The sequence below is a fragment of the Malania oleifera genome, chromosome 11 (assembly GCF_029873635.1).
Source record: "Malania oleifera isolate guangnan ecotype guangnan chromosome 11, ASM2987363v1, whole genome shotgun sequence".
NCBI lineage: Eukaryota > Viridiplantae > Streptophyta > Magnoliopsida > Santalales > Ximeniaceae > Malania > Malania oleifera.
Genome location: NC_080427.1, coordinates 25727590 through 25799678, shown reverse-complemented (window position 1 = coordinate 25799678; position 72089 = coordinate 25727590). Strand labels below are relative to the sequence as shown.

At 37.3% G+C, this 72089-nt stretch overlaps 1 protein-coding gene and 1 long non-coding RNA gene across 3 annotated transcripts; both read right to left on the bottom strand.

Annotated features, from left to right (window-relative positions):
• Positions 1-943: 943 nt before the first annotated feature.
• Positions 944-9749, bottom strand: LOC131168630 (uncharacterized). Its single transcript, XR_009140362.1, has 3 exons — positions 9635-9749; positions 9304-9365; positions 944-1067 (listed from the first exon to the last, which is right to left on the bottom strand). It is a non-coding gene; the product is annotated as an uncharacterized LOC131168630 (long non-coding RNA).
• Positions 9750-18681: 8932 nt separating this feature from the next.
• On the bottom strand, positions 18682-59758 carry LOC131168629 (uncharacterized). Of its 2 annotated transcripts, none has more exons than XM_058128220.1 (4): positions 59009-59146; positions 58660-58724; positions 35735-35802; positions 18682-19091 (listed from the first exon to the last, which is right to left on the bottom strand). In XM_058128220.1, exons 1-4 carry the CDS (start codon positions 59045-59047, stop codon positions 19009-19011), a joined length of 255 nt encoding a protein of 84 aa, XP_057984203.1. In that variant the 5' UTR covers positions 59048-59146; the 3' UTR covers positions 18682-19008. The 2 variants fall into 2 exon arrangements, with proteins under 2 accessions (XP_057984203.1, XP_057984201.1); XM_058128218.1 differs by lacking the exon at positions 18682-19091 and adding an exon at positions 34351-34673 and having other exon boundaries at positions 59009-59758.
• Between the last annotated feature and the right edge of the window lie 12331 nt (positions 59759-72089).

Genomic DNA, 72089 nt, shown 5'->3' with positions numbered 1-72089 from the left:
GTCAACGAAGTCGGCTGCCTCCTTCTATTACTATTTCCATTTCTCTCCCTCTTTATTATTTAAATACTATTATTCTTCGGGTCACTATAATAAACACCCATTGCATAACCTAATCATGCATTCCATGCTCATTTTCATTACCACGCATGCATAGTCATCTCTAATGAGTAGATAATCCTATTCCAATTTTCTGCAAAACCAGTGTGCCAAGGTGGTGAAATCAAGATCTAGTATTCCAAAAGCAGGCGGAACAGAACGGTCTCTGAACATCCTTTTAAATTCCTGACGAAGGGTTAGACTCATTGGGAAGGATCTAGAAGGTCAGATGAGATCTCCTGCACCAAATCATGAAGTTGTCCATCAAGATGTTCGAAAGATTAAGGATCGGATGGAGGTGGTAGCCCCCTCGTGGAGCAAAACTACACAACCTCCAGTACAGGTAGTCAAAAACAAGCTTTTGTTCCAACCACGATCAATGGAGTCGTTAGCTGGTCTAGGCCTAAGCCTACACGCATTTATCCTATCGACTCAGGACCTGAGACCCCAACCAGAGAGAGATGTCCAAGTTCTGCCCTTTATCAATCCTGATATTCAAGAAGAGAGAATAGCTGAAGAAATGGGCAAAGAGCAGATACCTAGTGAAGAAATGAATCATAAGAATGAAGTCTAGGAAGAACAGCTGCAAGCTATGCAAAAAGCAAACATATCTGGTTCGTCATATGTTTTCAATCCTTGTTTGATGCCGAATTTAATCTTACCTTCTGTGATGCCTTGAAACCCACCAAGTGGGGCCTGAGTGCCACGTGTTCCAATCACCTATATTTGATATCATAATTAATATGCACGTAGCGGAACATAAATAAATAACCTCAAATAAATACCAGAGTTCTATATAACAACCCAAAAACGAACATTACAACATCCAAATATCCATCTCCACAACCAGTATTTAAAACTTAATCTCGTACAAATATATCTATACATATATCAGTATCTCACAATACCCCAAAGAGAAACCAACAAAAACAGTCCCAGCCTAGGCCTTCAAACCTGATCTCCAGAAGAACCTGAAAAATTGTTAATCCACTAGGGTGAGACACTTATCAGTAAGGGTGGAATAAATTATAACAGTGTGTAACAAATGAGTTTTAATATTTACATATCAAAATAAACTGCTTCTCACATAATATCAATAACAATTGAGAAAATGTACCATTAATAACATTCCCGACATCTAATGTTATACACACATCCAATATGCAGATGTACACAATTTTTATGCAGGCGAAAGTCCCCAAGGATAGGGAAGATTACCAGCCTATATAAGTAGCTTCCCTCTGCTCTGGTACTAAAAACTACCTACTAGAGCACTCACCTTACTCAGTAAGCCCTCAGGTGAAGTATTACCTCGCCGCTAGTCCACACATATTTATTATTTTAAAGGTGAAGGTTTCCGAAGATTGGGATGTCTACCCGCTTATACAAGTAGCATCCTTTTGCACTGATACCAAGAAACTACCTAGTAGAGCACTCACCTTTCTCAGCAAGCCCCCAGTGGTATGTTTATCTCGCCGCATGCACACACATGCGTTCATAATATGCTATACCATTACTTTTATACTATAATTAAATTCATATACACGCAACACATCCACACAGGAATCATGCATTTCATACGTAATCTTCCAATGTCCTCACTACGTGGCCCACATAGAGCATTTGCGTACATGTCAGTACGTGGCCCACACAGGCACCTATGTACTTTTTATCTACACGTGGCCTACATAGGCACCACTACCCACATATGGTACATAACATGGCCCACACAGGCGCCATTATCCACACAGGATATAACATGACCCACACAGGTACCACTACCCACATAGGGTACATAACATGGCCCACACAGGCGCCATTATCCACACAGGATATAACGTGACCCACACAGGCATCACTATTCACCAGTATCCAATCCCCGTGACCTACCCATCATACATCAGTAGAACAAGCTCCTCGACCTGCCAATGTCCTACCCCATATAAATGACAATATGACAAGCTCCTCGACCTGCCAACGTCATATCATGATTTATATCTAGGCAATATAACAACCTTCTCATGCCAACATTATATTGAGATGCATACGAATAATCACACTAGTTAGTTCACATAGACGCATCAATGCTTTTCCACATAGGAATCCAACAGATCAATACATTTCCTACACAGTATCCCAACAGATCAATACATTTCCACACAGGAGTCAAACATAACAACTCATTCATCATGCCATAATCATTTCAAAAACTCCCATATGCAAACCCAAATGCCACAAAAATTTATATTCAATTTATTAGAAAGAAATTATTCTCATGCCACACGGTTTTAATATCATAAGCAATTATCCCCAAATATAACCTTAAACCAAAATCATTATTTTCCCAGTAATCAGGCTATTTTGAAAAATCATATAGATAAATAATAAATTTTGTATGCTCGTAAATAACTGGTTCACTTTAATAAAATACTAATATAAATTTATTCCCCTTTACCTGATTCCACGAATCACGCCTATAGGGCTTCCAAACTTATACCCGCGACGCTCATCCGAACCCTAATCAATCAAATCAACCCTAATAAAATATTATTTTAACCTTTCCTAATTTATAATAATTAAATACCAAATAATTTTCCTAGATTCTCGTGGTAGTGTCCGATCGCCAATTTGACTTAAAATTTAGGAAAATTTGAGACAAAAATAAGAATTTGGCTTACCCTAAGAACTATGCCCACGTTGCTCCTATGTGAAATCCACTTCAGTAGATATGTTGGTGGTAGATAATGGAGTTCAGTGGTATTTTCGGATTTTCAATTGGGCGAGAATCCACCGTGAAATCGTAGAAAGAAGAAGAGTGAAGAGCGTGAGAGAATATATATATATTCTCTTTTCTTTCCTTCCAGCGCGTGAGAAGAAGGGTTTTTTTTTTTCTTCTTTCCTTCTTTCCTCTTCTGCTCCAGGAAACTTAACCATTAAGTTTTCCTTTTTTTTTCTTTCCTTTATCCTACTTTACTTTATCATATACTTATATATATATATATATATATATATATATACATATATATATATATATATATATATACACACATATATATATATATATCCAAAATCCTCACATTTCTTATTTTAATTAATTTTATTAATAATAATTAATTAATTAATAATAATAATTTTTTAATTAATAATTATTTATTTATTTATTTATTTTTTGGGTCATTACACCTTCAAAGCTCAAAGTCCTGAATTTTGAGAAGTTTAGTGGGTCTGAATGTCCACTAGCTCACTTGAGAGTGTATTTACAAAAAATGGCTGCACATTGTAGCGATGATAATCTGCTTATCCAATATTTCCAAGATAACTTGACTGGGGAAGCCCTAAGATGGTATAATTGAGTAAAGATCCGCACATGGGAGGATTTAACTCGCACCTTTATCACTCAGTACAACAATGATATAGCTTCAGACAAGCGGACTTTATGAAATATGGAGAAGAAGGTAAGCAAGTACTCTTATGATCAAGAAGAAATGACAACACATAGTTATCCTCGGTTGGAAAAAGGAAAAACTGTTTGTTCATTTGATGAATTTTTCAAAGATCCAGGTGTTGACCACCAAGTTAGAGGTATTTATCAGAATTTTGCTGACTTGAGAATCACTGAAAAGTAGGTTAAGGAAGTGGTCAAAATAAAAAGAGTGCAATATACAAGGCCAGGACAAAGTTCTTCGAAAGGGGTTGAAAAAAGGAAAGAAAGGTGGACAAGTAACGTAGCACCCAGGGGTGCACAAAAACACATAGATTCCTTCAGTCCTTAACTAACTTTGGGGCAATGTAACTTACAGATGTCAGGAATGCCTCCAAAGGAAAATAAAAGAAAGGAAATTCAGCCTATCGTGATGACCTATGCATAATTATTCCCACAGTTGGTCGAAAGGCCTTCAGTTGCATCTACACCGGGAATGTTGATACAACCCCTTTACCCAAGGTGGTACAACTCAAATGTTCGATGTAAATATCACGTTAGGACAATAGGTCATTCAATTGAAAAATGCTGAACCTTTAAGTATAAAGTGCAATCATTGAGAGATGTTGGATGGTTAGCCTTCGAGGATAAGCAGCCAGGGATCCAAAGTGATCCTCTGCCCAATCATGGGGAAAGAAATAGTTAATATGTTATAAGAAGATCTAGGAGCAGAGGTCAGGCAAAAGAATATGTTAGTTATGGATCCTAGAATTATCGTAAGAAGTCTGAATGGATAGATTTACTCTTTGATCATAGGAGCAAAACACACAAGGGGCAAGTTTTGATTATCTAGTTTATTTCATGTAATGATGTTATTTTAATTCTCTTTCTTCTGGTAGTTTGTCGACACTGTTGTCTCGGACAATTTCCCTTTCATCAATGAAGTGAATTATGCATTTTCTCACATCACTTGTGTCATGAGTTCAGTTGCCAAAATTTGTTTGCTGATGTTTCGTGCAAGGATAAGGAAAATGATAATACAAATATTCATAAGCTAGAAAGTGATGTTAATTTTGAAAACCAAACGCGAGAGGTGGAAGTAGAAGAAGATGAAATAATTTCCCTCACCCTATGAACTCAGATGTTGCGAAGAAATAAAGAATCGTGAAGTAACTCAGTAAAATATTCGTGATGTGCCAAGAATTTCAAATCAATTCGCTATTCATGTTTTGATTGAATGATAGATGACCATCTTTGGCCGACTGGTATCCCTAAAAGAACTAAATATTGATTTACCATTTATTAACCCATTTGAGCTTAATTATTAAACCCATTTTTCTTAAAAGTCAGTTAACCACAAATTTAGCCTGAGTTGGGTCTCCTAGCGTTTGGCAAGTCATATGAGACAACAATAGGCTATCGAAATAAGGGCAGACCATTTTTCTGCTACCCAAAAAAGGGTCAAAAAAGAAATCCATTATAAGCATTTTTGAGCTTAGAAAATACAATTCTTGATTAACCGGTCGAAGGATCACACCCCACACTGGGGAAATTTTTTAAAAAATTAGCCCCAAATGGAGTCCACATCGAAATGGAGTTAAGATTCCTTCATGAAAGGAAAAGAAAAAGGAGCAGTAAAAGCAGAAGATATAGAAAAAAAATAAAAATAAAAAAAATAAAGAAAGAAATAAGGGACATACTTCATATGTGACATTTGGCCAATTTACCCTTGATAATATCAATAATTTTGAGCCTTATTTAACCTTTTTCTTCTTTAAACTATAACCCCCAGCCTACATTTACGGTCTAAATGAAAGTCCTGACCAGATTGGTATACATTATTGTCTCTAATGATTTGTAAGACTCAATGTTGAGTTTGTACTACGTAATAACCTGATCCTGAAAAGGTTCGTAGGCAGCTTATTCAAATAACAAGTTCGATCAATATTTTGCAAAATGCCTCAGCTCAAACTGGAGCAGAAAATATTATTATGAGGTGGGATTTTTGAGCCTTAATTTCTTTTTTATTCTGAAAACCTATATCCCTAAGCTTATGTTTCGTCCCGAGTCTTAAAAACCATCTTGAGATCAAAACATGGACTGAACTTGACTAAACTAAGGGCAACAATTAAACATGAGAAATGTCTAGTGGTTTCACAACAGAATGAGACAAAAAGAGGAGAAGTGGCCCTTGATAAAGCAGGGGCAGTAGAAGAGAAGATCATTCATTCAGTCTGGTAAATTAACAACAATGACATATGACTTTTGAATACTGGTATGAATTTTTTTTGTAATAGCATTGGACATGGTAAAACATTTATTTTGTGCAGGTCACCTTTTGATTTAACAAGTTGATGTCATAATTGTATAATCATTCCTCCTTGCTAAAAAAAAAAAAAAAAAAAAAACCTTTTCTAACTCTCGAGAATAGGGAAATCAAAAGGGTTCACCAGTATGCTTCTTGTTGAAAAAAGTACAAGCACGATCCACAAATATAACTAAGGCAGATCCCATGCTCAGGTGCCTTCATGAAGATTGGAAATGTGGACAAGGTCAACAATAGATAAATGGGGAAGAATCCATGTCAAGTTCCTGTGGAGTTGAATTAGATGCCTTCATATTAGAAGTAAAAATTAAGAGCATTTACCGACACATTTTAACTGGGGCAGATGTCATGTCAAGCCAAGTCAGATGCCTTCAAATCCAATTGGAATATGAAAACAGGGCCAAGATCAGTTAAATCCGTTCAACTGGAGCAGGATTTATGATTGAATTTCATTCGAGCCAAGTTAACCACCCCCATTAAGGAAATCGGGCCAAGATCAGTTGTAGATCCATTCATCTTGGGCAGGTTTTGGATTGAGTTTCAAAGGAACCAATTCAGGGACAACATGGCCAAAACCAAAGTTGGGGTTGTTGATTACAAATAAGTGATAATAAAAGGAGCTCACATGTCATAGCATGCAACATGCATACATATCCCCATGTTTAGGCCTCACATCAAACAACATGCATGTACCCTTGCATTCCACAGCATCACCGATAGCCACATTCATGCATCATATAAAATCATTCAGTCATACTTGTCTTGTCGTACATCTCTTCTCAACATTGTCCAAGCAACATTTGTCTCATTAATCTTTGACTCATTATTGTGTGCTTCGACATTTAGGTTCCTACACCCGAGGCACATCATCCTCATACTTCAGTGCTCGGGTTCCTACACCTGATGCACGTCATTCTTATATTTCAGTGCTCAAGTTCCTACACCCGACACAAGTCATTCTCATATTTTGGTGCTCGGGTTCCTACACTCGATGCACGTCATTCTCATACTTTGGTGCTCAAGTTCCTACACCCGATGCACATCATTCTCATACTTTGATGCTTGGGTTCGAACACCCAGTGTGAGTCACCCTTCGTGAACTATAGCTCGGGTTTCTACACCCGGTGCAAGTCACCCTCCGTGAACTATAGCTTATGTTCCTACACCCGATGCCAGTCCCCCTCTATGAACTATAGCTCGGGTTTCTACACCTAGTGCAAGTCACCCTCCGTGAATGCTCGGGTTCCTACACCTAGTGCATGTCACCCTCCAAGAATGCTCGGGTTCCTACACCCGGTGCAAGTCACCCTCCGTAAACTATAGCTCGGGTTCCTACACCTTGTACGAGTCACCCTCCGTGAACTATAGCTCAGACTCCTACACCCAGTGCAAGTCGCCCTCCGTGAACTATTGCTTGGGTTCCTACACTCGGTGCGAGTCACCCTCCGTGAACTATAGCTCGGGTTCCTACACCCGGTACAAGTCACCCTCCGTGAACTATAACTCAGGTTCCTACACCTAGTGCAAGTCCCCCTCCGTGAACTATAGCTCAAGTTCCTACACCCGGTGCAAGTCACCCTCTGTGAACTATAGCTCAGGTTTTTACACTTGGTGCAAGTCACCCTCCGTGAATGTTCAGGTTCCTACACCCAGTGCAAGTCGCCCTCCGTGAACTGTAGCTCGGGTTCCTACACCCGATGCAAGTCACCCTTTGTGAACTATAGCTCGAGTTCCTACTGTAACGGCCCGACCCCCTGAGTGGGCCCGGAGTGCTACTAATCCATTCATTTACCTAATAATTGACATTCTAATATCATTTATGCAGCAGAAAACATAACTAAAATCTTTCAAAAAATATAATACCAGAGTTTTCTACATCCATCGACATTCTAACATAAATCATATATCCACTTGTATTCACATATATTCATATCTCTAAAATATAACCTACACTTCCAGTATTCACAAACACTAGTATGTTTCATAATCATCCATTTCTCAGAAGATTTAAAACATAAAACATAAAATATTTACATCCCAAAATATTATCAAAATTATAAACTTTTTCTTAAAAGTGTTATAACAACTCGAGCTCTCTAAGCTCGATCTCGTGGAGGTCCTGAAAAAGATTAGTTCATATTCGGGTGAGACACGTCTCAGTAAGGGAAGAAACAATATATTAAAACAGTGTGTGACCAACATGAGGTTTGTGTATAACATATTATTCATCATATGCAAATCATTAATATAATTTTTGAAATCATTTTCTGATCCTATTAGAACATATGCAAGATATTTTACTATGAGATTACCAAAGGATAGGGTGATTACCCGCCCATACAAGTAGCACCCCTCTGCTCTGATACATTAAGCAACCCAAAGGTCACAGCTAAAGCATACTAAGGCACTCACCTTACTTAGTAAGCCCTCAAGTGATAAATTAATCTTGTACTCACATAGTTCATACAAAAGTTTACCGATGAAGGCTCCTAAGAATAGGAAAATCTACCCACCCAGACAAGTAGTTTCCCTCTGCCCTAACATGTTATGCAGCTTCCTGCTACACCTGGTACAACCAGGGAACTCGCCTTTCTTAGCAAGCCCTTGGGCAAAGAGTTTGCCTTGCCCAAACATAATATGTTCTACTAGCATAAATACTGCTAATACCATAATACATGATTTTGTTTGCCATTATTCTGCAATTCTCAACTATTCATGTTTCCATCTTTTACTTTTCATTTTATTTCACTTTATATGACTCTTTCTCATTTTACATTGTTCACATTTCATATTTCATATCCATTTCATTCATTTCCATTTTCATTTCATTTCATTTCATACCCAGCATCTTTCAGCTATTTTACTTAACATTTTTCAATTGTCATAAATTTACCCAACATCTTTCAGCTGTTTTACCCAACATCTTTCAGCAGTTTTACCCAACATCTTTCAATTGTTTTACCCAGCATCTTTCAGCTGTCATACATTTACTCAGCATCTTTCGGCTGTTTTATCCAACATATTTTATCTGTTTATATGGTTGCATTAACACACACAAGCAGCATATTTCATATAACATTTTCATACTCAGTTCATTTCTTGAATATCTTGCATCTCATACATATGACATATTTTCACACAACATTCCTATTTACTCATGCCACACTATTTAGCAGTAAAATTCATATGTATTTCCTATAAAATAAGCCAACCCACATTTAACATTCATATATTAGAAAAAATACCTTTAATATCTTACATAATTATTCTGAAAAATATTTTACTTTCATCAGTTCAATTTCACATATATGTATCTAATAACACATCCCAAGGCTCAGAAAGTATAATTTAAAGGATTGACATTTTAAACCTAAGTCGAAACATATACACGTACATATAACACAATTCATCTTTCATTAAATTCATAAAAAATCTTATTTAATATATATTTTTCCCTTACTTGATTTCTTGCACTACGCCAATAGAGATCCCGAAAAGATGCCTGCGGCACTCACTCGGACCCTGAAATTAAAAATTCTAGTTCCATTAAATTAACCCTAAATAAAATATTATTTTAATATTTCATAGGCCCATGAATTCCAAATCATTAATTATACCCTCAAATATAGCCAATTTACTTAATTTTCCAAATCCCACTCTCGCTTTGAAGTGGGACCTAGAAAACCCCAACTGAAAATTTACTCAAGACTAGGACACCGTGGTGGTGCCTGATCATCGATTTAACAATAGATTTAAAGCGAAATTGAGAAATTAGGAAAAAAATGTCTTACCCCAAGAATAGTGCCTAAATCGCTTCCACGGCAAATCTGCTCTAGTAGAAATGGCGGTAGTGGAACCAGGAATCCAACGTCACCTTCCGTTTCCCGATCCATCGCAAATCCGTCGAGAAAATATGAGAGAGAGAGAGAGAGAGAGAGAGAGAGAGAGAGAGAGAGAGAGAGAGAGAGGAGAGAGAGATGGAGACAGAGGTGTTGGCTGGGCGCAGAAATTTTCACAAAGGGGTGGCCACCTTCTCTACTCTGAAGAAATTTAATGGATCCTTTACATATATAATAATAATAATAATAATAATAATAATAATAATAATATATTATATTATATAATTTAATTAATAATAACTTTATTTAATTTAATTTTAAATTTAGATTTTATTTATTTATTTATTTATTTATTTTTTTTTTAATTATTATTATTATTATTATTATTATTATTATTATTATTATTTTGGATCACTACATCTACACCTAGTGCAAGTTACCCTCCGTGAACTATGGCTCGAGTTCCTACACCAGGTACAAGTCACCCTCTGTGAACTATAGCTCGAGTTCCTAGACCCGGTGGAAGTCACCCTCCGTGAACTATAGCTCGGGTTCCTACACTTAGTACAAGTCGCCCTCCGTGAACTATAGCTGAGGTTCCTACAACCGGTGCAAGTCGCCCTCCGTGAACTATATCTCGGGTTCCTACACCCGGTGCAAGTCATCCTTCGTGAATTATAGCTCGGGTTCCTACACTCGGTGCAAGTCACCCTCCTTGAATTATAGCTCAAGTTCCTACACCCGGTGCAAGTCACCCTCCGTGAACGCTCGGGTTCCTACACCCAGCGCATGTCACCCTTTGTGAACGCTTGGGTTCCTACACCCAGTGCACGTCACCCTCTGTGAACACTTGGCTTCCTATACCTGGTGCGAGTCATCCTCAATGAACTATAGCTCGAGTTCCTACACCCGGTGCCAATCGCCCTCTGTGACCTATAGCTCGTGTTCCTACACCCGGTGCAAGTCACCCCCCAGGAACTATATCTCGAGTTCCTACACCCAGTGCAATTCACCCTCCATGAACTATAGCTCGGGTTCCTACACCCGGTGCGAGTTGGCCTTGGTGAACTATAGCTCGAATTCCTACACCTAATGCAAGTCACCCTCCGTGAATGCTCAGGTTCCTACACCCAGTGCAAGTCGCCCTCCGTGAACTATAGTTCAGGTTCCTACACCTAGTACAAGTCACCCTCTGTGAACTATAGCTTAGGTTCCTACACCCGGTGCAAGTCACCTTCCATGAACTATAGCTCGGGTACCTACACTTGGTGCAAGTCACCTTCCGTGAATGCTCGGGTTCCTACACCCAGTGCAAGTCGCCCTTCGTGAACTATAGTTCGGGTTCCTACACCCGGTGCAAGTCACCCTCCGTGAACTATAACTTGAGTTCCTACACCCGGTGCAAGTCACCCTCTGCGAACTATAACTTGGGTTCTTACACCCGGTGCAAGTCACCCTTCGTGAACGCTCGGGTTCCTACACCCAACGCATGTCACCCTTCGTGAACGCTCGGGTTCCTACACCTAGCGCACGTCACCTTCCGTGAACACTCGACTTCCTACGCCCGGTGCAAGACGCTCTATGCAAGTCACCCTCCGTGAATTATAGCTCAGGTTCCTATACCCGGTGCGAGTCACCCTCCATGAACTATAGCTCGGGTTCCTACACCCAGTGCAAGTCGTCCTCCGTGAACTATAGCTTGGGTTCCTACACGCAGTGCAAGTCACCCTCCGTGAACAATAGCTCGTGTTCTTACACTTGGTGCAAGTCACCCTCCGTGAGCTATAACTCGGGTTCTTACACCCGGTGCAAGTCACCCTCCGTGAATTATAGCTCGGGTTCCTACACCTAGTGCAAGTCACCCTCTGTGAATGCTCGGGTTCCTACACCCAGTGCAAGTCGCCCTTTGTGAACTATAGTTCAGGTTCCTACACCAGGTGTAAGTCACCCTCCGTGAACTATAGCTCGGGTTCCTACACCTGGTGCAAGTCACCCTTCATGAACTATAACTCGGGTTCCTACACCCGGTGCAAGTCACCCCCTGTGAGCTATAGCTTAAGTTCCTACACTCGGTGCAAGTCACCCTCCGTGAACGCTCGGGTTCCTACACCCAATGCATGTCACCCTCCGTGAACACTCGGGTTCCTACACCCAGTGTATGTCACCCTTCGCGAATGCTTGAGTTCCTACACCCGATGCAAGTCACCCTCGTTGAACGCTTGGGTTCCTACACCTGGTGCAAGTCAACCTCCGTGAATGCTCGGGTTCCTACACCCGATGCAAGTCACCCTTCGTGAGCGTTCGGTTTCCTACACCTCGTGCAAGTTATCTTCATGAGCTCTCAAACCTAATGCAAGTCATTTTCACGGACCATTTTAGTCTTCTTGTTACATTTGGCCCAGTCCAAAATCTGCGTCGTTTATTTTTGCAAGCCTTTTGCTACAAAAACATAGGAGAATTCCTACCGTTACATTGAAACAACGAAGCCTACAAAGAGGGGCAGCTGTAGACACCCTCTTTTTTTCTGCGCCAAATACAACAAAATTATTATTATTATTATTATTATTATCATCATCATCATCATCATCACTATTTCAAATATTATTTTATTATTAGGGTATTATTATTATTATTATTATTATTTATTATTATTATTATTATATTATTATTATTATTGCTATTATTATTATTTTCATTATTATTATTGTTATTGTAATTATCATATCATCATCATCATCATCATCATCATCATCATCATCATTATTATTATTATTATTATTATTATTATTATTATTATTATTATTATTTTTCTATTATACTATTATTATTTTATCATTATGGTTATAATTATTACTATTATTATCTAGTATTATCTTTGTTCCTATTATTATTATTATTATTATTATTATTATTTAGTATAATAAAGTTTTCTTAAAAAAAAAAAGAGAAAGAAGAAGAAGAGAAGATAAGAAATAAGGGGCAGAAGCCCTAGGGTTCCCTGCTCCCCCTCCCCTCACCTTTTTTTTTTTTTTTATATAAAATCCCCTAAGCTCGCACCAAAAAAACCTAATCGCTCCTAGCCTCTCTTCTATTTCTCCCTTTCGCTACAAAAGCAATGGCGGCCCCTCACTCCCCTCTCTACTTTCTCGCACAGATCACCCACATCCGTCACCCACTCTCTTTCTTCCTCCTCCTGCTCCCAGCCTTCTGGCTCCGACCATCTTCCAGAATCCCACCCACTCGAGCCTCTCTATATCACTGCCCCACGACCAGCACTACCATCACTTGACCAACCCTTGCCTCACTCTTCCCGGCTTCTCTGAATCTCTAGCAAACCTCCATCACAAACCCAATACCAGCACAAGCTCTGGTAACCCACACACGTGGACCGTAAAATAGAAACGTGGATAGCTGGTGCGTAATTAAAAAAAAAAAAAATCCTAATCGCTCCCAGCCTCTCTTCTATTTCTCCCTTTCGCTGCAACAGCAGCAGCGACCCCTCACTCCCCTCTCTTCTTTCTCGCACAGATCACCTACAACCATCACCCACTCTCTCTTTCTTCCTCCTCCTGCTCCCAGCCTTCTGGCTCCGACCATCTTCCAGAATCCCACCCGCTCGAGCCTCTTTATATCATTGCCCCACGACCAGCACTACCATCACTCGAGCAACCCTCGCCTCACTCTTCCTGGCTTCTCTGAGTCTCCAGAAAACCTCCATCACAAACCCAATACCAGCACAAGCTCTGGTAGCCCACACGCGTGGACCGTAAAATGGACACATGGATACCCGGTGCTTAATCCAAAAAAAAACCTAATCGCTCCCAGCCTCTCTTCTATTTCTCCCTTTTGCTGCAACAGTAGCGGCGGCCCCTCACTCCCCTTTCTGCTTTCTCGCACAGATCACCCACAACCGTCACCCACTCTCTCTTTCTTCCTCCTCCTGCTCCCAGCCTTCTGGCTCCGACCATCTTCCAGAATCCCACCCACTCGAGCCTCTCTATATCACTGCCCCATGACCAGCACTACCATCACTTGAGCAACCCTCGCCTCACTCTTCCCGGCTTCTCTGAATCTCCAGTAAACCTCCATCACAAACCCAATACCAGCACAAGCTCTAGTAGCTCACACGCTTCCAACAACCCCACGATCCCTTTTCTTCCTCACCCGTAACCCACGCAGCAACCCAGGTCTGGCGGCGAAGTTCCCAGCTGCTCCTTAACCGGCTCCTGCTCCCGAAGAGATCCCGCAGTGTCCTCACGCTTAATCTGACCAGTGGCAGCAGCAGGTTTCCTCAGTTAGCCTTTTCTTCGGCAAAGCTCGTCCTTGGCCAGCGCCCAGCTCTCCCAGTCGAAGACACCATCTCCATTGTTATCCCAGTACGATGTCGTACCAGACCTGTCGCAGCTTTGTCGGCGCTCACCGTCACTGCCCACCATTGTCGCTCCCTGTCACCAACGCCATTGGTTTAAGCCTATGCAACTCCGACAACAACCCACTCCTTCCGGCCGCCTCTCCTCTCGGCCAACCTTCACAGCATAGCAACCCAGCCATTGACGACCATCCATTGCCACCTAGAACACCAGCAGCTTTCCTCTATAAGCTCCCCTGCACACACACAAACACACGCACACACACACAGTGAACCAACAAACACACACACACACTGCCAGCATACACATGCTTTATTATTATTTTTAGTGTATCAAAATTCAGTTTTTTTTTTTTTTGTTTGCATGTGTTGTATTCATATATATACATATATATATATATATATATATATTACATATATTTTTGTATAATTTGTTTACTTATTTATTTTACATGTGTATTAGTAAATTTATAAAAGGAGTAACCTAAAGACTTTTTAAATTTACTTAGGGATAATTTCGTAATTAACCATTCGTAAGAACGGATGTGTAGAGGGTGCTTGTATTTTCCCCTCGCGTAACCGAACTCCCTACCCCAGTTTTGTAACGTAGACTCATTCTACCCTTAAACAGGTAGTAATTAAGTGTTCTAACCATACTAAAAGGTCAGTGGCGATTTCATTTCTGTTTTGTCCTGAAAAATCTAAAATAATTTTTATTTCGCCACCTCGGGGCACCCGCGCTCCGAGACGTTGCGACAATTACAATGGATGATTGTGCTAATGATTTTTTATATATTTTTTTTAAGGTATCCATGAATGTTTCCCTTAGTGATGAAAAAATTAGTTTTTTTTTTCAAATATTTCATTTAATCGTGAATAAAATGTTTAAAATTTTTGTTTTCCAAATATACATACAAGATTGTTTTAAATAAGAAGTTGATATTTTTTTTATTATAAAAAAATTTATTTATTTTTATTGCCCATACATCGGTGGGAAAGAGTTATAGATTTTTTCTAAACTCAACATTTGATCATCTTGCATTGATTCAAAAAAAAAAAATTAAAATTAAAATTTTGATTGGTAATTTTGTGTAAATTTTAAATTATTTTCAATAAGTATTAATCTTGCTAATTAACCTTATTCAAACAAACAAACAAGAGAGAGAGAGATAAAATCTTGATTGATTGTTATGTTTAAATTTTGATTGGAACTTGGATAAGTACTAACCTTGCTAGCATAAAATATTGAATAAAAGTATACTCCTATAATTAAATAAAAAAAATCTAATTATAATATTAAATTCTCAGTTACATATTTGGGTGCGCCTTTGGTGTCTAGAAAATTGTCTTCTAGGACATTGGAGCCTCTTGTGGAGAAGATTAGAAAGAAAATTGTAGGATAGAAATCTAAGTTTCTCTCGTAAGGTGGAAGATTGATTTTATTAAAACATGTGTTGTCTAGCATGCCTATTCATTTGATATTTGTTACTTAGGTTTTGCTGGTCACATATTCTCGCATTAACTCTCTTCTTTCTAATTTTTTATGGGGAGAGGTAAATGATAAAAGCAAGATTCATTGGTGCTTTTGAGGGAAAATTTGTAAACCTACCTCGGAAGGGGTTTGAGCCTGAAAGATCTTAAGGAAGTTCAGAAATCTCTTCTCATGAAACTTGCCTTCAGATTGATCACCTCTAACAATTTGTGGGCAAGTTTTTTCAGGGCTAAATATTGTAGAAATGATCATTTATTAATAAGGAAGGGGAGACCAAATGACTTTCGGTTCTAGAAATCAATTATGGCCACCATTCAAGAAGTTATGGATAATGTTAAAATTTTGGTGAGAGGTGGGAACTCTTCTTTTTAGTTCGATAGGCGGCTGTCATCAAGCTTATTATCTGTAAGTACTGAGGATATTTTGAATAAGAAATTGTGTATTAAGGATTGCTGGCTAAATAATAATTGGAACTCTAATTTAGTATTAGAATAGGTTGGTGCCGATAAAACAAGGGAAATTTTGCACCAGGTGCTAGCGGGTAAAAGTGGGAAGGATACTTTTGTTTGGAAGCCTGCCCCTAATGGTAATATCTCTACAAAAATGGTTTGGGTGGTAGTGAGGAGCAGAAGTGATAATTTTGTGTGGAATGACTAGTTTTGGCATTCTTTATTGCCTAGAAGAATCTCAATGTGTTTATGGAGAGCCTGATTTAGATGCTTGGCTGTACATGATAGAATTCAGGCTAAAGGAATATCGATGACTTCAGCTTGTGATTGCTTTGTTCAGAGAAGCCAGGTAAACATTGATCATATTCTTTTTTTAGGTGAGGTGGCTTCAGAGGTTTGGCGTCAGTAGTGTGGCTTTGGGGATTCCTTTCCAACGATCTCTTCCCTAGAAAAACAAAATGGCAAATTGGTTCCACTATGCTAAAAAATCGTCTATTAAAAGTATTTTAATTGGACTGATTCCGTGTTTGATTACGCGGTGCCTCTTGAATCGAAGATGTAAAGTAATAATGGAAGGAGTTTATCAAAGCGTAGATTAGATGTGGAGAAATGTTCGATTATGGGTTAGTTTTATTACTGAGAGCAACAATTTTTTCCAAAAATTGAAGAAGTCGGACATTAAGATTTTGAATGAGTTTCAAATTAAGCATCGGGGAGTTTGCGACAGACCTAGAAAAATTATTTCGTGGGTTAAACCTCCAGTAGGGTGGATAAAACTTAATTGTGATGGGAGTTATAGGGGCAATCCAGGTACTTCAGGAGGTGGAGGAATTATTCGGGATTGCCACGACATGGTAAAAGCGGTTTTTTCATGTTATTCTGGCAATGATACAAATAATAGTGCAAAATTAAAAGCAATGAGGGAAGGAATTCATTTGTGCAAACGTTTGCATTATTTTAATGTGATTATTGAAAGTGACTCAAAAATTGTAGTTGATTGGCTTCGGAAAGGTAGATGTACTTTGTGATATCTTTGGAGATTTTGAGAGGAGCTTGTGGTGGATTTAGAAGGAGTGAACGTCATGGCGATGCATCAATATAGGGAAGGCAATAGTGCGGTTGATTTTCTTGCTAAAGAAGAGAAATGAGAAACAATATAATTTATGAAGAACAACACCTTCTACCACGTTATCTAAAAGCTATTATTCAGATGGATACGTGAGGTCTCATTTCCATTCGTCATTAGTTCAACTCTAGAGTTTCGTTTGGTGTATTTTATTTTGATTTTGTGTTTATATTTTTATCTTCTTTGTTAGTTATATTTAGTTTTGTTGTCCTAATTTGATTGGTTGTTGGTGTTGGATTTTTTTGGGAGGGTTTTTCTATACTCTCCCTTTTGTTTTATCTTGTAACCACGACATTCATCCACCAAAAGTGAAGGTATATTAATAAATAAATGAATGTGCAGCCCTTTTTTTAAAAAAAAAAATTATTATATTTTTTATTATAGGTGTTATTTATTATTGTTGTCCATGGACATCACGTGCGAGGGAATGTTAAAGCTTGATATATATTATTGGTCACAACCTAACAGTTTGTAAGGGTGGTAAGGGGATGAATCCAGTAACAAACACAAGCACACTAAACACACAGAACACAAGGAGATTACGTGGTTCGGCCAAACTCAGCCTACATCCACAGGAGAGAGGGAATCACACTATATTATCAAGAAAAATATAGTGGAGGAGGAGAACACACTCACTCACTCAACTCTATCTTAAACCCCTCTGCCACACTCACACAACACTCTCTATTCTTTTCTGCTGTATATTTTATTTGCACACTCACTCACAGCTTTACAATGCATTTCATATATAAATATATAAGAGAGAGGAGCATTGTGATGGAGCAGCATTGAAAACGAAATGCATGCTCAAGGCTGCGCATGCTCCACGAGTTGTGCCTTCCCAAGAAACAATAAATGCACCCACATGGGTGGGTCAACAAATCATCCCCTCCAAATATGTGGGGGCAACCAAATGTCTGCTACTCTATTGCTGCAACACTGTGACCTCGCCCTAGACCCAAGGCATCCGCACCCTCTTAAGAGAGCACCTACACCCCCTTGCAGAGGTGCACATGCAGGGATGAACTTCTAGATTATTTCAGTAGATCTAGGAGACCCACTAAATCTGAGCATAACTCCAATTTCTCTGTAGTCACTGTCTTTGTCAACATATCTGCTAGGTTTTGATAGCCAAGGATTTTCTCAACTGCTAATATCTCATCGAGAAGAGATCTGATGAAGTGATAGCGGAGTCCAATGTACTTGGACTTTGAGTGGAATGCTGAATTCTTCGCCAAGTGTATAGCAACTGTCACTATACAAAACACTCTTCATCAACTTGAAACCCAACTCTATTAACAAATCCTGTAACCAGATCATTTCTTTGCTCGCTTCTGTAATGGCCACATAATCTGCCTCTGTAGTGGATAAAGCAAAAAACTTCTGTATCTATCATACCGAACTAATGGCAGTAGCACCTACAGTGAAAACATATCTAGTAGTACTTCTTCAGTGATCTATCTCGCCAGCAAAGTCTGTATCTACGTTTTCCTGAAAAGTCAAATCACTTTTGCCAAAGTATAAACATTTGTTAATTGTACCTTGGAGATACTGTAAAATCCATTTTACCGTTTCCCAATGAATTTTTCCTAGATTTGACATGAATCTACAGACGGTTCCCACTGCATGACTAAGATTTGGTCTCGTGTAAACCATGGCGTACATTAAGCTTCCTACAGCTGAAGCATATGACATTTTTTTCATTTCCTTTTTCTATTCCTCTGACTTTGGAGTCTAAGTCTTTGACAACTTGTAATGACCGGCTAATGGTGTGCTAACTGCCTTAGCATCACTCATGTTGAACCTTATGAGAGTTCGCATGATGTTCTCTGCCTGAGACAACTGCAAGGTTCCTTTCTTCTTGTCACTAGTGATTTTCATCCCAAGCATCTACTTTGTTGGACCTAAGTCTTTCATTTCAAATTCATTGGACAACTGCCTTTTCAATTTTCTGATCTCGTCCACGTTTGATCCTGCAATTAGCATATCATCAACATAAATCAAAAGAATTATGTAACTTGATTTATATCTCTTGAAATAGTAACAATGATCAGCGTTGCATTTGTGGCAGTCATTCTTTTGCATGAATGACTTACTCGAAAAATGAGCAGTTTGGAAGCTATCCCAAGTATAGGAGTTACGTCGTATAATATTCAGCCCAAAGGCTAGATTGTCTTCTCAGGGAATGCATTTAACTCCAAATTTTGCATTCTTCCAATCAAAAATAAAAAGGTATTGAACTCAGTCTAGATTCGGGATTTTCAAGATTGTGGAGACTTATTTTGACAAATTAATTGAACACGTAAATTAAAACCATAAACCTAACTTGCACTGAACTAAAGAGCAAAAACAAAAACTCTACGTTAACAATTGAACAAGAATTGAAACACACGTAATTCAAACATTCAATAATGAAATTACACAAGCACATGTACGATAAAAATACTAACTTTAATGAAACCGGCCCTAACTAAATCGAACTTCAATAAACAGATTTAAATCTAGAAAAAACAACTAATTTAATTTCTAAAACAAAAATAATTTTTTTATTTTTTTATTTTATTTTATTTTATTTTATTTATTTATTGTTTTTAGAATCAAACTGGACTTACAGATTAAATGACGCGAATTAAATCCACCACTAAAATTACTTGAGAAAATAAATAAACAATCAAACTGCAATAATAATGAAACAATTTAAATAGTAATCCAAATTCAAGTTTTCAATCAACTTCAATACTAAAATAATAATAATAATAATAAAGCTTAACAGTAAAAGAGAAAAAAAAAAAAAAACAAAGAACAGAGTAATAAAGAGAAACCATAACTCAATCTGAAATTAAAATCACACTTCAACTAAAATAATAAAGAGAAACCATGAATATTACTTAAAAGTAAAATAACAGAGAGAGAGAGAGAGAGAGAGAGAAAGAGAGAGAGAGAAGAAGGAGGCCATGGTAGGACTGCCATGGAGTGGCTTCGGGGAAGCCATGCAGGGACTAGCAGGTGGCTGCCGGAGTTGCAGTAGGGGAGGAACTCGGCGGAGCTGCAGACAACAGCTATGGAGGTTGGTGGTTCGGGTGTTGCTCGCGGGCTGGATCTGCTCAGCTGAAGCCTTGGGTTTGTGGGAACTGCTGTAATGGCCAAGGCTATAGTCTTTGCTAGTGATTCACGAAGTGGGGCTGCAATGGCCTGATGGCTCTCGATTGGTCAGTCCAGTTGGACTTGTGGCCGAGAAGCAAGAGAGCTGTGGAGCCTGGTGGGAGTTGCAGAGGAAGGAGGATGCGACAGAGGAGACTCACAAAAAACTGGTGGAGAAAAGATAACACGGGAGGAAGGAGACAATAACAGGAGAAAAGGAAAAGGGAAGGAGAAGTAGGGGAGAAGAAGAAAAGAGGGAGCAAGGGAAGAAGGGAAAGGAGAAGAGAGAGTAGAGGATACGGCTGGGGCAGCGCCCAACTGGGAAAAAAAGAAGAGGAAAAAATATTTAAAGATACAGGGAGATGGCTTGCCCTAGACCCATTTAGAGGACCCCACTCGGCCATGCAGGTCACATAAAAGAAAAGTAATATATATATATATATATATATATATATATATATATATATATATATATATTTTTTTCCTTCATTTTTGTTCTCCACGTTCACAACCAAATTTGACCTTTCTAGACCCCGTTTTGCTCAAAACTCAAAACATGGAAGTTGTAGATAATCTTTTCCTTTTTCTTCAAAAATTTGAATCATCTCGATCAGAGTTTGGACGGAAACGTTATACATGATTTACAAAATGGTGCCGGTTTTGACTCCCGGGAGTTTTCTTGCGATAAAAATTACCAAAAATTCATAAATTGTTCAATAAAACACATAAATCATAAATAAGGCACTTTTTAAAAATATTGGACATAATTAGACATTTAATTAAAAATAGAAGCCATAATGTCCGGATTAAGATGCCTAATTACAGTTTTAGCGCGTAATCACATCCCCAACTAACGTTTGTCTCTAGCAAATAATGTGAATGAATTTCAGGATAGTGAGCACAACTATGAATTCTAGTAAACATGAAATTAATGCACATGCGACACAACCATACCGTTTCACATATAAGAATATAACTGAATTTCACACTAACTCGTTCATATTCAAAACACACAATTTCGAAGCACGTCACTCATGCAAGTTTCATCTTTTATGTGTCATTTAAGAACATTATACTCACATGAAATTAACCGGCGACACAATTCAGAGTTAATACAGTCATATAAGTTCGGGTATAAACAAGTAAACTCTCAAGGAGTGTGTGATGTGTGTGACTTAATACATCTAGGATACTAGTGGACACCTACAAAACGGTCGATTCGACTCAGCCTAACGAGTATACCTTCAAGAACACTCGAAAAAAATGGGTTCGCTCATCATATGTGAGGAGGAGTGTCACGATCAAACATTCTACATATTAAAAGGAACAAACACTAAGTATATGGAGTGGACTAGTCTGGAAAGGTTCTAGCCTATCTATGAAGTGTCAGGTCATTCATCCTAACATCTTCTCACCTACTCGTCATATCCAACCGAGACCACCCTAGATCAACTTATTCAAAAACTTGTCGTGAATACATCTGAGACATTAAACGGTTGAAGAATCTTCATATGTGGAAAATATGTGTTGTGTCCTTGACTTTTTGTGATATTTTTGTGGAGCAGGAATTAGCAATACGTTTCATGCGCATGTTTATTTCTTATTCTTTCTTCTGCTCATTCTTCATTTTCTATCTTAATCAGTTAGGACAACCTTTACACTTCTTTTGTTATCTTCATACCATCAATGGGAATTGAGCTCGAATAGTGGTCCATAACTAAGTCTATCTCTAGGGATGGTTCAGCCTTCACATCTTGAGTAGGTTACAAAACTTAGGTTTTTATCTCCCCACTAGGTGTCACCTCTAGGCTAACAAATCAAAGACAGAGATTAGTGTACAAGTAATCATCTAGAAAAAAAGAGAATTGAGTTCCATGAACTCTAATTTGATGTTAATGCTCAAAAGGATGATAAATAGTTCAAGGATATCTCACAAAGTGTTATAGTCGCCACGAGTGTTCTCTCAATGCTCACAAAAAAATCCTAAGTGTAATAAATCACATGAATGTGTTTATTCAGCCTCGTGAGGTGTCGAATAAATACAAGAAATTATATAGCCAGATTAACACGAGTGTACTACCAATCAATTCTTCATGGAGTGTGTATTCTTAAGTTATAAAGAGAAACTACACAGGATTGACTCAAGTGTGTATTCTTAAGTTATACACAAGCATGTGAAGGGTATACGTCAGTGTTAAGCATGACATAATGCAATGTAATTCCTCAGTGCTCTTTCTTTCTTTCTCTCTCTTTCTTTTTGAATTTTTAAAAAATTTTTTTTTGATAATATAAAACCCAGTATGTACATGTGCACAGTGTCACATGCGAATCCTCACCCCCCAACTAAAGTGGAACATCGTCCTCAATGTGAAAGCATGGGGGAAACAGAAAAACTGTGCACGGGAAAGGTAAGGTGTACCTGAGTAGCAAAATAATGGAAAACACGAACTGAACTATAGGAAAAGGTACCTAAAAATTAATTAAAAATAAAATAAGGTAAAGTAAAATGAAAAAAAGGGAAAGAAAAACATCACAATTGTCTGGCGGAGGTTCAGGACAAATTTCTTCTGATGGGTGCAAGTCTATAAATTGCCTTAGCGGATCTCCAAATTTGAGTCACCACCATAGATCAGTCTTCGTACCTGCACGAAAATCAGCCTCAAATGAATTAATATTTGTCAAAATACCAAACAATATATGTGCAGAACGACCGTCTTGTGTTGATAGGAAAGGGTATTTATTCAACATCGTGTTTAGGAAATTTGCTTCTTTACGAACTAGTGTTTGAGAGAAAGTTATTGGAATAGTTACCTTTAGTTCCTCAGAAGCATTAACATTACAAGTTTTACCTGGTTCCTTGAAAATGAGACTCTCACCAGTCTTCTCACCCTCTTTATTAGGTGTACATATCATCTCACCACTGTAAAGGTCTGCCTCTACATTGGGCTCCTTTACATCTGATTCAGTCGAGAGTGATGGTTCCACGGTTTCTGAGCTCTGAGTATGAGGTACCATAGGTTGGTACTCCTTATTGGTATCAACTTCCTCATTAACTAACTGCTCCGCTTCTGGACCCGTTTTGTCTGATTTTTCTTTAAATTCATCTACTTCAACCATAACTTCAGGTGCTAGGATAACTGGTTGTTTGGCGATGACATCTCAAGATGGAGAACTTCTTTCTCGCTTCTCGGAGTAATGGTGGTCTCTGCTATCTCAAAGAGAACATCGTGCATTTATTGTTGTCGCTACTGGTACTCTTAAGGACTAGGCTGAGGTTTCGCAAGCAATTCTTCTTTTTCTAAGATGTCCAACTACGTGCTTATAGCATTAATGGTATCCCGCAATTCATTATGATGATTGAATTGAGTTTGCATGAACTACTGGAGCATGTTCGCCATCTGAGCCATACTATCGTCAAGAAATTCTGACAGCGTATAGCTCTAAGGGATCTGTTGTAGCTGGTATTGAGGGAGAGGATTATATGAATAGTATGTTAGCTCATATGCCTCTCTACTACTAATTGTGCTGATAGGGTGTACAGTCATAGGTGCTTGATCATATCGTGTATTCCACTGTGGTACATATTCAGCTAGGTGATCAAAGAACGATAGTACCTGATCTAAATCCTTGTTGAAAAGTTCTCCATTGCACATGGTCTGGAAAAAATACTTGCAAGCAGGGGTAAGAGCAGTATACAAACAATCAACTAACCTCCATGAGTCAAACCCGTGATGTGGGCAAGTACTTAGAAGATCCTTAAATCGCTCCTAGTAAACCCGAAATGTCTTGTCACTGTGACGCCCCGACCCGCCAAGTGGGGCCCGAGTGCCAGGTGTTTCAATCACCTGTATCTGATACCATAATTAACATACACGCAGCGGCACATGAATAAATAACCTCAAATAAATACCAGAGTTCTATATAACAACCAAAAATTAACACTATAACATCCAAATATCTGTATCCACAACCAGCATTTAAAACGTAATTCTGTACAAATATATCTATACATATATTAGTATCTCACAATACCCCAAAAAGAAACTATCACAAACAGTCCCAGCCTAGGCATTCAAACCCAGTCTCCAGAAGAACCTGAAAAATTGTTAATCCACTAGGGTGAGACACTTCTCAGTAAGGGTGGAATAAATTATAACAGTGTGTGACAAATGAGTTTTAATATTTATAACTCAAAATAAACTGCTTCTTATATAACATCAATAATAACTGAGAAAATGTACCATTAATAACATTCCCGACATCCAATATCACACACACATTCAATATGCACAAGTATATAATTTTTATGCAAGCGAAAGTCCCCAAGGATAGGGAAGATTACCCGCCCATACAAGTAGCTTCCCTCTACTATGGTACTAAAAACTACTTACCAGAGCACTCACCTTACTCAGTAAGCCCTTAGGTGAAGTATTATCTTGCCGCTAGTCCACAGATAATTATTATTTTAAAGGCGAAGGTTTCCGAGGATCGGGATGTCTACCCGCCCATACAAGTAGCATCCCTTTGCACTGATACCAAAAAACTACCTAACAGAGCACTCGCCTTTCTCAGCAAGCTCCCGGTGGTATGTTTACCTCGCCGCATGCACACACATGCATTCACAATATGCTATACCATTATTTTTATGCTATAATTAAATTCACATGCACACAACACATCCACACAGGAATCATGCATCTTATACTTCATCTTCCAATGTCCTCAGTACGTGGCCCACACAGAGCAACTGCGTACATGTCAGTACGTGGCCCACACAGGCACCTACGTACTTCTTATCTACACATGGCCCACACAGGTACCACTAACCGCACAGGGTACATAACATGGCCCACACAGGCGCCATTATCCACACAGGATATAACGTGGCCCACACAGGCACCACTACCCACACAGGGTATATAACATGGCCCACACAGGCGCCATTATTCACCAGTATCCAATCCCCATGACCTACCCGTCATACATCAGTAGAACAAGCTCCTCGACCTGCCAATGTCCTATCCCATATAAATAACGATATGACGAGCTCCTTGACCTGCCAATGTCACATCATCATTTATATATAGGCAATATAACAACCTCCTCATGCCAACGTTATATTGAGATGCATACGAATAACCACACAGTTAGTTCACACAAACGCATTAAATCATTCCCACACAGGAATCAAACATAACAACTCATTCATCTTACCATAATCATTTCAAACACCCCCACATGCAAACCCAAATACCACAGTAATTCATATCCAATTTATTAGGAAAATTACTCCCATGTCACACGAATTTAATATCATAAACAATTATCCCAAATATAACCGTAAACCAAATAATCATTTTTTTTTCCAGTAATCAAACTATTCTGAAAATCATATAAATAAATAATAAATTTCGTATGCTCGTAAATAATTGGTTCACTTTAATAAAATACTGATATAATTTTATTCCCCCTTACCTGATTCCCTGAATTACGCTTGCAGGGCTCCCAAACTTATACCCGCGACGCTCACCCGAACCCTGATTCAATCAAATCAACCCCAATAAAATATTATTTTAACATTTCCTAATTTATAATAATTAAATGATAATTAATTTCTAAATAACACATTTATCCTAATTTTGGACTATTTCTACAATAACCCCACAAGAATTTCACTCCGCTAGACTTGTAGAGAATCATCCCTAAATTCTCGTGGTGGTGTCCGATCGCCCATTTGGCTTAAAATTTAGGAAAAATTGAGATAAGAATGAGAATTTAGCTTACCCCACGAGATATTCCCACGTTACTCTTACGACAAATCCACTTCGGTAGATATGTCGGTGGCGAAGAATGGAGTTCGGTGATATCTTTGGATTTCCAATTGAGCGAAAATCGACCGTAAAATCATAGAAGAAAGAGGAGTGGAGGGTGAGAGAATATATTTAATTTTTTTTCTTTCTCTTTCTTTCTTTCCTTTCTTATCTGTTCTGTGCGCGTGAATTTTTTTTTTTTCCCCTCTTTCCTTTTGTTTTGTTCCAGCGAAAACTTACACACTAAGTTTTCGTTTTTTTTTCCTTTTCTTTTTTCTTTTTTTTTTTCTTCTTTCCTTTATCCTTTCTTTCTCCTTTTTCCATTATTTAATATATATATATATATATATAAATATATATATATATATATATATATAAAAGTATGTATGTAAGTATATATATATAAAAGTATATATAAGTAAGTATATATAAGTATATATATATATATATATATATCCAAAATCCTTAAATTTATTAATTTAATTAATTTTCTTAATAATAATTAATTAATAATAATAATAATAAATTTTTTTTAATTAATAATTTTTTTATTTTATTTTTTTATTTTTTTATTTTTTGGGTCGTTACAGTCACCCTACTGTACAAAATGAATAATTTGTTCCTGCAAAAATTGAGTTTTCTGTAAGGAACAAAATGTATTCAAAAATTCGTGCTCCATATCAATCATATTAGTGATAGCGTGAGGTCTCAAGGAATGAAACCACATCTATGCCCTATCCTACAAAGAAGTAATAAAGAATTGCAGTCTAGTAGATTCATCAGTTCTAGCATGAGAGAAAAATATGTTGCAGGTTAACTCAAACTCTGCTAAGTGCTGATAGGGGCACTCAGACTCCGTCCCGTAGAACTCGGGTAGCAATGACGTCTTCCTATGCTGCATCATGAAATTAAGCTCTTCATTAGGCAAAACAGTGGAAGAGGATGCAGTGGCATATTCAAGCTGCAAAAAATCTATTATGGTGCGCGGTGCAGGTGTATCCATTTGTATTTATTTTTTTTCCCAACTCAAACTTTTTTTCTTTTTTTTTTTCTTGTTTTTTATTTTTATTTTTTATAAAACTAATTAAAATGATGGGAAAACACTAATTTGAGACTAAGACCGACATTCCCTGGTAACGAGGTCAAAAACTTGACTTACTCAAAAAATGAGCAGCTCAGAAGTTATCCCAAATATATGAGTTACGTCGTGTAATATTCAACTCAAGGGCTAGATTGTCTCCTTAGGGAATGCGTTTAATTCCAAATTTCGCGTTCTTCCAATCGAAAATAAAAAGGTACTGAACTTAGTTTAGATTCAGGATTTTTAAGATTGTGGAGACTTATTTTGACAAATTAATTGAACACGTAAATTAAAACCATAAACCTAACTTGCACTGAATTAAAGAGCGAAAAACGGAAACTCTATGTTAACAATCGAACAAGAATTGAAACACACGTAATTCAAACACTCAATAATGAAATTACACAAGCACAGATACGATAAAAATACTAACTTTAATGAAACCGGCCCTAACTAAATTGAACTTCAATAAACAAATTTAAATCTAGAAAAAAACAACTAATATAATTTCTAAAAAAAAAATTATTTTATTTTATTTTTTTATTTTTTTATTTATTCTTTTTAGAATCAAATCGGACTTACTAATTAAAAGACGCGAATTAAATCCACCACTAAAATTACTTAGAAAATAAATAAATAATCAAAATGCAATAATAATGAAACAATTTAAATAGTAATCCAAATTCAAGTTTTAAATCAACTTCAATACTAAAATAATAATAATAATAATAATAATAATAATAATCAGCTTAATAGTAAAAGAGAAAAAAAAAATAAAGAATACAGTAATAAAGAGAAACCATAACTCAATCTGAAATTAAAATCACACTTCAACTAAAATAATAAAAAGAAACCATGAATATTACTTAAAGTAAAATAACAGAGAGAGAGAGAGAGAGAGAGAGAGAGAGAGAGAGAAGAAGAAGGAGGCCATGGCAGGACTGCCATGGAGTGGCTTCCAAGAGGCCGTGCAGGGACCAGCAAGTGGCTGTCGGAGTTGCAGCAGGGGAGGAACTCGGCAGAGCTACAGACAACAGCTAGCAGGTTGGTGATTCGAGTGTTGCTCACGGGCTAGATCTGCTCGGTTGAAGCATCGGGTTTGTGGGAACTGCTCTAACGGCCGAGGCTGTAGTCTCTGCTAGTGATTCATGAAGTGGAGCTGCAATGGCCTGATGGCTCTCAATTGGTCAGTGCAGTTGGGCTTGTGGTCGAGAAGCAAGAGAGCTGTGGAGCCCGGTGGGAGTTGCAGAGGGAGGAGGATGGGACAGAGGACACTCACAAGAAACTGGTGGAGAAAAGATAACACCGGAGGAAGGAGACAATAATAAGAGAAAAGGAAAAAGGAAGCAGAAGGGGAGAAGAAGAAGAGAGGGAGCAAGGGAAGAAGGGAAAGGAGAAGAGAGAGCAGAGGATACGGCTGGGGGTAGCGCCCAACAGGAAAAAAAAGAAAAGGAAAAAATATTTAAAGATAAAGGGAGATGGCTTGCCCTAGACCCATTTAGAGGACCCGACTCGGCCATGCATGGTCAGGTCACATCAAAGAAAATTAATTTTATTTTTTTTTCTTTTTTTTTTCCTTCATTTTTGTTCTCCGTGTTCACAGCCAAGTTTGAAAGTCAAAACACGGTAGTTTTAGATAATCCTTTCCTCTTTCTCCAAAAATTTAAATTGTTTTGATCGAAACTCGGACATAAAAGTTATGCTTGATTTACGAACTAGTGCCGGTTTTGACTCCCGAGAGTTGTCCTACGATAAAAATTACCAAAAATTCATAAATTGTTTAATAAAACACATAAATCATAAATAAGATACTTTATTAAAATATTGGATGTAATTAGACATTTAATTAAAAATAGAAGCCATAATGCCCGAATTAAGATGCCTAATTATGCAGTTTTAGCGCGTAATCAATAAAGCCGTTGAATTTCTTAGACCACTACCTTGGAGCCTGTTTCAAACCACACAGACTCTTATTCAACCTGCAAACAAGTTTTTTTTTGCCTTTCTCTGCAAAACCTTCAGGTTCGTGCATTTGTATCTCCTCCTCTAGATCACCATGGAGGAAAGCAGTTTTTACATCTAACTGCTCAAGGTGTAAATTCTCTACTATAACAATGCTCAAAACTGTCTGAAAATTTGTGTGTTTCACAACTGGTGAGAAGATTTATGAGTAGTCAATACCTTCTATTTGTTGGAAACCTTTGACCACGAGTCTTACTTTATATCTTCTTGAACCATCATGCTCTTCTTTTATGTGGTACACCCATTTGTTTTGAAGAACTTCTTTTCCCTTGGGCAACCTGGCTAGCTCCTAAGTCCTATTTTCGGTGAGTGATTTCATCTCATCCTTCATGCCAAGTTCCCACTTGCTAGCCTCATCCACCTGACATGCTTCATCAAAGCACTCTGGTTCACCTACATCAGTTAGTAACAAGTAATCCAAATATCTCCTATTTGGTACATGCGGTCGAGAATACCTCCTCAGAGTCAGAGTAGGAGTTTGTGGTGCTTCAGAGCACTCATCTGTGATAGATTCCTCTGTCTGAGGATTACCAATAGTCTATTGCGCCACGTTGCCGTTAGCAAAATCATCTAACTCCACAATATCAGGGTTATATAGTGCAGGATTACTTGTTGATGTCGTGTTTGTTGACTTCATGAGTCAAATCCGGTTTTGATAATGACAAATCACTTGATATTTAATCTGTGCATTGAGTTTGTGAACAAGAACCATATTAAGCATGCACGTAAGGATAACAAGTCATGGAAGCCTTAAAGTAAAGCACGCATATCTTGGCAAGATCCATGGAACTTAGAGACTACAAGAATCAAGATGCAAGCGGCAAAGTTTAAGAACATCTTGAGAATGGGTACTTAGAGCTCATCTATCTACATTTTCGTATGATTTAATTTGAGGGTCAACATAACTTAGAATGACTTTAGGATTCATGCATTTCATGCATATCATTAGGGGACTTTCATGAACCTTGAAATATTTTTAAAATCATGGAAAATATGTTTTATGAAAGAACCAAGAAAGAAAGCAAAAAATAGATTTTTGAACTGGAAAGTAAATATGCAAAAATTGGGGACTTCGGTTGACTAAACTTTAAGTTCGGTTGAATGAAGAATTTCCTCAGACGTCTAAAGAATAAGCTCAGTCGTTTGAAAATTTTTGGGTGAAAAACAAAAATTGGTAGAAGCACCTCAAATGACTAAACCTTGACCTCGGTCATCTGAACTCAACACTCCGATCGTCTAATCCTTGACCTCGATCGTTTGATCCTGTGTTCACGATATTTTTTCGAAGGATAAAAAGGACTTCGGTCATCTGGGCTTTTGACCCCAGTTGTCTGAACTTGCTGGAAAGATAAAAAATTTAATTTTTATTATGTAAATTCGCGAGCTATCTTTTGGTCCAATGGTTAAGATCAATTCTAAGGGTAAGACACTATAAATATTGATTATCTAAACCCTAGTACATAAGCTAAAACACAAGAAGATCAACGTAAAGTGAAGAACAAATCTTGTTGAAAAGAAAACTAAGATACTTGAGCTGATTGCTGTATGTTTGCATACGCTCTAGTTTCTACACATCATCTTTGGGCAAAATCACCTCAGAAAATCTAAAGGGATCTCTATTATACATCTTGTGCTTCAACTTGGTTTGAGGTTTGGTTATTACATTTAGTTGTGTTAGAGAATCTCATATCACCATCTATTTTGATATTTTTAGAGAAACTTGATATTAAGTTTTCGCATTCATATAACGATCGTTTTTAACAAACTCAATAGTTGAGAAAGTTTTGTATTTGACCATTGATTAAAGTTTCTTTATTCAAGTGTATTCTTAGTTTAAGACTGATATTTTTGAATACATCTAAACCATTTGAATATACATATATCCTTAGAAGTGCATAACTATCTATATACATCTTGAAGGATATTTTCTGAAAATCAAATATTAAGTTTGTTGATCTTTGGCATTATCATCTTAGAAATACACACACACATATATATATATATACATTAAGTCAATATTATCAAGATCACATTGAGTTTGAAATATTTAGAGAAATATTATTTGTTTGACAAAGTGTGTTTGGTATCTTTGCAATCTACAAAGCTATCTTTATATTCAAAGATCTAACCTAAGATCTCCAAAACATTGTTTTATACAAACATTTTTGGGAGATTTGATAAAAAAAAGATTTTTGTATTAAAGCATATCATACATAAACGATTATATCGTTTGATACATTCTGAGTTTCAGATTTTATCATATGTTAATGTATTAGGAATTTGAATTGTACTCACGAGCTTTTGTTTGGAAGCATTTTTAAGTGTTTACAGATTCTATTATATTCACGGTTCGGTGTGTGAACCGTGGTTTGAGGAGAGAGTTGTATCTCTTGTAAGCACTGGAGTAGGAGGGAGTTGTACCTCTTGTGAGTAGCGGATTGTAAGGTAAGTTCCGTCCCAATTTAAGGGGCAGAGATTTTAGTAAAATCCTTGAGTAGTTGCTCAAGGCGAGGACGTAGGCCAAATTGGCTGAACCTCGTAAAAATCACGTTTGTCTTCTCTCTTCCCTTTACTCTTTACTTTCAACACTACATTTAAATTGTTCATATTGCATGTGTAGGTTGAATAACATTGCACACACTTAATTGGGTAATAAGAACTCATTGCTAAATATTCAAGTAAGGATTAAGTGGTAAATAGATTTAAAGAATTTTAAAATACCCAATTCACCCTCGTCTTGGGATTACACCTAATTCAATAGTGTCTTTGTACATAACATTTTCATTGAAAACAACATCTCGACTTCCAATTTTTTTCTTGTTTTGATCATCCCAGATGCGATAACCAAACTCATCTTCATGATATCCAAGAAATGTGCATTTTTGAGATTTTGGATCAGGCTTGCTCCTAGGTTGATCACTTATATCTACATAAGCAACGCAACTGAAAACTTTTAAATATGAAAGTTTTGCCTCCTTTTTGCTCCATACCTCCTCCGGTAACTGGAACTACAATGGTACTGATGGACTTTAGTTAATAAGATAAGCAGTTGTGTTGATAGCTTCTGCCCAAAACTGCTTTGGTAAACCTGCTTGTAATCGCATACTTCTGGCTCTCTCAGTCAAGGTTTTGTTCATTCAATTTGCTACGCCGTTGTCTTGGGGTGTACCTGGCACAGTTCTTTCAAGTGTAACCTCATGCTCGTAGCAAAACCTTTTGAATTCTCTATCTTTATATTCACCACCATTGTCTGATCTCAGCTTTTTGATTTTTAAGCCTATTTCATTTTCCACCATGGCCTTCCATTTCCTGAAAACATCATACACTTCAGATTTATGTCTTAAGAAATAAACTCATACCTTCCTAGAATGGTCGTCAAAAAAGGTGACGAAATAGGATTTCTCGCCAATGGATGAAATAGGGCTCGGTCCCCAAACATTGGTGTGCACTAGCTCTAATTTTTCTTTCTTTGGAGTTTTGCTGAATGTCTGAAAGCTGACTCCTTTCTGTTTTTCAAGGATGCAGCTTTCACATTGGTCAATATTAGCTAACTGGAGACCTGGTATCTTTCCCTTTGAGTTCATGATTTTCAAATCTTTCTCACTCATGTGATCAAGTCTCTGGTGCCATAGGTTTGAATCTTCATTCCTTGCAACAACTGAAATTGACATGCAAGCATCTGAGATCATATAAAGAGTACGAGTTTTCTTACCAAGCAAGCATGTCATTGCGCCTTTGGAAATTTTTCACTTTTGCCACAGAAGGTTGTAGTGTAACCTTCACTTGCAAGTTGTCCAACAGATATTAAATTTTTCTTGAGATCAGGGATGTATCTTACATCAGTCAAACTCCAGGTGGTACCTGTCAAATTTATTTTTGCTTCTCCTTTTCCTACAATTTCACAAGGTTTGTCATCACCAAGATAAATATTGCCAAGATTACAGAGTACATACCTGTTAAGCATTTCTTTGTTGCCTATTGCATGAAAGGAGGCTCTAGAGTCTAATACCCAAGATTCTCCCTTCCTTTCCAAAGAGCATAACAGTGCATCTCCTTCTCCTGAAGAAGTGGCGACATTTGCTTTGGTCTTATTTTTTGACTCCTTCTGGGATCGACATTGATTTTTGTAGTGGCCAATCTTGCCACAATTCCAACACTCAATCTGCTTTTTGTTTTGAGTGTTCTTAGAATGTCCTGGAACTCTTTGTTTGGACCGTCTTCTTCTTGATCTTCCACGATTTTGATTTCTGCCCCTAGTTCGTTTCTCACCTTGTGTGACCAAGGCATGCCCTTGGAGGTTAACAATTGGCTTTCTAAGGGTGTCAGTATCCTATAGTGAAGTCATCACTTCTTTCAAATTTAAGGTTTCCTTACCAACAAGCAATGCTGTGATGATACTATCATAAAAAGGTGGTAGAGATGCTAGGAGAAGAAGTGCTTTATCTTCTTCTTCAATTTTTACACCAAGACTTATTAGTTGGGTCTTGATCTTGTTGTAATCATTTATGTGGTCAATAATATTTACCCCTTTTTCCATTTTTAGCTGATAGAATTTCTTCTTCAAAAATAGCTTGTTTGTTAGATATTTTGACATGTATCTCTGTTCTAATTTATTCCATAGCTCAACAGGTGAGGATTCATCTAAAATAGAATATTTAACTTCATTTGACAAGCATAAACGAATAGTACTAACAATTTTCATTTCAATCTCTGCCCAACCATCATCATTGATATTTTTTGGCTTCTTCCCGATTAGAGGCTTGATCAGGTCATGCTGAATCAAGATATCCTTGACCGTACTCTGCCATAAACTGAAATTGTTCCGACAGTCAAATTTCTCTATGCCGAACTTGGATAAATTGTCATCCATTATAAAACAGTAACTTAGAGGCTGATTTTGGCAAAATTGACTGCACCAATGTATCCGGAACGGTCAAAATAGTTAGGAATAGGTATGACCTGATATGTGTGGGCCCCACAAATGATGTGGCAGGCGGGTCCCACTAGTGACGTGGCAGCTAGGCCCCCTGGTGACGTGGCAAAATTGTTGCAAATTCTAGGTGTGTCAGCAATCACACTTCTGCCCACACTTCTCCAATGCAAAAAAAGAATGATAAAAGACACTTCTGCACACATCTCAGTAAGATATGAACCCCCCCCCCCCTCTTTTTTGTTAAAAAAAAATTTGTTAATAACAATAATAATAATAAAACTTCCTTGACTTGTAGGGAAGATTTCAATAGTCTTCTTCTTGTTCCATCTCTTTACAGAGACACTTTACTCTGCTTCCTAAAAAAAAATTTGATCTCCACACAGACAACCAGATACTGCAACTTGAAGGGCCGGAAGATCAGAGGAGATTAATGGCGGTGCGAAAAAAATAAAAATAAAAATTCCCTTCACGCCTCTGCAACATGATTTGTGGTCGCACCTCCGACTCGACATCGCCAAACCCCGAATCCGAAGGTAAGCACAGATCACGCTCCTCACCCTTTCAAACACTGATACCAATTGTAAGGGTGGTAAGGGGATGAATCCAGTAACAAACACACACACAGAACACAAGGAAATTACGTCGTTCGGCCAAACTCGGCCTACATCCATGGGAGAGAGGGAGTCACACTATATTATCAAGAAAAATATAGTGGAGGAGGAGAACACACTCACTTCCTCAACTCTAGTTCAAACCCCTCTGCCACACGCACACAACACTCTCTATTCTTTTCTGCTGTATATTTTCTTTGCACACTCACTCACAGCTTTACAAAGCATTTCACATGTAAATATTTAAGAGAGAGGAACATTGTGATGGAGCAGCATTGAAAACGGAATACATGCTCGAAGCCGCGCATGCTCCATGAAGTGTGCCTTCCCAAGAAACAATAAATGCACCCACATGGGTGGGTCAACATAATTTAAACTTTTACGTAAAGTGGTAATCTAATAAATTTAACTAATATTTAAACTACCACAAATACTATAACCTATACATTTACATTACTTTTTATGTATTAATTGATAATTAGTTGTTAGGGTGAAGATGGATTTGATGTGCATATAAAAGCTGAAGGTTGTTGCAAGCTAGCTTGCTAATTAAGCTGCCGGCCCAGACTTGATCAACTGCACTTTCATAGACTTAACTCTATGATCATCATCAGATCAGATGCATGCGCTTTCAGTATATATAATATCTCAGGGAGAGAGAGAGAGAGAGAGAGAGAGAGAGAGAGAGAGAGATGGGCAATATATGATAGTGAATTTGTTTTAAAAATGGAGTTCATGGGGCACTGTAGAAAAGTTGTTTGTGAAGGAGGAAACAAAGATAAGCTCGACTGTGTTTTATCTTTACAGGTCTCCATTATATATTATATTTCAATAATTTATTTATGCTTTGGTAAGCTGGGTTGTATGTTTATATTTCAATAATTTCTTTATGCTTTGGTAAGCTGGGTTGTATGCAAAATATATTAGAAAGGGAAACAGTCTGAAAAAATCTTCGAAGGTGGGACCAATTAGAAAAAGCGAAAAGAAGGTTACTTGAAGGGCATCCTGCTTAACTCACCGGCAGAAGGTTGGGCGGAGGCCATCATCAGCCAAGTCATTTTTGGATCCTTATACTTGAAGGATTTCCTGCGTAAATGGAGAGAGTTCTACTGAAATAAATGTTCTTAAAATTAAAGTAAATAACAAAGTAAAATTTAGTACCTGGATAATTAAAAAATGCACAATTATAGGAACAATAATATTTCTAATGAGTAGATGCAATTAAAATATTTTAAATTCCAAATTACATGCATATAATAAGTTGGAATATTCATTAAAAGTAACTATGGAAAACATATTTTGAATGCTCACAGTTCATTCATGTGTGATGTTCATCACTAAATGTACATGCATATGATTCTGGCATACCACATTTACATGCATGTTTTTTTCATTCGTATCAATAAGTTGAGTATTCCAAACATTCATCTTTAATTTACATCATTTGATTTTCTTCTTATTTTTCTCCGATTTTTGTTTATGTTTGATTATTTCTCCAACCTTTTATCTTGTACCTATCATCTAAATTAATCAATTAAACCATCTAGTTATAATTATTTATCAAAAACAATTGAAGGATAGAAGATTAAATATTTGAAATTCTTGATTATAATGAAACAGTGTTGCGGCAGAAAGAAGAAGAACAACCTAATTAACTCTTGACTACATGGAGTTTGAACCATATTCGTCACTAATAACTGGCTATTAGTGATGAATTTTCAAAACCGTCGCTAATAGTGTTAAATAAATTATTTTTATATTTTTTAAATACAAAACTATTAGTAACGGTTTAAAAAATCATCACTAATAACAGACTATATGCGACGAATTTTCTAAATCATTACTAATAGTATTAAATAAATTATTTTAATTTATTAATACAATACTACTAGTGACGGCTACTTAATCATTACTAGTAAGTGACTTTTAGTGACGAATTGAATTCATCACTAATACCCCAAAAAAACGTCGCTAATATTTTTTCGAGATAATTTCTGCGTGAAAAATGGTTTCCTGTGATGGTTTAAGCGGGAAAACCGGTTTTTAATGATGAAAGTTTTAGTGACGGTTTTAAAACCGCCACTAATATCCACTTTTAGTGACGAAATATAAACTGTCACTAAAAATCAGTTTTTTTTGCAGTGTCCTCTCATTTTTCTCTAGTTTTTATTTATGTTTGATTATTTCTCTAACCTTTGATCTTGTACTTATCATCTAAATTAATAAATTAAACCATCTAGTTATAATTACTTATCTAAAACAATCTAGTTATAATTACTTATCTAAAACAATTGAAGGATAGAAGATTAAATATTTGAAATTCTTGATTATAATGGTAAAGAAACAGTGTTAGGGCAGAAAGAAGAAGAACACACTAATTAACTCTCGACTACATGTAGTTTGAACAGTACGTAGAAGACAGCTGTGTTGGCAAGCAGTCAACTCATTTTCACATCCTTACTTGAAGGGTTTCCTGCGTACATGGAGAGAGTTCTACTGAAATAAATCCTGCATACATTGAGGGAGTTCTACTGAAATAAATCCTGCGTACATGGCCGGAGAGAGTTCCACTGAAACTCTGTTTGCCGCCTTTAAATATCAGTGCAGTACAATTGCGTACTACCGCTTGATTCATTTCCTCCCGGTTAATGGAAGTCCTTAACAAAAACGAATGCCTAGATTCATTTCCTCCCGGCTACCGCTTCATCCCTGATGATTATGAAGTGATTAAGCATTATCTCCTCAACAAAATCATTGGACACCCTTTGCCTCCCAACAATATCATCGAAGTCACTCTTTATCAGCACAATCCCGCCTACCTCGCTGGTATGTATTGAATGTTCTTCCTTTCTTGAACAATATGTTTTTTTGTTGTGTGCCTTTTGGGTTTGCATGAACATATCTATATATATATTTATATATATGTATGTACACAGAGATGAATAAGTGTGATGGACAGAAGGAATGTTATTTTTTCACAAGAAGAAAAATGAGGTATCAAAATGGAGACCGGCCAAGTCGATCGACGGGAGATGGGTACTGGAAGTCCAGTGGACCAGACAAACCAATTAGGGATGGTGATGCATTGGTGGGTTTTAGGAAAGCTCTAGTCTTCTACGAGGGAAAACCCCCCAAAGGAACCAAAACCGATTGGATAATGCAAGAGTATAGGGTTAATAATGCCATACGCGGTGTTGAGAGGCCTCAGGATGACATGAAGGTATTTGTCTTTTTTCTTTTTTCTTTTTTCACTAAGTAAAGCTGAAGTTATATATATTTCAATAATTTCTTTATGCTTTGGTATGTAGCTGGACAGCTGGGTCATATGCAAGATATATAAGAAAGGGAAAAAGTTCGAAGGTTGTGCCAAGAAGCAAAAAGAAGATAATGTAGCACAGGTACCCTTGAATGAGAATTGTTCATATAATGAAAAGTGTATGAGTGCCATTCGGATGCGTCCATGAATATCCAGAGCCTCTATACCCCACAATGGATGACTCCAACTACTCCTTGGACAATAAAAACATCCTCATGGTCATGGCCTCCATCTTATTCTATTAAAATCTGTATTCTAACATAATTTTATTCATTTCTATGATGATGCAGCTGATCTTAAGTAGGTTGAGAGAGAGAGAGAGAGAGAGAGAATTTCAATTTTGATAAAGGCTCGAAATTGAATTTCTTTTCTTATAAATTTGCAGATTGAATTTAATAGCGTGCGTGATTACCTGGATTCATTTCCTCCCGGATATCGCTTTACCCCGCTTGATGAAGAACTTATTGAGCACTACCTCCTTAAGAAAGTTGTGGGTGGCCCTCTACCTCCAAATAATATACATGAAGTCAGTCTTTATCAACACAGCCCGGCCGACCTTGCTGGTACCATGATACACACACATATTCAACATCAAAATTTAATAGAATATTTGAAAATTTTATTCTTCTTCATAGTCAAATGTTTTGCAATTTAATGGAATTTTTAAAAAAAAATCTTTTGGATAGGCTTTTTAATTGGTTTCACATGAACATATCTACTACATGCAGAGAGATATAGGAATGATAGACAAAAGGAATACTTTTTCTTCACGCCGCGGGACAGGAAGTATCGAAATGGGAAACGACCAAGTCGAGGGGCAGGGAATGGGTATTGGAAGCCCAATGGAGCAGACATACCAATTTGGCATAATGATGCTGAGATTGGGTCTAAGAAAGTTCTAGTCTACTTCGCAGGAAGACCCCCCAACGGCACCAAAACCAATTGGATAATGCACGAGTTTACGGCCAATAATTCTGAGCCTAGAGTCAGAAGTAACCCCGAAGACATGAGGGTATATGTTTAATTATTTGTTGTTAATAATATAGTTCATCTCCTTTTGATCGACCCTTGAAGTTTTTTCTTCTTAAATTAAATTTTTGCATTATCTTTTTGGGTGCAGTTGGATGATTGCGTTTTATGCAAGATTTATGAAAGAGGGGGAAAAGCCAATGGTAGGGTAGAGGAGGAAGACAATGAGGCAGAACATGTACAGATGGATGTGGAAGCTGCCACGGATACTTTTGCATATGATACAGATACAATGAAGGATATTAATAAAAATTTTGGATATGCAAATGATGAATCAATGGAATTGGATCTTGATGCAATATTGGATTGGGATTTTAGTGGCACCATTGCTGAACTCTTAGCTGATGATGATCATGATCCACAACCCAATGAAGCAATCGCTGCAGCTCCCATTACTACTTCGGCTGCTCATGCTGATAATATTGTCAATCATCAAACTTTTGTACCATCCGATCATCATCAACAATAACTATTTGCAGTTGCAGAGGAAGTGTCCATTAGTAAGAACAGTGGTGGTGGTATTGTCATGTAACTGAAAGCTTTGGGCATTATGAAGGAAGAGTACTTGAACCAATGAGGATGTTGAGTAGCGGGAGCTGCAGTACTGTGAGATCAATGCAAAAGCAGAAAACTACAGCAAGAAATATATAACATTGAAAGGGTTGAGAAACAGCTTGATCAATCTCATTTTGGAGATTCGTTGATTGCTAATAAAGTAGCGGATGCTTTGACTCGATAAGGTGTCATGGGGAGAAATAATTTATTTACAAAGAGTAGTCAACTTCCTAAAGTTATCAAAGGTTTGTATAGATTAGATAAGATGGATATGACTTATACGAGGTATATTTAGTTGGTTTCCTTTTAGTATTGGTATGGGTTTGTGTTTTGTTTTGTATGGTTTGATGTATGAGTTGTTTTATTGGTTCTTTTGTAAGTCCAAAGTGTTCTTTTGTTTTCACAGTATTTCTCCGCCATAAGTGAGAGTTATTAATAAACTTGAGACAGGACAGTTATGCGAGTGACTTCCGATTCTTTCCAAAAAAAAAAAAATCTTCATTTAAATTTTTATTTGATAATGTACAATTTGGGTGTATCATCGAATCTGCTTCATATGCTTGACAACATTTTAAAATATATTGTATAATTTTTTAAAAAATATGTTAATGACTAGAGTAAAATCACGTCACCCAACACATGTGAGTATAAATTTCGAGACTTAAATTTGTATGTGTAATTTTTGTTTGAAAAAAACAATAAGATGATTTACATCCAAACAACTCGAATAAAATGGAGGTGGACTTCTGAACACAATAGTTTGTCTATGAAACCCTAGCTGTCGTCGCGACGAGGGACGACGACGACAGCGTTGGAGCTCTACCTCTGTTGAGTGAGGACTTCGACGAGGTGCGCCTTGCTGTTCTGTCACCCCAGACGGAGTTTAGGTGTCCTTCTCCGACTTCTCTTGCACACGAGGTGCTTTGCTGGTTGGGAAAGACTCTCTTTCTGCCCCGCGAGGTTTTTTGTGAAACCCTTGTCTCCGTCGCGATGAGAGACGACGACGACAGCATTGGAGCTCTGTCTGTGGACTTCGGCGAGGTGCCCTGTTGTTCCATCGCCCCAAACGGTGTGGGGAGTCACCGTCGGTGTTGTTGGCGGCCAATGGTGGAGTTGGGACTGGCTCTCATGCAGTTCCAAGGGAAAGGAGGAGTTGTTTCTGTCTTCGCCAGTGCCGCCATCTCTGCCGCTTCGAAGAACACATCCACCTCAAAGTCTTGGTGCCGCCATCTGCCGCAGACGAGGTCAAAACTCAAGCATTGTAGTGGCAGCAATTCTCGTCAAAGAGCAGCAACGGCTTCATCTCGGGCGTTGGCAGCGATTTGGGCTGCGAGAATCTAAGATGGTGACAACGATGAAGTGGTGACGGCGAACCTGCATCGGCGACATATGGTGACGGAAGATGTAGGTCTACCGTAGGTTTGGTTTTTTATTGATTATTTTTATTTTATTTTTTAGTGTTCAATAAGGAAAACAGGTAGCTGATAGACATGACCGCGCTGTCTACGGTAGTTGTTACCGAAGGGTTGAGAGGAGGTGTCGACGCTAGTTTACGGGTTGCGGGGAATGGTTCGAGGGATGATAAGGTCGAAAAGGAGGAAGGTTTTGCTAGGGGGAAATCGTTTGCGGAAGCCTTGAAGAGGCTAATTCCATCTTCAAAATTCAAAATCCCATTGAGGAAATCGGAACTAATTAATGGGGAATTAGGTTTTGTTTTCTTGAATGTGGAAATGGAAAAGGCTGCTGAGGATCTGAAGTTTGCGTTGGTGCTTAAATTTCTTTCTGCAAGGCCGTCTATCGATGTCCTTCGAAGGCATATTATCCAATACTGGGGACTCTCTGAAGTCCCAATGATAAGTTTTATGGACAATTATCATGTTCTATTGCATTTGGTAAACGAAAAGGATTACATTCATGTATGGGCACGAGAAGGAAGATGGGTGGCAGGGTGCCAATTTCGACTTTTTAACTGGTCCGTGATTTTTGATGTAAACAAGGAGCCATCGATCGCACCTCATTGGATTTTCTTACCAAGTCTGCCTTTACATTTATATAGAATGGACTGTTTGCAGAGTTTGGCCACAAGATTTGGTAGATTCCTGGGAACGGATAATACCACATTATATAGAACACGAGCCACTAGTGTAAGATTATGTGTTGAAGTGGAATTGCAGAAGGATCCTGTGGAGGGTTTTCCATTAGTGGTAGGACAAAAGAAGAATTGGCAAGGGGTAATATATGAGAAGAGGGGTTTCTATTGTAATAAATGTTGTAGCTAAGGTCACACTAAAGTAGTATGCCGATTTGAAGTTAAGCCTAAGGATAAAAGGAAGGTACGTATGAGGAAGGAGGGAGATGAGATGGTTTGAAAAGAAGTGGGTAGAAAAGATAATATGATAGTTTAAGAGGAAGGTCATGTTTTGAAGATTCAGAATCAAAGGGTGGAGGAGAAGAATGATGGAAATGTAAGTGGTTCGTCGAATGTGATTGAGAAAAATAAAGAAATTGTGAGTGAGGTTAATAATATGGGTACTCAAAAAGTGGATGAAGTTAATTTGGTAGAGAAGAATAGTGGAGAGAAAGCCGATCGTTGTCAAGACCATAAGTCAGGGGTGGTAGGGGTGCAAGTAGAACTGGGAGGTTGTTCTAGGTTTGCCCAGGAAATCAGAGTTGTTTATGAAGGGGGAGGGGAAAAGTTGAAAATGACAAGGATAGGGAGGTGATTTTGGTAGAGGAGGAGGATGAAAAAGAGGGGGATGTGGAGGGTGTAGTGTGTAGAGATAATCATGATGTGTTATCTGAAGGAGATGTGGAAGTTTGCATTGATACTCAAAAAGAATATTACTCTGATCCAGGTAATGTGACAGTGAGTGAATCGGAAGGAAGAAATAAAGATGATGGTCAAGTGAGAAAGTCTAAAAGGGCTAAGGGAGTGCCTCAAAAGTTGAACTTATGATTGAAAAAATTATATTTTGGAATATAAGAGGGTTGAACACATCGAAGAGAAGATTAAAACAAATTGTGAAAGATCAGAAAGTTTCGATTTTGGCAATTTCGGAACCTTTTCAAGATATAGAAAAGATAAGAAGGTGGGCGGTGTATTTGCAATTTACTAACTTTTTCTCTAATGTAGAGGAAGGTGGGAAGATTTGGCTATTCTGGAAAGATGATGTTCAAGTGGATTGGGTAGGTGCCTCAAATCAATGTGTGACAGTTTTGTTAACATAGGATAGAGGCTCTTTGCTTCTTACTTTTGTATATGCTAAATGTTATCATATTGAGAGAAGAGATTTATGGGAACAGCTTCAAGGGATGTCAAGTTTTTATGTGGCTTGGGTTGTTATGGGGGATTTTAATGTCATTCGGTCAGATGAGGAAAGGGTGAGAGGTAGACCTCGCTTGGGTTCGTGTATGGCTAAATTCAATGGTTGTATTAATAGTTGTGGATTATTGGACCTCAAATTCGAAGGAAGTAAATTTTTATGGTGTAACGGCCAACAAGGTTTGATGAGAATTTTGGTGAAACTGGACAGGGTGCTGATTAATAATGTTTTCTCTATAAAATATGGTGAAGTTAAGACATCTTTGTTGAAAAGAAATACTTCAGATCATTTTCCTATCATTTTGCAGCTGTGTGCAAGTATAAAGAGATATGGGCCAGCACCTTTTAGGTTTCAAAACATGTGGACATCGCATGGGGATTTTTTGAAAATGGTTAAATCATCTTGGAGAGAACACTTGTGGCAGATTCGGGATTGTGTAAATTGGAGGGTAAATTGAAAATGCTAAAACAAAGGCTTAGGGTGTGGAATAAACAGACTTTTGGTCGTGTTGGTGGTTTTATTCAAGAGTTGGAGGAAAGGGTGGAAAATATGAGAATTTACTAAAGACAGAGTACTCGGAATCCATTGAAGAAGAGTTACTTGTTTCTAAGGCTGAATTGGAGGTATGGTATAGAAGGGAAGAGGCTAGGTTGGCGCAGCAAGCAAAAATGAAATGGTTGATTGATGGTGATCAGAATTCAAAGTTTTTTAATGCTGTGATTACACAAAAAAGGCATAACTCTTGTGTAAATTCAATGGTGCTTCCTGATGGTTCGGTATTGGAAAACATGCAGATGGTCCATGATGAAGTTGTGAATTATTTTGAGCAATTCTTGAGGCAAAATAGTTCATTGCAAAGGTCGAATATGGACGGTATTATCCATTCAATGGTTTCTGAGGAGTCTATAGGTCGGTTGAGGGAAAAACCGACTGAGGAGGAGGTTTATGAAGCTATTTCTTCTATTTCCGTGAATAGTAGCTTGGAACTGGATGTGTTTGGGTCTTCTTTCTATATTACCTGTTGGAAGATTATTAAAAATGATATGATGGATTCGGTAAGAAAATTCTTAAGAGGTGATATGTTGCCTCGGTATTTTTGTTTCTCTTACATAGTGCTTATTCCTAAAGTAAAGGATCCTTAGTTTCTAGATAAATTTCAGCCGATAAGGCTTTGTAACGTAATCTATAAATTTTTCTCCAAAATTCTTATTGGTAAGCTTTCATTAGTGATGGGTGATTTAATATATTTAGAACAAGGTGCTTTTTTGAAAGGGATAAGTACTTTTGAAAATATAACGCTTGCTCAAGAGATGACAAAATTATTACATAGGCGGGTGAGAGGAGGTAATATAATGCTAGAGCTTGATATGAGCAAAGCGTATGATCGAGTGAAGTGACAGGTGGTAAATCATATTTTCCATGCTCTTGGTTTTCCTGATTGGTTTTATAAGTTGATTCATAATTGTATTTCTACTCCATGGTTTTCTGTCATGATGCATGACACTTATAGAGGTTTCTTCAAGTCAAAAAGGGGCTTGAGGTAAGGGGATCTGTTGTCGCCATATATTTTCATCATCATGGAAGAAGTTCTTTCTAAATTAATTCAAAAAAAGTTTGAGAAGCGGATTTTACTGTTTGCTCATCTGTGTGGTGCACCCATTATATCGCATTTAATGTACGCGGATGATGTTGTTATATTTGCTAATGCTGGAAAAAAAATCTGTTAGACAGTTAATGGAGGTGATTAAGGAGTGTTGACCTTATAGGTCACAACCAGTTTTGATTATGACAAATACTCTTGGTACTAATTGTTATATTGAGAATTGCATGTAGGATCACCTTGTGTGCGCTTCAAGACTAAAAGACTTATCATGATGGCGTGCAGTGTTCGTGCCAAAGAATGAAGATCTATGTGTTGTAATTTATATTCATTTGTTTAGTTCTTCATTCTAGATTGCAATTTATTATGAACTATGCACGTGTATGGTTTGTAATAATTTGCATCATACATGGTAGGTAAGTGTGCTCAAAACTACCATAGTTAGACCTTAGGTACCTACGCTAAGGACACAAGTCCCCTACATCACCTATCTTAATCAGCGGAATCAAAATAAGGCTAAAATGCACTTAATGAGAAAAGTTGAGAGGGTTCGGGCGACCGAACCTTTGCCATGTAAAGCCGCCCGGGCGACCGAACTAGTCAACATGTTGACTTGGTCTTTGGGCACCTGATCCTATTTTGAACGTACCTTCCTCGGGCACCCAAAAGCCTGTCAGCGCACTTTTCAACTACTCGGGCGACCGAAGGTTTACGTTCAAAAGAAGGCCCGAGCGACCGAACTGCCTGGTTCAGTTAACCGAGCTATGAGTTGGGAACCCAAATTATTGAACATTTGCTACTGACTTTGTTTCAACCGACCGACTCATCCTTCAGGCACCCGAACCTCTAAAAGTTGAATTTTTTACTGTCTATTCAGGCACCCGAACCCTTGGCCGGGCACCCGAACCTCACGGGTTATAATAATTTTTACCGAATTTTTAAATGAGGTAAAAAGGGTTAATATTCTTAATGCTCTTTTAAAAAAATCTAATTATACCCATTTTGTCCCCAACGGTCAAAAATTCCTCCTTGTCTATATATACTCATTCATTTGTCATAATTAGCAAGTATTAGCAAACTTGATTATGGAAAAATTCTCTCAACTTTCAAAACCCTATATTAGCCAAATACCACTTCCAAACACTCACAAACTCATCACTCTTGATTTCTCAAAAGCAGTGTGAGGATCTCGTAAGGCTAGTGTGCTTAATCACATTTGCTAGAACTCTCATTTACTTTGTTGCTTGATCTATTTTTGAGAGAGTTTAGCATTAATGGTTTTTCGCCGGTTTCATTTGATAAACCTAGAGTGGAAAGACTTTGAGGGTTGTGGTTCTTGCATTGTTGTTGCAAGATACTTAAACCTAGATTTTGTGTGTGCAAAAATTCTTTTCAAGCTAGTGCTTCAAACAACTCTATTGTGCTTTGAATATTAGAATATATTATTGAGTTTGTTTGCTTGAACGTGCTTAGCATATTTGGAAGATATTGTATTATTCACATAGTGTGTTTCAAATATTTCTTGGGTATACACTCTAAATCTGAACTGAAAACTTATACGTGACTGAGTGTTTAGTACACATTAGAGCATTGAGCACATTTACATATCATTCGTGCTTGCATTATTGATTGAGCTATACTGGTGCACACATCTACTTGTCTAGAAGCAAATTTCCGTGTATAAACATTTTATACACATTGGTTGTATTTCAGGCACGGCCTGAAGAGGGAGACTAGCCCTGTGGAATAGTCTCGAATTTGCTTAGACCCGAATAGGAAAGTTAGGTGTGTCATCTTGTTAAGGCGTGTCAGTTGAGGTTAGCCCTTGAATTGACTTGGTTGTATTAGGTGCCGCTCCACCCGTTTAAGTGAGCATTATAATGGTAATCCTTGTGCTGGTGTGGCCAAGTCGGGGATGTAGGCACAGTTGGCCGAACCCCGATAACATATCGTGTTTGTTCTTTACATTTCTTCTCTTTACCTTTACTATACGTGTATGTTATCGTGGACTGTGTTGACTCACTCTAGGTTGTATTGAACTGCTGATAAAACCTGTTAACCTAAGCAATAAATTTTAAATACCCAATTCACCCCCCCCCCCTATTGGGGTTGCACCAAATATAACAATTGGTATCAAAGCCTCGTTACTTAGACCTAAACGTCACTTAGTAAAAGATCATGATGGCTCGTATTAGTGCATCCCCTTCATGTGAGGGAAGACTGGTCACACACCCGCCTGTATTCCGCTGTAATGATTATGCTATATGGAAATTCAGAATGACTGTGTTTCTGAAAGCATTGAATTGGAAACTTTGGAAAGTCATTTATTAGGGTGATTATGTGTATGAAATCTATTGGGTGTACTAATGTTCCTAAATCCGAGTGTGAAATGAATGATCATGATAGGAACTTAGTACAGATAAATTTTGATGCCATGAATACCTTACTGCATGCTTTAAATTCTAACGTTTTATGCGAGGTTATGGCTTGTAGTAGTGCTAAGCAGGTGTGGGATGAACTTGAGAGGAGATATGGTGCATCCACGCAAAAGGAGGTCATCTCTCCATGCGACTCGAGCTCTATTGAACTTGAGGGAGGTAACCAGTGTTTTGTTGCTTTAACTAATGATGAGGTTATCTCGGCTCCTTCTCATTTAGTAGATAAATATGAAAATGATTCATGTGCTAATTTGAATGATATGTTTGATTGTGAATCATACGATAGTAGTGATAGTGAAAGCATGTCATCTTATGAGGAACTGCAAATTGAATACATGAGGACTCATAAGTTACTTTTAAAATCAAATAAGAAATACTCTGTGCTGAAAAACAAGTATGATGCATGTATTAAGGAATGTGACTCAAAAATTCTTACTGAAAGAGAAAATTATTTGAAAATTAAAAGACTAGAGAGCAAGAATGAATCATTAGAAAAGGAATTGGCCGACTTGAAATCTAAAGCTTCTAATGATGATGAAAAGAACCATTTGATTGCAGATCTTGAAAGTAAAGCAAACATTTTGTCTAAAGAACTTTTGAAACTTCAAAATGCTTGCAAAGATTTGGAAAACTCAAAAATTCAAGATCTAGAGAAGAAAATAGAAGAATAATCTAAGATCATCTACACGTTCACTAGAGGTAAAGAAAACTTTGAAAAATTGTTAAGTACACAAAAGATAACCTTAGATAAGGAAGGTATAGGTTATAATGGAATTGAAAATAAGAAAAGAAAAAACCCATACATGGGGTACTTTGTAAAGGAATCAAAATATTATGCTAGTACCACGTCTGGTCCATACATTCATACCACGTGCATCTTATGTAAAAAGAAGGGGCACATAAAATTTGATTCCCTATTTAAAGGAAAAGGTGTGAAGCCCAAATAGGTATCGAAAATTAAGGAATCATCAACTCCTAACCCATCAACAATAAAAATAATAAAAATGGTATGTGTTATTAAAAAAGAAAACCCCTTGAAAGTTAAGGAAGAACTTGCTCAAACAGGAATTACATGATCACATTGCTCTTCCTTAGTAGTTAGAGTTAGCTGTAGGGGGTAGCATTCTCTAAGGGGTTAGGAAGTGGCTTGGGGCAGATAAATGTAAAATCTTAGTATATCCAATATTGCATACTAAGTATTTTCAAGTAACAAACCAATCTAAACTTAATGAACATATTCATTGGTTATTACATAAATCATTAGGTGTATAAGTAGAAAACCACTTCCAAATGGACATGACATGATTGCCTTGTATTTAAAGTTCAAAATGCTTAACTCTCGCTTAAATGTGATCATCTAACGTTAAGCATACCTTGTCCGTTGTGCAAATTTGAGGTTTCGAAATTAAAGTAAAAAATCTTGTCCTAAACTCATCTTGAAGCCCTATCAATTCCCTAAATCTCATAGATAAACCATAGGGTCTCTAGCTTTGAAAATCAGGTCAAACAAAAACAAGTGGACTGTAACAACCTAAAGAATAATGGTATTTAAATAATAAAGAGGGAGGAAAATGGAAAAAGTAACAGAAGGTGGTAGCTGACTTGCGTTTGTCGACGACATTGTATTTTGGATGTGACAATTCCAAGAAATTTTTCAAGCCTCGTCAACGAACATAAGGGTTTCGTCGACGAGTATTCTTCAGGATCTCGTCGACGAGGTCTCGTCTCATCGACGAGAAGATAACGAGAGTGGATTTTTTCGAAGTCTGAAACTCATCAACAAGGGTGCAGGTTCATCGACAAACTTTTTATAGGACTCGTCGACGAGGTGACGTGGCTTATCGATGAATCCCGCAGTATAAATTGTGCTTAAACTCAGTTTTTACGCAGAAATTTCAGTGAAGACTCTCTCTCTCCTCTCTCTACTGATCTACCTCCATCTCTCTTTGATTTCGGCCCTGTTGTTTGCTGGGTCGACAATCTGAGGTCACCACGACGCTCCTAGGGAAGTTCTCTCCAAGTCTGCTGGAGTGGATCGTCGGTGGGATGAAGTTGGATTTCATCCCAAATTCAGGGTAAGGTCTTTTAAGCAAAATTAGGCTTTTTGGCTATTGTAGGAAATGATGTAGATGTAAAAATAATAATGTTTTGTTATGAAATTTATGATTTTCAGGGTGTTGGGTGGAGAACTCTGTGGGTATAGGACCCGCTACAGTAGAGGGATTTTAGCAGAAATCAGGTAAGGGAAATATGCTATGCTAGGCAAAATTAGTATGATTTTCAGTATAGTATACATATTTTTACCAGATTATTATTCACAGCAGGAATTAATACAGTTTATCCATTATGTATAATATGTTTTAAATTACTGTGTGGCTTGAAAATATAGATATAGTACAAAGACATGCTTTACAGTATTTTTCAGAGCTATGTTATACAAATTATACAAACAGTGAATATATTTTATAGTAATTATAGAATACCATGATTATACAGTTGATACAGATACAATTTAAAGTACCATGACATAGATTTTTACAGTTTATTTCAGAAATACAGTTGATACAGATACAGTATATCACAGCGTCATGGTTTATACAGTTATTACAAAATCATGGTAAAACAGATAGTTATGTATAGAGATGTATTATAAAGTATCAAACCCTGATAGACATTACAGATACAGTTTACAGAGCACAGTACCATAGCTATATGCAGTATAGAGTGCAACCACCTATTCAGATAATACGTGGTATAAAGGTCGATCATATAGAGCCCGTGGGTGGACAGACTCCCCATCAGTTATAGGTTGAGGAGGGCTGATCAGACCGATGGAGTATAGTGATTTATCCTGGTCGGCCAGTTAAGATAGATCCCACCTACGGGACACACAACCCTGTCATGAGGGGTTAAATCATGACACACAGTTATCCACAGGGAAGTTTTCAGTTATTACTATGTATATACAGATTTACAGAGACAGAAAATATACTTATATATATTAGAAGTATTTTGAGTAAAAACCTAAAGTACAGATATGTTAAGCAATAGGAAAAAGGTGATAGTTTGTATTACTGGTATTGTATTTACAGATTCAGTGATACATGATTATATAGTAATAGATTTTCATAGTATTGCAACTCATTTGCCACACACTAGCAATAGCATATTTCGTCTTATTGAGCGTTAGCTCATCCCATTACTTTAACATTTTTCAGGTGACCAGGTAAGCGAGCAGATCAGGCTCGCAAATAGAGGGGCTTCGGTACTGCCCTATCAGTAGAGTGAGTATTTTTGGGAGTATATGTATAGCCCTAGTCTTATTGTGGGTATTTTGGGAAACAGTCATATATGTATATTTTGGGAACAATTTAACACACTGATATTGTATATTTTCTTAGTTGTGTTTATATGAATTATGCTTCTCACTGCTTAGGTTGATGAATGGGTTTAATACAATTTGGTATCAGAGCATTATAAATCTTTCAATAGTATTAAAAAAAAAAAAACCTAGTTAAATAGCAAGTCATTACATAGACCAAGCTCGGGCGATCGAACAAAATAGTGCATTTACACTACGGTCGACCGAACTTGAAGGTTGACCAAGCCATTGACCACACTTCAGGCGACTGAAATTTCAAGCTCAACTAAGCTCGGGCCGCCAAACATCTTAGGACCCCCGAACTTGTTTTCGAGCTACCGAACAGAGATGTCGGGCAGCCGGTGAGATCAGTTCAAAAGCAATTCAGGCGACTGACCCTCGAAAATACAAAATAGCACTTAATATTCAGTCGACTGAACCAGTATTCGCGATATTGAAAAGACTTAGAAGGTTCCCATATTTAAAACTATTTGGGCGACCGAACTTATGCTCAGGCGCCCGAACTGCCCTAATATATATGCTTCTCCGCAAAAATTGGTTCATTTCTTCCACAAGTTTAAGAGCCTTCTTAGTTTTTATTTTCACATTCTAGCCCAGTCTTCCTTGAGATTTGTTTCCATGGCCAGAGATCAGAAACGTGCTGCCGCAGGTGTTCCACTGGAACAGTGGTTTCCCATGCCTGATCGGCGAATCAAGTATGAGAGAATCTTTCGCCTCAAGGACCCCATTTTGAGAAAAATCCTTGTTATCGAATTCATGCAAAGCCACTTTAATAATGTCCTAGACATGTTTTGATATCAAGGATGGTATGAGTTCATCGCCTTTCAACCCAAGGGGATGTACCTGCTGCTCATCTGGCTCTTCTATGCCAATCTTGCTCAAGATGGCTAGGGCTACTACTCTAGGGTGCTCAAGACAGATCTCCACTTTGACGATGCCTATCTGGCAGAGACTTTTGAGATCCAGTGTGGCGACTTCATATGCCCCTACTCTTCATCCACCTGGATAGCCGAGTAGGACTTCATGGTGAGTACATTCGTCAATTTAGTTATGACGAATCTAGTAGTTGATCTGACCCATACTCCCAGTTACAGATCCTTGATTCTAGAGGCAAAGGTGGTACACCACCTAATTTCCTATAACATCTTGCCCAAGTCAGGATCGAGGGATCATATATCCTATTTGGATTGCTTCGTGATGTGGTGCCTATTCACCAGAAAGAAGCTAAACCTTCCTAGATTGATCCTACGATGGATGTTTGTAAAAACCGTTGGCAAGAGGATCATTCTACCCTACGGTGGGATTCAGTCTAGGATATTTGTTAGGGAAAGGCTAAATAGGTTACCACTAGCCACCATCAAGAAGGTCCGACCCTCCGACATCTTCAACTCCACCACTTTGAAGTTGATCGGTTATGAGCTCATCGGCAACATGTGGTTGCCCACTACACACGAAAGAGACCTAGGAGCTCAAGAGGTCCCACAGGAGCTGCCTCATGTACCATCTAGTGTTGAGATCATGGCTGCTATCACCGATCTCTCTACCTCATTTCAGGAGTTTCGAATCTCCATGACTGAGTAGGCGTCTTCATCACAGGCTAGACTTGACTCCCTTTACAGCGAGTTCACCGAGTTCCAGTCCGAAGTATGAGCTAACTTTCATATCCTCAGTGAGTGGTTGCGAGAGATGAATGATAAGGGTTGAGTGATGAGAAGGAGGATGATGATCATGACGACGGGGAGACCTAGTAGTGCTTCATGAGGATCCATTTCATCATGCTCCAGTTCCTTATTTGATCGTCTGTTATGTTTTATTCAAATACACTTTTATTTGGTTTGTATGTATTTTAAAATAGCTTCTATATTTATTTATTTTTACGATCATATTCACCACATACACACACAAATACTATGATATGATGACTGTGCTTTTGCTTATGATTATATATATCTGCAGTACCTTGATGTGTATGTATTTGTGCTTGGATGACTATTCTGTTGAAATGCATGTTTAGTATAGAAAGCCTCATGCATGGCAGATGCAATTTATGAGAATTGTCTGCTAGTAGATTATAGGTTCTCGCATGTCTTACTTTTAAAATACTGCTTGTTTGAGAATCGTTTTTGTGCAAATAAATTTTAGGAAATGTCATGTTTACAGTCGGCATGCTACCGAATTTTCTGTAGACATTTGCCCAAATAGTTGAAATGATTGTTTATATATTATCTTGTGTGCAAATGCAATTTAATATTAGAGTCTAAATGTTTACGCTTGGCTCATTTGCGTTGAAATTTTAAACATCTTGGAGCCAGTTGTGCATATATAGTTGAAGCGCGTAGATATTGGTAGATTATTATGGATTGATCATATTTTCAAACAAAATGTTGTCGGATTTTTATTTAATTATTGCACACAACCATATATCATTTTCTAAATGCTAAACTTATAAAACTTGAGTTATGTTTCTAAAATGACATTTGAATTTTTCTCAAGTTGACTTATTAGGAAAATGGATATTCTTAGGGAGAGTCACTCAGCATTGAAATCATTAGGCCCTAAGAAATAGAAATGTATTGTTCTTTCATTCTATACATCATTTGGCAAATACATTAGCTAGGTCATATTCATGTGCATGTTTTGACAAAATCTTTATTAGATATCATGCTCACTTCAAAATATCATGCCTTTACAAACATTAGTGTTTTTATCAATTAGCATGATTATATTATAATAAGTACGCTCACTATCACATGAGTATGACACTTGGTATTAGGCTGACATGTTTTCATTATACAATACCTTGTGGAAATTGAGCTTGTTTTGGCAAACAAAAATGATTATGATAAAATTGAGCTTGTTTTGGCAAACAAAAACCAAATGAAAATTTTAATCCTCATCCTTGCATAATCATCCATTAGGGGAGTATAGAACATTAAGATTATCAATTGGTATCACATGATGAATGTTTCTCTTACTTCCTTGATGCACATTCTTTTTAAATCACTTAGTTGCAATTTGCCACATATTGTGTATGGAAACTCCAAATCGGTCACTTAGGTACTGGGTTATGTTTGGGAATAATCTTTTTCAAACGGCATGCTAGCGAATCTTTTTAAAATTCCTCTCAATATACCTTCTGTATCTAAAAGACATCATTTGCCTTCACGCTTTATTGCTTAACCTTTTTTACTGTTGCAAAACAGGGGAGAAAAGACAGAAGTGGGGTAAGACTGTGCTTAATCATGCTTAATCTTTCATTACCCACTACTTTAATTATCTTTATGCATAAAGTTAGGGGGAGCCTTTCTTGGTAAAACCCACTTTTGCATAAAGTATTTGTCATCGTCAAAAAGGGGGAGATAGTTGACCTTATAGGTCACACCCAATTTTGATTACAACAAATACTTTTGGTACTAATGGTTGTACTGAGAATTACATACAGGATCACCTTATGCGTGCTTCAAGACTAAAAGACTTATCATGATGGCGTGCAATGTTTGTGCCAAAGAATAAAGATCTAAGTGTTGTAATTTATATTCATTTGTTTAGTTCTTCATTCTAGGTTGTAATTTATTATAAACTATGCGCATGTATGGCTTGTAATAATTTGCATCATGCATGGTAGGTAGGTGTGCTCAAAACTACCATAGTTGGACCTTAGGTACCTACGCTAGGGACACAAGTCCCCTACATCACCTATCTTAATCAGGGGAATCAAAATAAGGCTAAAATGCACTTAATGAGAAAAGTTGAGAGGGTTCGGCCGACCGAACCTTTGCTGTGTAAAGCGGACCAAGCGACCGAACCAGTCAACATATTGACTTGGTCTTCGGGCACCCGATCCTATTTTGAACGTACCTTCCTCGGGCACCCGAAAGCCTGTCAGGGCACTTTTCAACTACTTGGGCGACCGAAGGTTTACGTTCAAAAGAAGGCTCGGGCGACCGAATTGCCTGGTTCGGTTAACCGAACTATGAGTCGGGCACCCAAATTATCGAACATTTGCTACTGACTTTGTTTCAGCCGACCGACTCATCCTTTAGGCACCCGAATCTCTAAAAGTTGAATTTTTGACTGTGTCTGTTCGAGCACCCGAACCCTTGGCCGGGCACCCGAATTTCGCGAGTTAAAATAATTTTTACCAAATTTTTAAATGGGGTAAAAAGCGTTAATATTCTTAATGGTTTTTTAAACAAATCTAATTATACCCACTTTGTCCCCAACGGTCAAAAATTCCTTCTTGCCTATGTATACTCATTCATTTGTCATAATTAGCAAGGATTAGTAAACTTGATTAGGGAAAAATTCTCTCAACTTTCAAAACCCTATATTAGCCAAATACCACTTCCAAACACTCACAAACTCATCACTCTTAATTTCTCAAAGCATTGTGAGTATCTCGTAAGGCTAGTGTGCTTAATCACATTTGCTAGAACTCTCATTTACTTTGTTGCTTAATCGATTTTTTGAGAGAGTTTAGCATTAAAGGTTTTCCACCGATTTCATTTGATAAACCTAGAGTGGAAAGATTTTGAGGGTTGTGGTTCTTGCATTGTTGTTGCAAAATACCTAAACTTAGATTTTGTGTGTGCAAAAATCCTTTTCAAGCTAGTGCTTCAAACAACTCTATTGTGCTTTGAATATTAGAATATATTATTGAGTTTGTTTGCTTGAACTTGCTTAGCATATTTGGAACCCTGATCTCATATTGTATTATTCACATAGTGTGTTTCAAATATTGCTTGGGTATACACTCTAGATCTGAACTGAAAACTTATACGTGACTAAGTGTTTAGCATACATTAAAACACTGAGCATATTTACATATCATTCGTGCTTGCATTATTGATTGAGCTATACTGGTGCACACATCTGCTTGTCTAGAAACAAATTTCCATGTATAAACATTTTATACACATTGGTTGTATTCGAGGCACAGGCCTGAAGAGGGAGACTAGCCCTATGGAATAGTTTCAGATTGGCTTAGACCCGGTTAGGAAAGTTAGGTGCGTCATCTAGTTAAGGCGTGTCGGTTTAGGTTAGCCCTTGAATTGACTTGGTTGTATTAGGTGCCGCTCCACCCATTTAAGTGAGGATTATAGTGGTAATCCTTATGCCGGTGTGGCCAAGTCGGGGACGTAGGCACAATTGGCCGAACCCCAATAACATATCGTGCTTGTTCTTTACATTTATGCTCTTTACCTTTACTATACGTGTATGTTATCCGTGGACTATGTTGACTCACCCTAGGTTGTATTGAACTATTGATAAAACCTATTAACCTAGGCAATAAATTTTAAATACCCAATTCACCCCCCAATTGGGGTTGCACCAAATATAACAAGGAATATGAAAACTGGATTGGCCAAAGGGTGAATGAAGATAAATCAGTTATTTTCTTCTCAAAGAAGTTGAGTGTTCAGAGAAAGGGAGAAATTCTTGAAGAGAATGGTTTTATTGAAGGTAAATTTCCTTTTACGTATTTGAGTGTGCCGATAGTGGATGGTAAATTGAAGGGCTGTCATTTTGACCCTTTAATTCAAAAAATCAGTAAGAAAGTTGAGGGCTAGAAAAGTAGACTGTTGTCTCAAGGAGGTCATCTAGTTTTATTGAGACATGTGCTTTCGAGTATGTCATTACATCTGTTAGCTGTTCTAAATGTCTCAAAAATGGTGATAAAAAAGATACAAGGTATGTTTGCTTCTTTTTTATGGGGATTTAAGAAAGGAAAAGAAAAAATGAAGTGGAAGGCTTGGAAGAAATTGTGTGTTCTTGTGGAAAAGGGGAGGATAGGAGTGAGGGACATTTTAAAAGTGCAACGGTCTTTGTTCATGAAGATTGGTTTGTATTTATTAACACAAAATTCTTTATGAGTTAGATTTTTTAAAGCTAAATATGTGAAAAGAGGACATATTGTTCTTTGCAGGCCTCATGGATCGGATTCTTCCATTTGGAGGAAAGTTCTGTAGGGTATGCCTGAACTGTTAAGTAAATCTAAGTGGAAGGTTAGAGAAGGAGATGTAAAATAGTGGTATGATAAGTTTCTAGATTCGGGACCTTTGTTTGCAGATTGTCCAGATGATGCACATTCACTTATCAGATTAAAAGATTTGGTTATCAATAATGCGTGGGATGTGAAAAATTTGCAAAGGATTCTGGGGTATAATAAAGTGGAAGAATTGATGGAAAAGGTGAGAAATCTTAGAAACTCTTCAGACATACTATTATGGCTCTTGGAAAAGGATGGTTGCTTTAATACTAGGTCCACATAGGATGTTATCAGAGTTAGAGCTCCAAAGTTTGATTGGGCGAAGTGGGTTTGGAATAAATGGTTACCGAAGAAAATTGCTATCTGCATGTGGAAGACCGCTTTTGAGTGATTAAGCGTTGATGAAAAGGTGAGAAGGGTGGGGGTTTCACTTGTTTCAGCTTGTAATTGTTGCGAGATGAAGCAACCAGAAGATATGGAGCATGTGTTAAATAAGGGAAACCTTGCTACTGAGATTTGGAGGAAGGTTTCGGTGGAGGTAGGTGTTCCTTTCCTTAGGCAACAAAGTTGGAAAGAAAGAGTCCAAATGTGGTTTAATAAGGCTTCTAGATTTTCTCAATTGGGATCACTAATGGGTTTGATTCCTTGTTTAGTAGTTTGGAGGCTATGGAGAAGGAGATGTGTGGCTAGAATGGAGGAAAAATTGGAGAGTAGTACAGATGTCTGGCTGTCCATTAAGTATTGGGTGGGGGTTTTGAGCAAGAACATGATAGGAATGACTCAGTTAAAGGATTTTAATTTTCGGATATTGCAGAATCTGGAAGTACAAATTGTGAATAAAAGAATTAAAACTATGCAATGTGTGAGATGGCTAAAACCGAGGTAAGGGAGGTTGAAACTAAATTTGGACGAGAGCATCTTGGGGAACCCAGGTCCAGCGAGTGGTGGTGGCATCCTTTGAGACCATACAAGTTCTTTTGTTTTTGGTTTTTCAAAATAGTTTGGTTCTTATTCAAATAATGAAACTAAATTGAGAGCTGTGTTGGAGGAAATTCAGATTTGCAAACATTTGGGTCATACTAATATTGATATTGAATGTGATTCGAATATTGTAGTAAATTGGATAAGATCCAGTAGGTGCTCCTTGTGGTATTTTTGGGATTTTTGGGAGCAGCTTATTGGTTTATTGGAGGGAGTGGACTTTTCAATAAAGCATTGGTATAGAGAAGGGAACAAAGTAGTAGATGCCTTGACTCGATATGGTGCTATGGGGAAGAATAGTTTGTTTACAAATAGTAGTCAACTCCCTAGAGTTATTAATGGGTTGTATAAACTGGAGAAGATGGGTACGGCTTATATGACGTATGTTTAGCAGATTTTCTGTTGGTTTGGTTTATGTTTTATGTTATTTATCTTTTGTTTATTTTGTTGCGTGAAATTTGTTTTGTAGGTCCTTGTTTTGTTTTGTTTTACTTGGACTTGTAACCCTGTTTTGACTGGATGTTGGTGTTGTTTTTTGGGAAGCCTTTAAAGTTTTTTTTTTTTGTTTCTCCCATTGATTGTCTTGTAATCACGGTATTCCTCTACCAAAAGTGAGAGTTTATCAATAAATAAATGGAGGTGTCGTCCTTCTTTAAAAAAAAAATCCAAACAAATCTTTCATGCTACTAAATACATATTACCACTAATTAGGGTGATTGCTTTTTGTACATCGAGCTTTCTACCGAACACTTGAAACAGGTGCCTAAATGCATGTTTGAAATAACTTCCAAATGCCTAAAAAATGAATCTCTGTTAACATTTGACAGATGCTCCAAATGGGTACTTAAGAGAGTTGATACAAACGTGCAAAATTGAAATGTTTTTTTTTTTTTTTTTTTTGAAAGGTAATATTATTAATAAAGGAGACCCAAGCAAGATGCTTAAAAAAATCCAAAAGGACGAACAAAAAAAGGCGAGGAAAAGAACCTCCCAAAACAAAAAGTACATAGGAAATTCCCAAACTGTAGAAAAACTGCCATAACCTTACAAGCACATATGTAGATCTTCCAAGCAAATTGTAAATAAGTCTAAATTGTGGATTTATTCTGGCTAAAAAAGCACAGACTAAAGCGAGGAGAAAGCCATGGGAAATAGGAAGGGAATTGAAATTAGACACGAAGACTGCATTAAACTTTTGCTAACGAAATTTAGAGATTGAGAATGGACTGATGTCACGAATGCAACTACAAAAAAACCCATGAAAGCTAAAATTAACTTACAGCGTGATAGGGGAGAAACGAACAACCAACTGAGAAATCAAGGCACTAACCTCCAAGATCTGCAAGAATAGAGTGAAATTCTTCCCAATCCACATTTGAGAGAGAGGGGTGAGACCTAGACCAATGTAAGAGATTGAAAAGACATTTAGAGTAAAAAGTTAGTGTTTTCTAATTAATTGTAATTAAAATAATTAGAGATTCTTTCTAGAGATACATCTATCTATCTACATATATATATATATATATATATATATATATATATATATGTGGATGTATCTTATGCTAGGAAAGAATCCCTAATTACCTTAATTACACACACATGTGTGTGTGAATATGTATTCATTGGAAAATACTGAATAATAAAATATTATTCTCCATTTTTCAAGTTGGTATCAGAACCTGGGTTCGCAGCCCTCGCCACTGCAGCCGCTGCACCATTCCGAGGGCCTTTGTACGAACACGTTGCTATTCTTCCGCTTTTCCTCCCGATTGAAGAAGAGCTGCACGAATCCGAGTCCTCTGCGGCCGGAAAATCCAGATCCGGGGAGTCATAGATTGAACTACACGGCTCCGAGTCGAACGGCCAGCGTGTAGGCACGCCATCGCCATCTGAATCGAACCACCTGCATCTCTCTCTCTGTCTTTGTAAACTGTAATCGCCACGAACTGCCGTCCGCGGCTGTCCCTCGTCCAGACACGCCGTGAATCGAACTCCACAGCCTTTGCGAATGGAACCTCACCGATCGCTGAGCCTTGAAACTTGAACTTTACCGATCCACCAGGTTTGAAGCTCTGCATTCTTCACTCTTGATTCGTATTGATTCCTGCAAAACATTGATCGTCGATCACTGTTTGTTGATCGCCGATCACAAAGCCCCTGCGACTCTCTCCGGAGGTTCTTCTCTGCTTGGTTCGTCTGAACTGATCTGATCTGTTTACTTTTAATCTGATTACGTGGCTTTCTCTTGATCATGTAAAAAACACCTTCTGCACGACCCTACATCTTGGAAAAAATATTGAGATGAGAAACGAAACTAATACATGGTATATACAGACATTGTAGGTATATGTGTTCATGTATGCATATTTGTGTATGTATGTGTTATGTCTCTGTGTGTGCGTGCCACGTGAGACAGAAAAAGAGAGAGAGAGAGTGTGTGTGAATATTAATGTATATGTATATATAACCTTTATACGTGTGCATGCATTCATATCTACGTTTTATGTATATTTTATGCATGTATGTGCTAATGAGTGTGTGTGTGTGGACGCGCACGCGTGCACATGTGTGTGTGTATGTGTGTGTGGTAGTGCATTTGTATTAATATGTATATATATGTGTGTAGTGTAACTCAAAATATATAAACATATCTACTTAAGTAAATGTATTTGTGAGTATATTTGTGTTGATGTGTGTATGTACTAAACATGTTTGTTAGTTTGTATATGAGTGGGTTATTTGCTATTATTTAATCTCTTTATTAGTCTTGAAAATTTTAAAAATATATATATGAAAATTATGAAAAATCTTTAAATTGAAGTCTATCTTTCAATTCCCAAAAATATGTTGCAGATTTTTAAAAAATTTGATCAATAACATAGTTAAAATAATACGTTTTTGAAAATTATTTATTTCAAGTAGTTCCGCCTTCGCTGCTAATAACGTGAAGGTATATTAAAACTAGGAAGGAAAAATATATACAATAAAGGAGAACAAGGAGTTCTCATACATGAAAACAGAGAAAAGGAAAAAAAAAAAAAAAAGGAAAGAAAGAACGTCAATTTCATAAAGCTACCCAATATCAAAAGGCATCTTGAAAACAGGAACCCTTAAATAGCATGCACTGTATAAAGGAAATATGTGCGTGTGTGTGTGTGTGTGGATTATGATATTTAAACATCCTCTTTCTTGTTATGACTGGAGGAGCCCATGGGTGGGCTTGATATACATGGGTGAGTACCAACTTGACATAAAAGTTTAAGCCTATTCGGTCTTGGACCCAACAATGTATATAAGCACTCATCATCTATTCTAATTTTTCAATGTGGGACAAGCTCACAAGTGGAATTCTTAACAATCTCCCCCTCACTTGTGAGTTCCAACTGCTCCCCCTTAAACGGAAATCGTCTCCCTTCTGAGAGTGAGCTTAATTCTTCAATAGTTACTCAAGTGGGCTTAGGACTCTATGAGCAACTAGAAAAATTGAGACACCACAAATTTACGTGGTTCAATCAAGATCAACCTACGTCCACGGAGCACACCATAATTCACTTAAACCGCCGAGAAATAAAATACAATCTCTCAGCCTCTTTTCTCTCTTCCTCACACTCTCTTCTTCCTCTCTATTTTTCTCTGTACATTCTATCTCTCACCAACTCCTTTATTTATAGATAGTTGATAATCAATCGCAATAAATCATAAATTGAGGAATTTCATCCTTTTACAATTAATGGACGTAGACAAACTCATCTCCAGCTTGCAGCTCACGCGTCTCCTAGCTCCAGCAAAACAATCTCCCACTTTGAGACGGAGATGCCTCCTCAACCAGTATTAGTGTACGCATAAATGATGTGCTCAAAATATGTCTTCAGGCATGAAGACCAACTAAAGATGAATACAACTTCAACTTCTTTGTAGTCACTACCTTAGTTAACATATCTGCTGGATTTCTGCTACCTTGGATTTTTTCAAGTGTCAACATGAAGTGATAACGCAATCCAAAATGTTTAGTTCTGGAATGAAATACAGAGTTCTTTGCCAGACGTATTGCACTCTGATTGTCACTGTACAAAACATTCATCTCTTGCTTTAATTTAAATTATGTTAACAAACCCTGAAGTCAAATCATTTCTTTACTGGCTTCTGCCATTGCTACATACTCAACTTTTATAGTTGATAGAATAACAATCTTTTGTATCTGCGACATCCAACTAACAGTTGTTGTGCCAACAGTGAATATATACTCGGTGGTGCTTCTGCGATGATCAATTTCACCTGCAAAATTAGCATCTACAAACCCTTGAATTTTCAAATTGCTTTTGTCGAAACATAGGCACATATCAATAATACCACGTAGATATCTCAAAATCCACTTTACTGCTTCCCAGTGTGTCTTCCCTAGATTTGAAATATACCTGCTGACAACTCCCACTACTTGACCAATATCTCGTCTGGTACCAACCATAGCATGCATTAGACTTCCAACAGTTGAGGCGTATGGTACCTTAGCCATGAAATCTCTTTTTTTCATCTGTCTGGGGAGACTGATCCTTAGAGAGACGGAAGTGACCTGCCAATGGTGTATTTATAGTTTTGGCATTGCTCATGTTGAACCTCTATAAAATACAACTAATGTACTCTGACTGAGATAACCGCAACGTTCCTTGTTACTTATCTCTAGAGATCTGCATCCCAAGAATATTCTTTGCAGGACCTAAGTCTTTTATATCAAATTCCTCTGATAATTGCTACTTCAATTTTCTGATCTTTTCTATATCTGATTCTGCGACTAGCATATCATCAACATATAATAGTAGGATAATATAGCTAGTACGATACCTCTTGAAGTAGTAAAAGTGGTCGGCATTGCATTTCTAAAAATTGTTCCTCTGCATATAGTTGTCAAATTTCTTGTACCACTGCCTAGGAGCTTGTTTGAGACCATACAAACTCTTTTTCAATTTGCATACAAGATTCTCTTTACCTTTAATTGAGAAACCTTCTAGCTATTGCATATAAATTTCCTCATCAAGATCACCGTGAAAAAATGTCGTCTTCACCTCCAACTGCTCAAAATGTAAACCCTATGAGGCAACAATATTCAAGACAGATCTGATGGTTGTCAGCTTCATAACTGGTGCAAAAATATCAGTGTAGTCAACTACTTCCTTCTGTTCGAAACCTTTTGAAAACTAACTGAGCTTTATACCTTTTGGATCCATCATGCTCTTCTTTGATCTTGTACACCCATTTTTTGTAAAGAGTCTTCTTACCATTGGACAACTTAACTAGTTCCTATGTTTTTTTGGAGTTAAGAGACTTCATCTCGTCTTTCATTACAAGCTCCCACTTGCTCGAATCTCTTGTTTGACATGTTTCAACATAGCATTCAGGTTCTCCTCCATCTGCAAGAAGTAAATGATTCACATACCTCCTATTTGGTACATGCTTCTGAGAAGATTTCCTAAGATCTGGTGCTGGAGTATGAGGTGGTGGTGCAACAATCTGCTTCACGGGTTCCTCTACCTGAGGATTCTCGGTATTCTGCTAAGGATTCTCGGTGTCCCGTTGATGTATCCTTACACCTTCTAGAACATCATCCACATCTACAAAGGTTGTTTCAGACTCTATAGATTCTATTGTGTGTCTATCTTTGTACATCACATTTTCATCAAAAATTACATATCTACTTCTGATCAACTTTTTGTTTTCTTCATCCCAAATGCAATACCCATATTCATCTCCACCATAGCCGATGAAGGTGCATTTTTGGGATTTTGGATCCAACTTAATCCTGACATGATCATTAATATGTACATATGTAACACAACCAAAAACTTTCAAATGTAAAAGTCTTACCTCTTTATTACTCCATACTTCTTCTGGTAGACTATAATTCAATGATACTGATGGACTCCTGTTAATCAAATAAGCTGCTATGTTGACTGTTTATGCCTAAAACATCTTTGGCAAGCCTGACTGCATATGCATACTTCTGGCTTTTTCTGTCAATGTTCTGTTCATCCGCTTGCCTACGCCTTTGTGTTGAGGCGTACCTGGCACAGTTCTTTCCATTTTAATATCATGCTCATGGCAGAATTTCTAGAACTTGGTGTCAACATACTCACCACCGTTATCGGTTCTTAGCTTCTTGATTTTCAAACCACTTTCATTTTCTACCATTGCTTTCCAAATTTTAAAGGCATCAAAAACATCATATTTATATTTTAGGAAGTAAACTCATACCTATGGATGAAATGGTCGTTGGTCCCCATACATCTGAATGGACTAGCTCAAATCTCTCCTTCTTTGGGGTACTGATGTTTGTCTGTAAACCAACCATCTTCTGTTTTCCAAATATGCAATCCTTATATGTGTCAATCTTCACCGATTGTAAATCACTCAACTTACCCTTTGAGTGCATCACCCTGAGTCTCTTCTCACTCAGGTGTCCAAATCGTTGATGTCATATGTTGCTATCATCATTTCTTGTAGCAACTGTAATAGACATGCATGCATTTGGAGTTACATAAAGAGTATGTTAGCTTTGGTGCAATCTCAAAAGGGAGGGTGAATTGGTATTTAAAACTTATCACCTAGGTCAATTGGTTAATCAATAATATTACACAACCTAGGGTCAATCTATGCAATCAATAAATAAACATACACGTGCAGTAAAGTAAACTGTGGAAAAAGTAAATGATACACGCGATATGTTATCGGGGTTCAGTCAAAATGCCTACGTCCCTGCCTTGGCTAACAAGCACAAAGATTACCACTATAGGCTCACTTAACAGGTGGAGCAGCATCTCAAAAACCAAGTCAATTAGCACAAGGCTGACCTCAACCTTTATAATTAGGTTAATTAACACAGGGCTGACCTCAACCTACACAATCCGTCCCAGGCTAGATTATCGCCCCCTCAAGCCACGTCTAGAAACACTCAGATTTTATAATCAAATGGTACAGTGATTGTGCTTTCGTGTAAAGTAGATATGTACCCCAATACGCACAATATAATTAATACACTACCAAAAGATAGGATATGATAAGTTCAGTGTAGTCTTAGTGTCTACTCTCAAATATTTATGCAAATATGACAATTAGTGCGTGAGAATGTAAGTGATGGGATCTTTGTGTCAAAATAATATTTCAATCACAATGCACAAACAAAGATCACAAGCACGCTTCAAATATCTCAACAAATAATATTTCTCAATATAAATCACAAGAGATATTCAGATTTAATTTATAAAATAATTTGATCATTGTGTTCAAGAAGATAAGATCAATCAAAGAATATTTCAACAAAGATCTTTTTGCGTATGCACAAATATCTCAACAAAATATTTCTCAGAGTAAATCACACAAGATATTTGAAATTGATTTGCAAAAATTTATTTCACAAACAAAAAGCAATACGAACTCTTTAGTATTGCAATGATGATGCAAAACTCACAAACTCTACGAAGTTTTCCTCTGAAATACTTATTAATGAAGTCTCTTAGAAAAACTCCAAGCTTACTCTCAGATAAAAATATATATCAATCAACTAGAACAAACGAGAGTGTAAGCTTAACTAGATACTCACAATAGCACTCTTACTTAACAAAATTTGCAATAAGGATGAGTAAGAATGAAGAAATAAAGTTTGGATGTGAGAAATAGAGCTTTTGAGAATCAGAGGATTTTTTTTAATTGTTTTTCTAATCTAGTTACTAATTTTTGCAAATGAAGGCCTATATATAGAGATAGGAAAACTTATAACCGTTAGGACATCTAGGGTATTATTAATATTATTTAAAACCATTTTAACTCTAATTAACCCCGTTTAAAAATATTAACTGCGGTAAAAAATATGGGGCAACCCGAGAGCACCGGTCGACCAGAAGACTTTCAGTCGACCAAAGTTCTTATGGCTTGGCCGATCGGGCCAATTTTGAACTTCAGGGTAGGTTGATCGGAAAGGGCGATTCTTCAAAATAGCGTGGTTCAGTCGATCAGGGTAAAAATGAACTAACTGGTCGGTCGACCAGACCATTGGGTTCCCACATGTGGGAACTCAGACGACTAGGTTGGTGTAGTTCAAAAGTCTCTCGGTCGACCAGGAAGTCAAACTGTTGACTTCTAAGTGGTTCGATTGACCAAGGTCAAATAAGCTTTAGGGGCTCGGTCGACCGGACTATAGTCAATCGATTGACCTAAACCAAATTCGGTCGACTGGGGGCAAAATGACTTATATAGGTCGGTCGACTGAAAGTGCATAACCTATGCATTTCGGTCCTGTTTCAATACATATTCATCATATTCAAATGACCATTTATATATATGCATGAGTGAGTGTCCTAAGGTTATTTTTAGGTCCTTTTTATTTTAAGAACATCGAAAATATCATGTGTCGGTCAACCGAAGGGTATTCCCTAAGGTCCATCTATGGTCTTGAGCTTATCCATCCTACCATGCAGGTAAAGCATTAATTATTACAAACCATGTTCTATATTACTATTACAGACCCATATAATAAATATAAATTACAATGAATACACATTTTGACTCTTCGTCTTCTATAAGTCCATGTGCGTGCATCATATGAAATGTTCGATTGGTCCTGCACACAAACTCATCAAACCATTAAATACCAAAGTATTTGTCATAATCAAAACAGGGTATGACCCATAGGGTCAACAGAGTACCACTTTTCTTACCTCGTGCAATTGTCAATGCACCCTTCAAAATCTTCCATTCATCACCAATGAAAGTTGTGTTATATCCTTCATCTGTCAATTGACCAACTGAGATCAAGTTCTTCCTTAGATCTAAAATATACCTGACACCTCTCAGCTTCCACACTGACTCGTTCATCTTGATCTTCACTATCCCCTTGCCGGCAATGTCACAAGGTTTATCATTGTCAAGATATACTTTATCGAAATTACCTAATGTATACTCCTCTAGACAATCTCTACTGCAAGTGGCATGGAATGAAACTCCAGAGTCTAACACCTAAGGCTTATTTTTGCTCTCCAAAGAGAATATCAGCATGTCATCATTTCCTAAAGCAACATTTTCTTCTGTCTTCTCCTTCGTCTCATATTCTTTCTTCATACTTTTGCACTGGTTCTTGTAATGACCAGCTTTTCCACAGTTCCAACACTCAATAATTTTTGTGCCCTGAGAACCTGTCTTAAGAACCTCTAGGATTTCTGGATTTAGATCGCCTGAGCCTAGATCTGCCGCAGTTGTTTGATCGTCCATGCTTATTTTCTTTGCCTCGACTTTTCATGTTTTAGGCTAAACTCGAAGTAGAACCATGATTTGACTGCATTCTAATTTCTTCCTTCAAAATCATGCTGACAACCTCATCGTATACCAGCTTTGATTTCCCTACAGAGCTACTGATTACAGTAACAACATCATTCCAACTTTTAGGCAACTGACTGAGAATCAGTAGGGCACGAATCTGACTATCAAATGTAATCTCAACTGAGGCGAGTTGATTCGACAACTCGTTGAAATTATTCAAATGCCTGCTAAAACTTCCACCTGCAAACATAGTCATAGTAAATAATCTTTTCATAAGATGTACATTATTAGCGGCTAACAACAGCTCATACATATTAGAAAGTGCATCCATGAGAGACTTGGTGGATAATATATGTTTGATATTAAATGCCACAGACTTTGACAACGTTATTCTGATGGCTCCGAGAGCTTTACGATCAAGCACTCCCACTTGTCCTCATTCATAGATGTTGGCTTATCCTTCAATGGTAAGTGCAACTCCTTCACAAACAGGTAATCTTCAATTTGCATCTTCCAGAAACCGAAATTGTTACCGTTGAACATTTCGATCTTTGAGCTCTTTTTGTTCAACATCTCGATTCTCTAATCTAGAGATGGAATTAGCTCAAATGGATAACACAGTTGGATCCAAAATGGTCGAAAACCTTCGATATGTTTCAAGTCGTTCGAAAAATGGACCCGAAATGGCTCCAAAAAATCCAGTTAAAGATCAGATCAAACCTTGTCAAATTTGGTCAGCGATTGCTGACGTGGCAGTCATGGGGTCCACTGCTGACGTGGCAGTATGGGGCCCACCAACTGGTATATTCTATGGGTCCCACTACCAATATGGCAATGACGTGGCAACTAATGTGGCGAACGGCGACTGACAAGACGCCGCTGACGTGGACTATTCGGGATGGACCGGATACGGATCAGGGTCGAGTACGATCCAGGTCTGGACCAAGTCGCCGAGTCGGGTCAAGGCGGCGGGGCAAGGAAGAAGCGTGACGCGCATGCGAGCGCGTGGCCAGTAGGTCATTGGCGCGTGAGAACATGAACCACTCCAGCAAAGTGCATGTTGGCACATGTGCGTCCGTCTGAACTCCTTTCGAGCTCTGGATTGCATTGTTGGCTTCGTCTCGGTGAAGTGAACGTGATGGTGCCCTCAAAATTCAATTTCAAGCCACTGGACAAAACTCTAATTTCAGTGAAAAACTCCAATCTGGTCTTTCTGCTCCAAACCGGGCTCTGATGCCACTTGTTTGGACTGGAGGAGCCCATGGTTGGGCTTGATGCACATGGGTGAATACCAACTTGACCCAAAAGCTTAAGCCTATTAGATCTTGGGTCCAACCATGTATATAAGCATCCATCATCCACTCTAATTTTCCAATGTAGGACAAGCTCACAAGTGGAATTCTTAACATTTATTTTAGTAAATTATAGTATAATATAAGATTAAATTCTCACATGTAGTATCATAGCATGGTTGAAATTATCATGATCCTCCTTTCAATATAAAGATCGTTTCCGTTAACCCTTTCGATCTCGTTATTATTTCATATGTAAAGTTTGTGTTCATGATAGTTTTCCCAAATCAAACAGAAAATTTATATGATATTTGCTGGATTTGTTGGGGTTGTATTGGTTTGGAATATCATGGTTATGAAATTGTGATCTCGTTGTTCAAACAAAATTGTCAACGGTTTTACTGAAACAGTCGACGGTTTCCCCAGAACATTAATTATGAATCAAGCCATCAAGTGTAATGCATACAAACTATTTTATTGCTTGATTATGGACACTCACATGTTTTATAATAGTAAATTGATAATGGTGACAATGTTATGGACCCATTTGTATTAGGTGAATAATTGTATTTATGCATGCATAGGCTGTCGGATTTTACATACAAGTAAGCAAGTAAAATTCTCATTGTGGGAAATTGGTTATCTACTTTGAATTTGGACAAATTTTTATTAAGTAAGGTATCAATCAATGTTTATATTATGGTTAGCATGTTGTCACTAAAGTGATCTTCCTAAGAAAAGTTATAAATATTGAATAGAAATATGATTTTGCAAAAATTATTATAAAATAATTATTTGATAATTATTGTTGACCCAAAGGTCCACCAACTTTCAAATAATCATTAAATTGATCAAGATAATTGAAATTAATACGTTAATTATTATAATGAATATAATTTAATACTATCGAGTCTATCCTTTGAACAAATATTATATTTAAAAACATGATATTTAGATACGCAATTTAAAATTGTATAAATTATAATAATAATATCTAAATTTATTTAAATTCAAATTTAAATTCTATAAAAATTAGTTTTACTATTGTTTTTGTGTTCTTACTTTCTCTCTCTTACACCTTTTAACTTTTTACAATTCCTAGATAATTAGGAGATAGTAATTGGGGTTTTCGTAAAAAAAAAAAAGTGACAGCCTGTCTAGTTTCCCCACCTTGCTTACTTTGGTTGATGATCTGAAGTGATATTTTCTTTATCACTAAAGGGTACTTAGTTTTTTTTATCTGAAGTGATATTTGATTTGACACCAAATATGCATTTGTCAAGACGTCCCGAACCCGCCAAAACACTGGCACGGCACAACTGTGAATTGGAGAAAAACAGGGTGAATTTTGAAAGAGTATTTTCATGAAAAAATAACGTGTATGGAGTCGCCACTAACCTTTTGAAGTGTGGTTAGAACACTTGATTACTACCCAATTAAGGGTAGAATCGATCTGCATCACCAGAGTCGGGCTCAGGAGTACGATTACGTGAGGGGAAGGTATTAGCACCCCCTACACACCCGTTCTTACAAATGGTACCAGATTAATTGAAGATTATCCCACAAATTAAATGTTATAAGCCTTTAAGATAACTCATTTCCGAAAATTGAAAAAAAAATAAAAAATGAAAGTACTATATAGGTATTCCCTCATAACCGGGGCATATATATCGTACTTTGAAGAGTTCATATCATCATTTGAAATCATTGGGATAGAAAATTGAGAAAATAGTTTATCAAAATACACTCCCGAAATTTTGAAATTTTTATAAGATTTCCTAAGTATGAAGAATAATATTCCGGGAGGTTTTCGGAATTTGTTAAGGATGAAAACGATTTCTTGGACCAAAAAACATTTTTGTGATTTTCTAAGTGTGAAAACATTTTTGTGGTTTTTGTGATTTTTCTAAGTGTGAAAATATTTTTGTAATTTTTGTGATTTTTTTCCTGAACTTCAAAATAGCACAAACGAAATTAAGACTAAAATCATGAAAATCAAAGCTTGAAAACATTTTTTGTGACTTTTCTAACTTTTTATGTTTTTCTGGATTTTGGTGCATTTTGGGATTTATTCAAGTAGTAATGACACAAACTGAACCGGCTTGGTCGTGGTTCAGAAGACCCGATCGGTTCGGGGAGAGAACCGGAAAGGTCAACCTGTTTAGGGTCTGGTCAAGACCATGCAACACGCGGTGCCTATAGAGCGCGCGAGTTAGTGTGTGTTTTTAGTGTGTGCATAGGATGTGTGTAAATGTGTGTGCATGGGCGTGTTTCATGCATGTTTTGAGTTTTGTACATGCATGGGTGTGAGGTTGTGTGTGCATGAGTACTTATGCATGTGCATAGGTGTTGGATGTGTATGTTGCATGCATGGGTGTGTACGTATGTGAAAAGACCTGGTGTAACAACCCGACCCTTTATACAGACCCGGGTTGCTATCTAACATACAGAAACGTGTACTTGATAAACATATACAAACAACCCGCCCTAAACAGAGATATACAAGTGTAACTCATACATAACCGAGATATAAATGTTGCGGAAAAACATAAACATCCATCAGTATTTCCATTAGTCATATACTAGAGTTTACTAACTATATTGTCAAATACACACGTCCATACTTAGAGCATAATCAATTCTTACAATCTCCCAAAAAGATATTCCAATTAAGTTTATTACACGATAAAATGCTTACATAAGCTAAACTCAAAAACCACCTTCCTAGTCCCTCTAGAGACTAGGACCGACATCCTGAAGGACCTGAAAATAAAGGTTGTATAACGAGATGAGACACTTCTCAGTAAGGCAAAAGATATTACAATCAGTGTGTGACCATACACTATATTCAATTTAAAACTGATAAATATAACGGACATTTTCAATACTATAATGCAACAAATATATCAACATAATACTATAAATTTTCCTATAATAACTTTTAAATCATGTATATGAGTGTTAGAACAATGATCAGCTTGGTATGACATATTACGCCTATTTACCCCATGGCACGGGTTGTGCACCCAATAACTCTAACAATGCCTTGTTTGTGTAGGCACTGTCAAGTATCTATTATACAGTCCGATTGCCCCCACCTAGTCCATTATTTCACCAGTGGTTTTAATACTACTGCAAGCTGACCATCTATGTACCCACACTGATTCTCAAGTGTGGTTGCACTGTAATGCTAGCAATGGAACCGTGCCTATGAAAGTTTAGAGTATTTTTCAACCCCATCACTAAAGTATGTTTCAACTCCTTTTACTGAAGTATCTTTCAACTCCTTTGGTAGCAAGTTGTGTTTCCATTTGTCATATATACAATTTACAATGAAGATATAATAACTTGTGCAATTCCAGCATTTTCACAAACTCATACAATCACATCGGGTATAAACCGGCATACACCCTCTCGGTTTACCCTTTCTACATACATAGTACAGTATATAACCGGTACCTATTTTCCATATTTTCAGTATAGCAAAATGGAACTATCATTCCCATAGCTTACATAAATAGTATAAAAGATTCCCACATACCATTTTAATACATATGTCACACTAGGTTTGATCAAAACCTGCTATATAGTATATAATACAATAAACATCATTTAACTGATAAATAAGATATTTAAGCATCTCCTACATAAATAATAATGCAAATAAGGAAGTTTTGAAATATTTGGAGATCATACACCAAAATCTGTATTTTAACTAAAACCATAAAATCGTGAAAACCAGCATTTCTACCTTGTGAAATTTTGAAAATAAGCAGTCAAATCATACATATAAACGTAAAATATCTTTTTAGCGATTTAGTTTTACAAAAAGATTGATATAAATAAATTCCCCTTACCTTAAACCCAGAAATAAAAACATGTACGGATCGGTCCAAAACAACGACCCTGAATCCTCAAAACTTAAAAACCACAGAACTTTACTTCGCTACTATCACGACTACTATATAACTACCAAATCAAAATCAAAATCAAATTCTTAGCTCAATTTTTGGAAAAACCCTGAAAATCTTCAAAACGACGATCTGATCCGCTATAATGGTAGAGTTTCTACGACGAAGGATCATAGAGAGAGAGAGAGAGAGAGAGAGAGAGAGAGAGAGAGAGAGAGAATTCGCTGGTTCTAGAGAAAGAGAGAGAGCTTTTA

Coding starts and splice junctions, on each gene's coding strand:
- LOC131168629 (XM_058128218.1), bottom strand. CDS start 59,047: ATGGTGCAGCGGCTGCAGTGGCGAGGGCTGCGAACCCAG. Junction 58,725..59,008: donor GGCGAGGGCTGCGAACCCAG/GTTCTGATACCA, acceptor ACATTGGTCTAG/GTCTCACCCCTCTCTCTCAA. Junction 34,674..35,734: donor CTCCGCCCAACCTTCTGCCG/GTGAGTTAAGCA, acceptor AATTGGTATCAG/TGTTTGAAAGGGTGAGGAGC.